This window comes from Episyrphus balteatus, chromosome 3 (genome assembly GCF_945859705.1).
Source record: "Episyrphus balteatus chromosome 3, idEpiBalt1.1, whole genome shotgun sequence".
Lineage (NCBI taxonomy): Eukaryota > Metazoa > Arthropoda > Insecta > Diptera > Syrphidae > Episyrphus > Episyrphus balteatus.
This window is the reverse complement of record NC_079136.1, coordinates 71,112,281-71,184,369: the sequence shown is the minus strand read 5'-3', so window position 1 is coordinate 71,184,369 and position 72,089 is coordinate 71,112,281. Positions and strand designations below refer to the sequence as shown.

General features: G+C 29.8%; 3 protein-coding genes across 11 annotated transcripts; 1 reads left to right on the top strand and 2 right to left on the bottom strand.

The window, feature by feature from the left end:
- Window positions 1-12,487: 12,487 nt before the first annotated feature.
- On the bottom strand, window positions 12,488-15,668 carry LOC129917222 (sodium/potassium-transporting ATPase subunit alpha-like). The gene has a single exon (XM_055997623.1). The coding sequence runs from the start codon at window positions 15,559-15,561 to the stop codon at window positions 12,556-12,558; it is 3,006 nt and encodes a 1,001-aa protein (XP_055853598.1). The 5' UTR covers window positions 15,562-15,668; the 3' UTR covers window positions 12,488-12,555.
- Window positions 15,669-19,046: 3,378 nt separating this feature from the next.
- On the top strand, window positions 19,047-55,776 carry LOC129917223 (microtubule-associated protein tau). Of its 8 annotated transcripts, none has more exons than XR_008772616.1 (11): window positions 19,049-19,246; window positions 34,527-35,539; window positions 35,676-35,719; window positions 41,631-41,805; window positions 43,974-44,176; window positions 44,744-44,929; window positions 48,241-48,261; window positions 48,639-48,794; window positions 50,877-50,980; window positions 51,850-51,900; window positions 52,604-52,710. XR_008772616.1 is itself a non-coding variant. In XM_055997624.1 (9 exons), the coding sequence occupies exons 2-9, from the start codon at window positions 34,549-34,551 to the stop codon at window positions 55,677-55,679; spliced, it is 1,962 nt and encodes a 653-aa protein (XP_055853599.1). In that variant the 5' UTR covers window positions 19,047-19,246; window positions 34,527-34,548; the 3' UTR covers window positions 55,680-55,776. The 8 variants fall into 8 exon arrangements, 4 of the variants coding, with proteins under 4 accessions (XP_055853599.1, XP_055853602.1, XP_055853600.1 ...); XR_008772617.1 differs by having other exon boundaries at window positions 51,850-51,904; XR_008772618.1 differs by lacking the exons at window positions 50,877-50,980; window positions 51,850-51,900; window positions 52,604-52,710 and adding exons at window positions 55,254-55,323; window positions 55,494-55,608.
- A 3,179-nt stretch (window positions 55,777-58,955) lies between these two features.
- LOC129914421 (ras-related C3 botulinum toxin substrate 1) lies at window positions 58,956-70,359 on the bottom strand. Of its 2 annotated transcripts, none has more exons than XM_055993675.1 (6): window positions 70,142-70,359; window positions 65,969-66,084; window positions 65,625-65,857; window positions 63,458-63,618; window positions 63,327-63,400; window positions 58,956-59,219 (listed from the first exon to the last, which is right to left on the bottom strand). In XM_055993675.1, exons 2-6 carry the CDS (start codon window positions 66,082-66,084, stop codon window positions 59,177-59,179), a joined length of 627 nt encoding a protein of 208 aa, XP_055849650.1. In that variant the 5' UTR covers window positions 70,142-70,359; the 3' UTR covers window positions 58,956-59,176. The 2 variants fall into 2 exon arrangements, with proteins under 2 accessions (XP_055849650.1, XP_055849651.1); XM_055993676.1 differs by lacking the exon at window positions 58,956-59,219 and adding an exon at window positions 59,243-62,568 and having other exon boundaries at window positions 70,142-70,358.
- Window positions 70,360-72,089: the final 1,730 nt, after the last annotated feature.

The window sequence follows — 72,089 nt, the reverse complement described above, 5'->3', positions numbered from 1 at the left end:
GTACCGTTATTTTTGGTCCAAAAAAATTAATTCCAAAAATCCCTCTGGAGAGTCGCCAAATAACGCTACACACCAAGTTTGACATTAATCGGTCCATCCGTTTAGGCTGTAGCTCCTTATACAGACAGGCAGACAGACTGACAGACTGACAGACTGACAGACTGACAGACTGACAGACTGACAGACTGACAGACTGACAGACTGACAGACTGACAGACTGACAGACTGACAGACTGACAGACTGACAGACTGACAGACTGACAGACTGACAGACTGACAGACTGACAGACTGACAGACTGACAGACTGACAGACTGACAGACTGACAGACTGACAGACTGACAGACTGACAGACTGACAGACTGACAGACTGACAGACTGACAGACTGACAGACTGACAGACTGACAGACTGACAGACTGACAGACTGACAGACTGACAGACTGACAGACTGACAGACTGACAGACTGACAGACTGACAGACTGACAGACTGACAGACTGACAGACTGACAGACTGACAGACTGACAGACTGACAGACTGACAGACTGACAGACTGACAGACTGACAGACTGACAGACTGACAGACTGACAGACTGACAGACTGACAGACTGACAGACTGACAGACTGACAGACTGACAGACTGACAGACTGACAGACTGACAGACTGACAGACTGACAGACTGACAGACTGACAGACTGACAGACTGACAGACTGATAGACTGACAGACTGACAGACTGACAGACTGACAGACTGACAGACTGACAGACTGACAGACTGACAGACTGACAGACTGACAGACTGACAGACTGACAGACTGACAGACTGACAGACTGACAGACTGACAGACTGACAGACTGACAGACTGACAGACTGACAGACTGACAGACTGACAGACTGACAGACAGACAGACAGACGGACTTCCGGGACCCACTTTTTTGGCATTCTCTACCATCGTAATGTTATGGAAAAATGTTATCTCAACTTTTTTTTTTTGTACGAATACATAACTTGATATATAGTACCTATATCGCAAGTAAAAATTAGCTCAACAGTAAAAAATACAAAACAAAATAAAACTGAGCAAAAAGATGTCGGTAACTTCTCAAATTACCTGAAAAGATTTAAAAATACGACTAGTTTACCGAACATGAACAGCTTTTCGCCCGGAACTCACAAGTAACAAGTGAAATTTAATTTTTCGTTTGGAATTTTGTTCACGTAAGACTCACGATAGGGCTGCATTTGAATTTTTTAGGGAATACATTTAGATGTCGCCCGGAACTCACAAGTAACAAGTGAAATTAAATTTTTCGTTTGGAATTTTGTTCACGTAAGACTCACGATAGGGCTGCATTTGAATTTTTTAGGGAATACATTTAGAGTGAGTGAACGTGGTTCAGTATTTAAAATTTTGAAATGGACAACAATCAAACTTTGATTAGGTACTATTAAAATTTTTAATAGGGGAGTAGATTCGTTTTGCTGCGCATATGGTCTAAAATGCAGTAGATCTACTGCTAAAGGAGTAAGGTGGCAGCCCTGTTTATGATTTAGAACTGATTTTCACACAGTCGAAGGCCGGCTAACCAGCACAACCCGGTTTTTTGCATTTCTTTTCGATTTCTATCGGTAAAAGTTCCAGTAAGAATGTGTTCCTAATAGCCTTCGCTTGCCCGCTGTGTGTGTAATGGGTTTGACTGAAAATTTAGAAATTTTTACATTTTGGTCTAACAGTTAATTAATATTTACTACAAAATTGCATAACAACTTTTATAAACTACTTTAACGATTCCGATTTTTTCTAAAAATGTATCTTAATTAAAGAAAGTTGCAGTCTTGGCTGGGAGATCAATTTAATTTAAATTTTTATTTAATTTAGCTATTTGTACAAATTTTTTCTTTCATAAAGATTTAATCAACCTTTTCATGTTTTGGAGAAGTATTCACATGTACATTATTTTAAATACTTTAGAAATATTTTCGTTATTTAAGGTTCATAAGTATATTATGAATGTATCTAAGTTACATTGACTGAGGGAAATAACAAAGTGAAATCAAAGTTATGAAATTTATATGTACATATCTTTCAAATGAGTCTTTGCACTCAGACATACCAGATGTATCTTTCTACTCGTTGCTTTGAGCTTGAAACAAAAAAATGTCTCTCCAACTTACTAATATGGGCATTTGAATTGGACAATACAACTAACTTTGTAACACGTTTCTTCAATTATCTTATGGTATGTATAAGTATATCTATTCCATTTAGGGTGGTCTCTTACTTACAGTCGTACTTCTACTTGTATCTTTTTTTCTTTTCTAAATTAAATTGAAAAAAAAAGAGATAAAAAAATTAAACGCATTTAATTTAACAGGATTGAGAGTCTTCAAGTTAATTTAAAGATGCCCACCATCAACGTTCGGAATTATCATAGAAAATGTACTAACTAGGTACGTGTATCTGATTATCATTTTTATTTGAATTCATAGTGCAGTAACTTAATAAGATCGGGGATTTGCGTCATAATGAAAAATACAAACGTTTTGATTTTAATGATTTTATTATGATTCTAAGGAAAAAAATATAATATTCAATTAATGCACAATAATTTCTTAATATTGAATTAAGTTTCTTTGAGCATAAAGACAAAGACGAAAAATGAAGCCAATATAAAAAAAGTAGAAATCATTTCAAAAATCTAAAAAAATAGACCAAAAATATTTTTTTCTTATTTTTTATTTTATAACTGGAATTTGAGGTTAATGTTTTTAAAAATTTTCGATTGACATGTCTTAATTTAAAAATTAAAAAAAAAAAACATTTTTTGATGTTTTTAAGGAATTCATAAGTAGTGTAAAAAAAATAAAATCTATTTTTATAATTAATTGAACACCGTTTTAAATGATCTTTTACACAAAATCAAGTATGCCATTTAGTTTCTTGCATTAAAAAAAATAAAAAAAAATTAAAAATCGTTAGAGCCGTTTCTTAAAAAAATAATTTTATATGTATATTGTATACATACATTTTTTTTTAACATTTTTCAAAAAAAGTTGGTATGCCATGTTTAAGAAAATATTATTCAAAAACAAAATTTCGATAAAATTCACTAACCCGTTTTTTTTTTAAATTGATTTAAAAAAAAAGTTTTTGAAATATTTTTTAGAAACCAAAAATTTGTTTTTTGAAAAATTAAAAAAAAAAAAAAATAATGTATGTATGTAATGATCGTTTTACAATTTCTGATTTTGGCCGAAATCTGGATTTGAATTACGACATACGTTCGTTAACGTATGGTCGCTATGTCAAATATTCGAAACGTTAACGTATGATCGTAATCGTTTGCCGTGATTCCAAAGCCGATATCTTTTGACCAAAGTCTCGAAACAAGTTCAGGCTTACAGTTATGAGTTCAAAATGAAGAGGTCTATACATTCCGGTAAAAAAATTACAAATTTATTTTTTTAAGATTTTTGAGAAAAAATCAAGGTCCCTTGCCAAAAAAATTCCATTTTTATAAATTTCCTCCAAATCCATCAAGTGAGACATCAAAAGAAAGGTCTCGTTAAGCTCTATTCATAACTAAAAACAAAAAGTTTCTTAGAGGTCTGGTTCCTGAGTTATTTCCAATTAAACATTTTTTTTCTCGACTCCTGGTGTAATACTGTCTAAAAAGAAAAAGTTTCTTAGAGGTCTGGTTCATGAGATATTTCCAACCAAATATTTTTTTTTTTGTTTCTTTTCCTTCCATTTCAGACCAAAGTCTGGAAACAAGTTCATTTTAAGTGAAGAGGTCTATGCACTCCGTAAAAAAATAAAAAAATTTGTTTTCAGATTTTTGGGAAAAAATCAAGGTTTACCACTTGACTTCGCCAAAAAAAATCCATTTTTATAAATCTCCTCCAAATCCATCGAGTGATACATCAAAAGAAAGGTCTCGTTTCGTTAAGCTCTATTCATAGCTAAAAACAAAAAGTTTCTTAGAGGTCTGGTTCATGGGATATTTCCAACCAAACATTTTTTTCTTTTCCTATGAGTTCAAAGTGAAGAGGTCTATATTTTCCGATTTTTGAAAAAAAAATCAAGGTTAACTCCTTGTCAAAAAAATTCCATTTTTATAAATTTCCTCCAAATCCATCGAGTGAGACATTAAAAGAAAGGTCTCGTTAAGCTCTAGTCATAACTAAAAACAAAAAGTTTCTTAGAGGTCTGGTTCCTGAGTTATTTCCAATTAAACATTTTTTTTTCGACTCCTGGTGTAATACTGTGTCGTTTACGAGAAATTCATAAATAAAAAAGAACGTTCATTGGGAGGTACCGTTAATAACTGTACAAAAAATATTTTTTTTATTTCCAAAGGAAGCTTTTATGCGTTACACTACACACAAGATTTTATTCAAAATCGTTAGAGCCGTTTTTGCAAAAAAAAAAAAGAATCAAATTTTCTATGAGATAAAAGTCAAGAAAAGAAAAAAAAAATACAGCTAAAATGTATCTCGATCTGCGTACTAGTTGTAGTAGTACCTACAACTAGTACGCAGATCTAAATCTTAAAGATTAATTTTCGAAATAAACGATGTATGAAAGTATGTATTAAATGAGATAAGACGTTTGTTTTTGGTCATGTTGGTATTTTTCACATATAGAGATTAATTTGGTTTGTTTAAACATTCAATTAAGGATAAATATAAGTTTTAAAGCTTAATTACGGCCACATTGTTAACTCCCAATATCGGTGCACTTAGCGGCTTTTACTTGAAAAATGTGATTCGTGGAGTTGTAATTTAATAAAATATTTAAACTTACCTATTAAAGTAGGTAGATATTTAAAAAATGTTTTAACCTTTCGAAGTTGGATATGTATCAGACTGAACTTTAATATTATTAAAATGATTAATTAGTATCAAAAAAATTGGATTTTCTAAGGTATACATAACTACAAAGCCTTACATACTTATACACGAAATATAAATTGAGAAATGTGAAATGCCACCATGTAAAAGAAACCAACTACAATTTAAATATAAATGGAAACATTCGAATTCATGTTTATTGAACCGAACTCATAGCACATTGATTTTCTTAAATTAACCTTCACCAATTAACAGAAATAAAAAAAATCATTATTAAGAAATTCCATACATTTACACAAGCATAAATTAGTGCCAAATAAGTCGAAAACGACTTTTCTAATTTTATTATTCTTCTTGTGACTATAAATAAGACAACAACCTACCAACTCTCTGTATAAATGATGGACCTTCTTCATATGGAAACAAAAATTAAATAATTCTAGGTGACAAACCCCTTTTTTTGACATGAATAAGATTTCATTACTTTCTGCGTCATTAGTTTGTAGGTTCAATTGGAAAAAAGTGAGATAATTTTACATTGATACTACTGAAGACTACTGTGAGATGTATGTCTGTCTGTTCCGTAGATATACTGTACATTTTCAACCTCTTTGAACTTTTTTCTTTAATTGGTAATAAATAAATAATTGCGATGAACCATTCGAAATTCAAAATTTTGTTGTTTCAACCATATGTTACTTTTATTTAAAAGAGCAAGTATGAACACTTTTCCTTTAATTTAAATACTTGAAGAATTAATCAACCCTGACCTTTTGTAAAACCTATCAAAAAATTTTTGAACATATCAACTTTAAAGCTCATAATCGTATACTCATGTTTTGCTTACATGTTTGCATACAAATTAGCAAGGACTTTCTTTTATAACAAAAGGCTTTTCCTTTAACTAAGAGAAAAAAAATACCATCCCAAATACTTCATAAACTTTTAATAACCAAGGGCTGTAAATGTCTTCCTTGAAGGCGCATAAATGTCCATCACTGTTAAAGATGCACGCAAATTTTTAATTTAAAATTTATCGATCAAACCGTTAGTTAGTTGGCGTAATCATTTTCTCCAAAAATTTTATAATCCTTGTTTCATATATGAATGACTTCGCTTGTAATGTGATGACAGTGGAATGAAAGTTAACATTAATTATTTCTATTTATAACCTAAATATTTTATATAATGTACCTACATATTATCTACATTTGACACATATTTCTGTCATTCTCATAAAGCTCGTCGGTTTTAATTATTTTTATTTTTAAACTACTCTATTTGACTGGAAAGAGAATGAAAAGAACATTAATTAGTTTTTATGTTGTGAACATTTGTATGAAGGTATGCTTTTGAATAAGGGTTAGTAATTCTATCCACAGAAATGCTTGCTGTATTGACAAAATGAAAACAGGTTATGTTAAAAACATTATTTCTAAATATTTCTTCTAAAGAAAAAACCATTTTAATAATTTTTCAATGCCCCAAAAGTATTAAAATTATTTATTAAAAAAAAAGTGAAAAAATAACTTCCATCACCCAAAAATCCATATTTATATCGCCCATGTCTGTGCGACGTCTACAAAAAGAGCTAGAATTTTTTGAGCCCAATCTTTTTCATCAAAGAAAAAAAAAAACAAAAATATCAATCTTTTCTATCTTCTCACTCACGAACGTTTTTCAAATTTTCAAAGAAATGTCCCTACCTATAATCACTACTTTGTCAAAGGTCTACCTCATGTTTTAGTTTTGAAAAACAATTTATAACTGAGTTTTGAAATTTTTAAAATTTTTTTCAGTGCCATTGTCAGTCTTGCAATAAATTTATCTATCAACTAAAAAAAAATTCAACTCTTACATCGTCGCGTTTAAGAAATAGCCATTTTTTTGCAATTTTGTTGTGCCTCAATTTACCCTATTAAATGATGAAATTTTTAAAAATCTTTCATTTGTATTCAACTTAAGGTCATTATATTTCAAATAAGCTATAGGAGATATTAGTTTATTTTTAATTTTGAATTGAAATTTTTGCCGCACTGCGAAAAATTTCAAGTGGAACGGGAGAATATGGCGTCACTTTTTCGTGGATGCTGCATTGGTTTATCGATTTATAAGACGTTATCACGTCAAAAAAAAAAAACTAATGTTTAATGTCAGTGTCTTTGGTCCTTTTTAAGAAGGGTATTTGAATTGAAACAAAATATCAATCACTTTTTTATTCAAATATCGATTGATAAAAATTTGAAAAACGAAATTTACAAGAAACCATTTTTTTCATTTAATTAATTTCTCGTTAAATCAGCACTATTCTTTAAAATGATAAGACATATCGTTACCCAATTTCAATTAAATCTATCCATTCATCTAGCCCAATTTACAGATGGACTCAGACACAGAAATTATTTCAAAAAATGCCAACCATTAAAATAGAGTACACAGTTGTAAAAATATCAATCGAAAAAAATGCATTTAAAATTCAAAAAATATATTTATTACAACTGAAAAAAATTTGCATTAAAAAAAAATTTATTACAACTGGAAAATATGTACATAGGTATTTGCAAAAAAAAAAATTTTTGCTGCAAATAAAAAGAAAATTACACTAAAAAAATGTTATTGCAACTGAAAAATATTTATATTGAAAATAAAATTTTTATTGCAAATAAAAATATTTTGCATTAGAAAAAAATTTATTGGAAATACAAAATTGTTTGCATTGAAAAAAAAAACAAAAAAAATGCAATGCAAAATGTAGGCATTAAATATTTATTTTAAATATTCGTCAAATGTCTTACAATTTTGCTATTTGACCAAACATTAGCAATTTCAACTATAATATCGAACCAAATGTAAGGCCAAATAGTCAAAATTGTAAGAAATTAAACACATTTTGCATTGATTTTTTTTTTTTCAGTTCAGAAAATTTTTTAGGTACATATTTGCAATAAATTTTTATAATGCAAAATATTTTTATTTGCAATATAAATTTTATTTTCAATGCAAATATTTTTGTTTTTTATACCAAAATTTATTATTTGTAATAAATATTTGTTTTTAATTTGTAAGGGAAAACAAATGCATTAAAAGAAAAATGATTTTTTACAACCCCGATTATAGTATACTTAATTAATTACGAAAAAATCTAAATCATTCAAAATGTGTTCTATATTTTAGAAGCTACGAATGATTTGTGTAGTACAAAATTTCGTGCATGTTTTCAGATATTATTTGGTTGATACATTTTTCTTTGCACAGTTTAAGTAGCTAGTTAACTTTGAAAGCCTATCAGCCGAAAATATCATTTTTTGCGGTCACTTTCCTAGAAAAATAAATATATGTAATTGCATTTAAAAAGTTTCATTTGAATATTTTCAGCAACAACAGGACATTTTTTTTTTTAGCTATGGGTTTGTTTTAATAAAAAATAAAAATTCTTTTACAAAAATATCAAATATCCTACTTTTCTTTGTCTTTTTTTATTAATCCATTAGGTCATCTACATACAACCCAGTAGTATTCTTTATTTTGTGACTCTATACGCATGCACTAGGAGGACATTAAACCTTCTCTAGAACGTTTAATTTTTATACAAAATAAAAAAGAAACACAGGCATCGTTCATATCTATTATTCTTTATGTAGCTTCTTTAACAAAGTGGAAACCGCGGTGGGGTTGCATTATATTCAACTAGGTTGGTAGTCTTTCATACGTTAAGTTTATTTAACTGAAAGTATGCTATACAGCTTTTATGGTTTTAATGTCAACAGAAGCAGTACTAGCTTATGCTAGCGGGTGGTAAAGCGTGTTGAGAGAAATCCACACAGAAGCTATTTTAGTAAAACAGCAAGAGCCTTGAAGGCAAGATACATATTAAGGGTCTGGGTTGATATTATGCATTGGACATACTCATATATCAACAAATAATCATGTAAGATTATTAGCTGAAAATGTGAACAAACTTATGAATCATTTTAAAAATACTAGGCTCTTGAATTTAGAATACAGGAGAAATTATTGCATTGATTAACTTGCTGTTTAATTTTTCACATTCAACAAATATTCTCTGCAGATAGTAATAACAATATTTAAAACTTTTTAAATTTCTGTCTTTTTCCCCAATTGTTTGAATATTAAAAATTATTTTTATCGAATTTCTAAAAATATTTACCGGGCTGGTTTTTACCTATATGACACCCTCCATCTACTTGTCTTATAAGTGTTTTGTCTCAAACTTATGTATCTATAGGTAAGTGCTATTGAAAACAAATTGATTTTTACGAGGTTACCGGTGAAAAAAAAAGAAATGCATTTTTAAAGGCATCAGTAGCTTCCCTACTACTGTAAGATATACGTTCAACATTCGTTGCATATACCTGCTAAATATACCCCTAAAATCTATGTAACATCTCTCGGAAGGTGTTTTGCTTACACATAATGTGTGTTTTACATACATATAGTTGCTTTTAACCTTTAGACGGTATATACTTGAAAAAGATGCAGATTTAAGGTAAGTTATGAGTTGGTCAAAAAAATTAGTATATGGGTTTTAAATCGTACATATGACAATGTTAAAAATTACCTTTTGGTGTAACATGACCAATTGAACCATTTGAAAGGTTACAGAGTGGTTTACTAGTTTGGCTAATTATTCAAGAAAATAAAACAATCTCAACAAAAAAAGTCTAAAAAAAATTAAAAAAAATTACTCATACACCATAGTGACTCTTTAGATTCCTTCTTATTAGCTGCGTTCCTTTGGAAATATTTATCTACTTTTTAGTACTTAAAGCTGCTTTGAACTACTTTTTCAATATAGCAAAAGTAGTTCAAAGTAGTTTTAAGTACTAAAAAGTAGATAAATATTTCCAAAGGAACGCAGCTATTAAATCATTTACTTTAGTAAAATAGTGAGTTGTCACTTCACCGATTGTCATATTTATAAAATTGTTGTCTTGAATTTAAATGTGGGGCGAAATTATGTTGTATCAATAGAACTAAAGTCTCAAGGCATTACGTTCCAAAAAGAACCATACCTACTTTTTTTTGTTTAATCGCCTGTCTTCTTAAAAAAAAACAAAAACAAATGGATTTAAAAAGTTTTGAGTGCTATTAGCACTTTTTGGCATTTTTTACCCCAATCTGCGGAAAAATTCCTACTGGGCTCGATTTTGGTATAGACCTTCGTTACGGCGTTGTCATAACAACGAAGATGTGAAAAATCGACATTGATATCGCGTCCGCGTTAGAAGTTATAGAGGTCAAAAGGTCACGAAAATCAGTTTTCGCATATATCTCGTGACCTGTTGCTCGGAGGTCAATAGAGGTCAATGGAAAATCTGTTCGTCTTAAAATTATCTACAAATATTGCCTTATGCATTTTCCTGTAAATCCAACCGCTTTCGGACTATATTATAACGTAGTCATTCAAACTAGATAAAAGTTTCGATATGACTCTTAGAAATAGTCTAAGATTGATTTGGGGTGTTTTGACCCTCAAATGTTTTTACCCTGAGACCAAAACGTCTCAGGGTAGGTAATTTTGACCAGAGAGTCAAAATTAATTGCTAAGATTTTATTAAATAGTTAGTTAGTAGCTAAGTAACTTAGTAAGTTAGTTAGTTAGTAAGTTAGTTAGTAAGTTAGTTAGTAACTTAGTTTGAATATGGATTACAAGTGAAACTTATAAAAACGTATTAATAAAAAGCAAAAGAGATTACACATGTATTTTTCAGTATTCAAATACTGAATTATTCACTCTTAAATAAAACAAACTTATTATTACGTGTCATGTATTATGTCTACGCTTGAAACAGCTCTTTTCCGAAAACGATTGGATTCACAGAAAAATGCATAAGGCAATATATGTAGATAATTTTAAGACGAACAGATTTTCCATAGACCCCTATTGACCTCCGAGCAACAGGTCACGAGATACATGCGAAAAACTGATTTTTGTGACCTTTTGACCTCTATAACTTCTAACGCGGACGCGATATCAATGTCGATTTTTCACATCTTCATTACAACGCCGTAACGAAGGTCTATACCAAAATCGAGCCCAGTAGGAATTTTTCCGCAGATAAAACCTAAAATTACTGGACTATATTACAATCATTTCATTTTAATAAGAATTTTCTTCTTAAAAAATTAAGTGTACCTGTTAAAAATGAACGGATTTCTCATTTATTTCATTTGCATGCTTATTGAATTTAAAAGATTAAACTGAAATAAAAGGATGTTCAACTCAATTTAAAAGTACATACACTTTTCTTTCAATTTTGTTAGGGCTTACATTTTGCACCAGAGATCCCTTGTTTAGGTGCAAAAAATATATGTATGCATCTCTTGCGTTGCTAGTGATTCATATCCATAAGATTTAAGAAAGGTATCTCATTTGAAAATTTGGAAGATGATTGAACATTAGATCTGTTTGCTTCCTTATTTTATTTACGAGTTAATACGTTCATTTCGTTTCTTTGCTGCATAATCTCTAGTCCTCTCCGTCGTATTTAAAAAAAAATTATATTGAGATAATCATCCAATATCGGAACTAAAACTAAGCTACCCTAAAAGTCGGAAGAGTATTCATAGGTATATCTCTATATTTTTCCACTTCACTTGTTAACCTTCATGTAAGGGCTTTATTTGATAAATTAATGACGTTATGATTTAATCGGGTATAGTAAGACACAATAAACTCACATACACCATAAAGCGAAATCATGTCAATATCAACCCCAAATTAATAGTTGAGTTAATTATTTAAGATTATTATCAAGCACACGAAACTTTTATGTATTGGTAGCAAAATTTTTATAGAAACTAAGCTAATTTTGAAAACATTTAGACCAAGTATTTTATACATCAAGCAATAAATACAAACTTATAAATGATTACCAAATTGACAATGAAGATTTTGAGTCAATTCGACTGACAAAATTTCATTCAGGGTGGTATCACAAATATAATTCACTCTCACTTTTAGACACCGCTAAACTAGACCACCCTTCGAAAATGTACTAAAAAAGCTTACCCCTCTTGGAATAATCTGTTGGGGAAAATAGCTTTTTATTTTAGAACTAAAACAAAAGGTACATTCTTTTAAAAAGCCGACAAAACGTAAACAAAAATAAACTTGCAGAGAATTATACAAAAGTATAACTATTTTGTTGTGAGATGGCGCTGTTTAAAAGCTCATCAAAGACTAAAAATAAAGGGGAGACTTTTTTATTTTGTTAGTATTCCTGTCGAACAGGGTGTTCGTGACTGAAAATATAATTGAGGAATAATTTAGAAAATGTTTAAAAAAAACGTAACTTCTCTCTTTTAATTTTTTACTATTATATTCTGATATCGTTTTTAAGTTTTTTTAATTTAAATATTTAATGAAAATGTTTTGTATTAACCATTTTAAACTTTTTATTTTTTTATTTTTCAGGTAAGTTATTAACTTGTAACGAAAATAAGGCTTCATCATTCATATTACAAAGAAAAGACTGAGTTCTAAGGCTTGGTTCAATCGTATATCATCAAATCAGCAGTTGTCGGACCTCGACTTCAGGTGAACTTCATCACTAAATCTGCCTTGTATATTGTGATAGGACTTGGAATCAGTTTTAATAACACAGATTACGGAAGATAAATTCATTCATATTTATTTAATAAAAAAAAAAGAAATATAATTATAAAAAAATAAACTAATAGTACGTCTCTTGCTCCACCCATCCCCCGGGCTTCCTTCGCATCAAAAAACGCCTTCCTTCATCATAAGCCCAAATTAGCAAACTAAATGGCAAAGCTGGCAGCCACCATCTTAACTTTAACGGATACATATGCAAAGCCTTTCCCATGCCTGGTCCGTAACAAAGAAATAACGCCACTGCCGTTTCGAAAACTAAAGCAAAATTCAACACCCAATTACTCATACCTTGCTGAACAATTGAATTCCGACGAGTCTTGCAAATAATAAGATCAGCCCATTGTACAATTACAATTGCCACAAAAAATCCAGTTTGACAAGTGTATTCTAAAATTTTTCTATCTCTATAAGTCCATTCTTGACCAAACGAATCTTCCAGATCATTAATAGCTACTGAATCCCATTCATATCGCAGATCAAAGAGTCTCTTCGGTAAGAAACCATTCTCGGCCATTATAACAAAATAAGTATAAAACCCAGCTGCTGCTTGAATAAAACCAATCTGTCCGTAAGCCATTGAAATAAGTTTTTCATTGACCAATTTATCAGCATTTGGATCTCTCGGAAGACGATGCATTATATCACTTTCAGGCTTTTCATATGCCAACGATATTGCCGGTACCATATCAGTTCCCAAATCAATGCATAAAATCGTGACTGTTCCCAAAGGAAGTGGAATATTTATCAGGATATAGGCTAGAAATGGAGTAATTTCAGGAATATTCGACGTGAGAGTATATGCAATGGATTTTTTCAAATTATCAAAAATCAATCGACCTTCTTCGATACCAGTAACTATTGAAGCAAAATTATCATCAAGAAGAATCATATCAGCAGCTTCTTTGGAAACATCCGATCCACTGATACCCATTGCAATACCAATATCAGCTTTTTTCAAGGCCGGAGAATCATTGACACCATCACCAGTTACAGCAACTATTGCACCCAATCTCTGTAAACCTTCAACAATTATCAATTTTTGCTGTGGAGAAGTTCGAGCAAATACAATTTCCAAGTGATTTCGAAGAATTTCATCCAATTCTTCTGCAGACATTTCTTTCAAATTCCCACCATGAACAACAATTGCCGATGCATCACGAGGAGACACTTTGGAAGAAGGGATATCCAATCTTTTAGCAATATCATCAATAGTCTCAGTTTCATTTGATAAAATTCCAACTTTTTCAGCTATTGCTTTAGCAGTTATTGGATGATCACCAGTTACCATGATAACTTTGATACCAGCTGAACGACATTTGGAGACTGCATTTGGCACAGAAGCTCGTGGAGGATCAATCATTGAAATAAGACCGAGAAATCGAAGATTCTCAATTGGAAAGTTTATGTTTTCAATGTCAAAGTGAAAGTTGGGAGGGAATTCTGCAGATGGCAGCAAGAAATCACAAAAACCCAAAACACGTTCTCCAAGGGTTCCCAACTCATCATATGCGTTATAAAATGCGGTAACCATATCACCGTCAAGGATTCTGTCTTCGCCATTTACAAATATCGTCGAGCAACGTTCAAGGATTTTTTCAGGAGCACCTTTCATAACAAGTAGGTATCTGGAATCTGTTGGATCTTGAGTTTCGTGTATGGAGACTTGATATTTATTTGTCGAATTGAAAGGTATTTCTGCAACTTTTTTATTCTCCCTACGAAATGGTATAACATTGCCCACTTCCAATTCCATAAACTTTAACAAAGCTGCTTCAGAAGCATCTCCAATAACGGTTTTCTTCAAAATTGAAACCCTTTCTTGATGTTCTTTGAATACTGCTCGACTGCAGAGCATAGCACATCGAGCCAAGGCTTGAAATCCATCGCTATGGCTTCTCAAGTCATTGTTAAAGTTTCGATTTTCAGTAGTGTCAAAATCAAAAATATAATTATCATACCACATGTGTGAAACTGTCATACGGTTTTGAGTAAGCGTTCCAGTTTTATCCGAGCAAATTATCGAAGTTGAACCTAAAGTTTCTACAGCTTCGAGATTTTTAACTAAGCAATTTCTTGAAGCCATTCTTTTGGCAGTCAAGGTTAAGGTTACTGTGACTGTGGCTAAGAGACCTTCGGGAACATTAGCGACAATAATAGCAATCAAAAAGACTACTGAATCAAGCCAGTAATAGCCCATAGCCCAGGTGGTAATGAAAAATACTATTCCAATAAAAACTGCCAGTCCGGTAATTAAATTGATAAAATGACCAATTTCTTTTGCAATTGGAGTTTCTGTGGCTTTTAGTCCAGAAGTTAAACGAGCAATACGACCCATCACAGTCATATCACCACAATTAATAACTATTCCTTTGGCAACACCTTCAATAGCATTCGTAGAGTAAAATGCTAAATTCTTAGTTTCTAATGGATTTTCATGTGTAAATTTTGGATTTCTTGATTGAGGCTCAGATTCACCAGTTAGTGAAGAATTGTCGACTTTAAAGCCATTAGATTCTATAATCCTGATGTCAGCTGGTAGACGATCGCCAGCTTTTACTTGAACCAAATCACCAACTACAAGAAAAGCTGAACTTATATGGAATATCTCACCTTCACGTATAACATTTGCATATTGTGGAATTAATTTTTTGAATGATTCCATAATTTTTGAACTTCTTGATTCTTGATAGAATGAGAAAAGTCCAGATATAATAACAACAGCAGCTAAAACTAAACCCAAATAGAGATTTTCTTCATCGGTTGGAATAGTTGAGTTGCTAGCTTGAATGGCAAATGATAGAATGCAAAGGAAAGCTCCAGCCCACAAAAGTATTGCGAAACCACCACAAAGATGTTTAATGAATTTTAACCATTGGGATGTATGTTCTGGTGGTGTTAATGTATTTGGGCCATCACGATCGAATATGGCATTTGCTTTTGCATGGGTAAGTCCTTTTTCTAGATGGGTATCAAATCTTTGAATTAATTCTTCCAAGGGGATTTTATGATAGTCTATGTTAAGTTCGGTTTTTAGGTCATCCATTGGAATGTTAGGACGAGACATATTGCAAGTTTGACTGTAAAAGTTTGAGACTTTATAGACTTTTTTTCAGAAATATTATTTACAATTTTTGATTTTTAAATCAATAACTTTGATAATACAAATTCAAGCACCACGTCTAGTGGGTCAAACGCTACAATGTCTTCGAATTTTAGTGTAAGTAAGAAGAACATTAGCAGACAGATAACACGGTCATCCCACATTCAGACAGTTGTTTCAGATTTACTTTTTACAAGTGGTTGCCGCCATCTTGAATTTTTATTTGTCCAAGGATGATTGTTATGTAACCTTATAAAGAGATCGCTAACATATGAATGTGTTTTAGATAGCTTCTTTTGTTCGGATTAATTTTTATAAAAAAAAATAGACTCCGCCCGATTCGCCTGGTGCCCTCAATTGTTTGTGGAATAATTAAGCAAATAAATTCAAAACTGTTATCACTGATGATTTTGGTCATGGGAGACTGTTCTGTCTGAAACTGGTCAATTACCTGCATGAAATTAGTAATGTAATGTTTTTTTTTAGTGGCCAACACAATATCAAAGTATTTATGCTGTAATTTTAAAAAGAGTATTAAAAAGGTACACCAGTTTTCGAACAAAATAGTTGCCTTTTTTAGTGGTGGCATGCAGCCACAGATGTAAAATTTTTAATGACCAATTTTAAATATCTTCAAAGAGATCAGAAAGGAACAGCATAAGAATAAATTTTTTAAGTAGGTGTTAAATAGTATTATGTTTATACATTATAGATATCAATGTTACGCATACACCATAGTGCCCATCTTGACTTAAAAAGGGGTTGAAAATTCTCGCCAACTAAAATATTAATTTCGTTCATGTTTTTATGATTTCTAACCCAACTATTAAAATTTATTTGGGAACGTTTTCAAGCGTTTCTAAAGTTGATTTATATAGAAGAATTTTATAGGGAAGATAATTAGCAGATCTACATATGTATATTTGTGCAAAATTTCAATTATTATCATAGCGAAAACGGTAAATAAATGGTCTTTTTTTGAAACGTAGTATCTTTTTACCTAGAACACTTACAAATTTGATTTAACTTTATCTCACAATAAAATAATATAACCTTTCATTTGAAATAAAAGTACAATCTGCAAAATCTTAAACTTAAAAGTGGAAAATTTAAAATAAATACCTGAGAACGTTTGCCGGCCACAAAAAAAAAGTTTACAAAAAAATGTAAATTTTCAATTAACTCATTTTGTATTATACAAAATAATGATAATTCATTGATAATAATAATTCAATAAAGTAATTCAATATTTATCACTTTGAATTATCGTCCGTGAACCGATTTAACAGACAATATTAAGCCTAGTACATACTTGGTGAAGCAAGTCGTGAAGTGTATCCATACCTTTTTTTTTTTTTTGTTGGTCAATCGTGAAGGTTCCTGTGAAATTTCGTGGTGAAAAAAAAATTGTAGAGTTTTGCTTCAGGGCGTGAAGTAGTTCACGGTCAAAATGTACGGGAATCTCTTTCACTCGTAAATCTACTCTCCTTACCTATAGGTATATTTTTCGAAAACAACTAACTTGAAAATTGAAAACAAACAAAAATTGTATGAATTCACTTCACGACTTGGTTCACAAGTATGTACTAGGCTTTATAGGGAAAAAATTTAAATATGTACTCGTACATTGTAGCTACACATACAAACTTTTTCTTTGTTAAATCGGATCCAACAGATTTGATTTTTTTTTTGTCTAACAAATTTTTATAATTTAAGAAACTAAATTGCATAACCTGTTTAGTTGTTAATGTATCTTTAATAATAAATTGTATGTTTTTTCTTAAGTTTATTCTAAATTTTCTATAAAATTAAATTATAAATTTTCTTTTATGAATTTCCTTTAAATTAAATATTTTAATATTCTAAGTAACCTTCCATAATTTCAAGTACATAAGTTCGATACAGCTGTGGAAATACAAAAATTCCGTTAAAAAAGGTTTAAAAAAAGTGAAAAATAGAAATGTGTTTTTTTTTGAAGTTTTAATATTGAAATAATTAGACAAAATGCAACACTCCTGGAAGAGAGTTCATGCGTTGATTAATTAAATTTTATTTATTTCTATTTAACTGCCACATACAAACAAAATACATAAAAAATCAAACCTATCTAGTTTCAAATAGAACTTTTCTAAGTGGTGTAAATACTCGTGAATGCACAATTTCGTAACAAACCGAATTGCATAAATCGAATAAATTCAACCATTACCATGCGTAAAACAAATTCACTTGAAAAACATATATAAAACATCTTAGTTAGGGATCAAAAACACATTTCTATCTAACCTTGGTTTAATGTGTAAACTATATCTACACTATGAAAGCAAAATAACTATATTCAGACAAAAAAAAAAAAATGTCAGTCGTTCTTGGATACCATAATCATAAACTTATTGAAGGTTATATGATAGATAATAATCAAACCCTTTTTTGCGATATATTTTTCAATACCTATACCTTACCTAGTGAGAATTCATTTTAATATCTGAACTTATTCCGATACCAATCTATCAGGCAAAAAGTATAGTAAACTTTGCATACATATATCTACTCGTAGTATAAGAAAAATCAAAACTTTATGTCTTTTATAGTTGCGTGTCATTATCTACTAAATATACAATAATCCAGCCAATAAAGGGTTTGTCTTTCGATACATGTAAAAGTATACAAAGCAATTCAAAGCTTAAATCTAGATGCGAACTTGTAAGCCTAAGAAGTTAATAAGCAAGAACATTCATTTGTTGGCTTATAATATGAGCCCATACATGTCCCGATTTTATTTCAAAAGCATCTACATTTGAATATGAGTCTATTTTTAGACTGATTTACTGGATTTGAGTAAGGTAAGAATATTGTTGTTCCTACCTACCTTAAAGTTGCTAGAAGAATTTTAGTAAGAGAAAAGGTTGTTCTAGTTCTTCTTGGAAGAAACTTGTCTAGTTCAAAGTCTTTAACCCAATGACCTCAAAAAATTACGCGCCATTTGCTTATAGGCATTCAGAATGACGTTGCTAGAATGTACACATACACAATATAACATATCTTATAAAAGATATCGTATCGTGCAAAGTTGAATAAAAAAAAAGAAAAACTAATAAAACAATAGTAGCTTCCCCAACAGGACATAAACAGTGGCAGTCAAAACAATAAAAATGTGTTTTTCTTCAATATTCACACTGCGCAAGGACATAGTTTTTCTTTTAGTTTTTCCAACTATTTCTTGTAACAGAGTGTTGTATGGGCAAAAGGAAAATACCCAAACAGTTCAATTCTATCACCTGTACCCTTACGAACAATTTTCGGGCAACACTCTGAAATTCATTTAAAAAAAAGTATTATTATTATTCTAAATATAAAGTTTAGAATTTTAGAATAAATAAGTAAAAATTAAGTTAAGAGAAGATTTCATTCAAAATTGTTAAAAATTTATTAAATTAATACTATAACTTTTGTACACATGCAAAAAATATATTTATACTTCACAAAGTGTTAATGCCCTCAATTGAGTTTATAAATCGATAAAAAAAACTACACTGGAGAAGTTTGAATAAATAATTAAGTTGCTATTATATTTTTTGTTCGTGGAATTGTGGAGATTGAAACTAATGTATTGATAGAGATAAAGACGTCAGATACTTTTTTTCATTAAAATGTAAGTGTTTGATCAATTATAAAATCGAAGATATATTAAAACTAATTGTCTGATGAGTTTACAGTAAAATTTTTCGAACTGAACTATAAAAACCAGTTAAATAATAATGACTTTCAATAACAAGAGAAAAAAGCAATTTTCTAATATGGCAGCCTTATTTTTGAATTATGACCAACTTTTCACCGAATTTGTCTGAAATGTTTTAATATTTCAAACATACTTAATTACTTGAACGGAATATCAGTCGTCTCTTGTAGTACAAATTTAGATTTCAACCCTTGGTTTTATGTAATCAAACAATTTTTTAAGCATATAAAAAAAAACGTTTTCAAAACCCATTTAAATAAAAAATAATAATAATGTTCAATGACGCATTTCAATGGTACAATTAACTGACCTTTGAATTCGTTAGAAAATTGACAGCAATCAGTTAATTAAAAGTTGTGGTTTATACTAATATTAGTTCTATAAATATTATTCAATTGAAAAAAATGAAAAAAAAAAACGGTTTTGATAACAAAAATAATAATAATTATTAGTATTTTTGTTATCAAAACCGTTTTTTTTTTTAACTTAATTATAATTAAGTTCTTATTTTTGAAATAAAAAAGTACTTTTTCAACCGTTTTCTTGAATCCTGTTTTTTGTAGGAAAGAGCTTCAGTAATCTTAATTTGAAAATAAAGAAAAAAATTAAAAAAATATGAATTTTGAATTGTTTAAAAAATATTACAATTTTTAAAAAAGGATTAATGAATTTTCTTAAAAGTTTTTTTTTATATGTGGTTTAATTATTTCTTTATAATGATATACCAAATTTCTTTTCTTGAAATATTCGAAAATTTTTATTATTAAAAAAAAAAACGGCTCCTAATTTTCAAAAATATTCCAAAAATTCTTTGCTGTACAAGAAGTCTGATGGCATTTTTATCTATTTAAAAATTAAATTTAAAAGGAGTTTTTGTACTTTGAAAAACAATTTTGAATGCTTTTTTAACATTTCTTTTAAAATAAATGGAAAAATTTAATTATAACAAAAATAAAAAAAAAATAACTTAATAATAATTACTATATACAAGTACAAATATTTTACATTCACCGAAAAAAAAAACCAATATCAATTTAACATTTTTTAAATATCAGCCAAAAATGCTCTATAAAATGTGTTTTATGATATTTAAAATGTTAAAACAACATTTTTATTATCAGGATGATATTTAAATGTCACATTTTGGAAATTTTTTTTGATATTTTATTATCATTTTTTCATATCAATTTCTCATTCCAAATTATTGAAAAATATTAAATAAAAAATTCTTAATGTGTACTAATTTAAAGGCGCTTTGTGTTTTTTCGAAGTAAAATGTATGATTTACTGAGAAAATTTGATCGGCACTAAGATTTTACTTCACATAGTTTGGGAGAAAATAGCAAAACAATTATATCACCTATAATAGAAAAAATAATATCACCATTATTTTTTAAAGAATATTCCCTTTCAGTAATGTTTTGAAAAAAGAAAGAAAATTCTTAAAATAATAAAAATAATAAAAATGAAAAGGAAAGAAATAGGTTTCATTATAATAAACTAAAACGTAAAATCTAGTCAACATTGATATTTTAATTGTCAAAGTGAAATTTTCACTATCCACTTAAACTTAAAAAAATGTCAAAATGATATTTTAATTGTCAAAGTGAAATTTTCACTATCCCACTTGAAATTAAAAAATGTCAAAATGATATGATAAAATATCAAAATTGATATTTTAATTGTTGGACGACTTTTGTCACTGAAAAATGTTAATTTGATAGCTGTTATTATCAAATTTTTTTTTCGGTGTTCCAAGTAATTTTTACCATAAGAGCAGCCTTGCATTTCATTTTCATTCTGATTCGGTTCAGCATTCCAAAATACCTTATAATAAATGTATCATAGGACCAGATTGCATCAATAAACATTTTACAGCTTGATCCTTTCCTACTCTATAACTTTAAATGCGGTTAAAAAAAAGTCAAGTCGTTGAAGATTATCTTCAACCTCGTCACTCCATTGGAGATTAGGATTTTTGACGTTTAAGGCTTTGCAGGCAAGAGCGTCAGTTCTCATCGCTCTACGTCCCTCAGCTTTTTAAATTTAATGCTACTTTTTTTAATAGTGACATCTCATTTAACGTCGTTTTATCATCTTTGTCAGCTGTTTTCTTGCATTATCCGCCTTTCTAGGAAACTGGGATGATTTATAAAGCTTCTGGATCTTATTCTTACATTGATTTCTCAGCTCATAAAAACAGCGATATGTAGTAGCAAGACTTATTCTTCATTTGATTTCTGCACTGATGTCATTTGCCGAGTTTACAGAAATGCCCTGTCTAAAGATGACGGGTATCGATGTTCAATTCTCTACACACTTTGATCTTCCATGATAGTTTCATTTGATTTAGCACATTTGGAGTCAACTCAAGTTTTTTGCAGTAGTGAATTTGCGTATCCTTGATGGTAATTTTTATAGGTATTCGTCAGGTCCATTTGATGAGTTGTAGGTTTTTTTGCTAGGTCTAAAGACAGTATATTGGCGTCGCGTCGTCGGCAGGAGTGGTCTCATTAGATTACTGCTTTTCAATGTAAAAACAACTTTAAAGTTCCTTCTCCTAGGTATTCTTATTTGGTTAACCACCAACTAGATAGTGGTCTGAGTCGATGTTAGCTGACCATTCAGTATACTGAAGGGGTGCCCTTCGTCTATTTCAACGTGGTCGATTTGGTTGCATTTTGGTGCCATTTAAGTGTCGGAACAGGGGAATCTAGTGCTGCCCCAACTAACAATTTCGCTTCCATAAAGTCTTACAAAAGTTACAGTTTGTTAAGCTTTATAGAAAAAAACTGTCACTCCACAGCGAGCTTTCTTTCCATTTTTTACTTGCTCTATAGGGCAAGAAGTATTGGTTTCGTGTAGAAAAAAAAATTCGAGGTTTTAATCAAAACCAACATTACGATGATGGAGAAGATCAAAAAAGTGGTTTTCGTCATGCTGTCCGTCGGTCTGTGCGTCAATCTGTACATCGAGCTAGGGCCTAAACGGATGGATGGATTTACTTGAAACTTGGTACAGATGATTTTTGCGTAATACCCTAGGTCCGTTTTTTTTAGTTTTTAAATATTGTCATATAATAAAGTAAACCTAAGGTTCTCCAAGGCAAGCAATTGGTTTTGGCACTCTTGTTGTTTGCAGCGCAAACAAAAAGAGTGTTTATTAAATTAGGCATTATTTGTTATCTATCCAATATGATCTCTTAAAAGAGATCATGATCGATAGATCGTATTATTTAGATCGTAAATCCTAAGTGTTCTTATTGTTTAAGTTAGTCTTTTAAGTAGTCGACTCTTATTGCTCTACATGTTCACTTTGTGTAATATTAAAGAATAAAATAAAAACTCCTATTTGTTTAAATAAAAGAAGTTGTTTAAATCTGATGAAGGAATAAATTAACTTTATTGGCGCAGTCGGTAAACGAATACGGGTTTAAAAATAAATAAAACTTAATCGAACAAAAATTTAAACACTTAAAAAAAAAAAAAAAAAAAACTTTGTGTAAAAATAGCTAAAATAAATTTTACAAATAAAACAATAAAAGTTTATAAATAGTTGAAAAAAGTAGTGTTTAAAAAAAAAAAACAAAATCAAAAACCTCATAATATTCAAAAAAAAAAAAAAGCAAAAGTCAATAAAATTCGTAAAAAAAAAGTACAGTACCAAAAACGACGCTAAAGTACAAATTAGCTCGAAAACAAGAAACCCGCTAGCTAAGCTCTCATACCAAGCTAACTCGAAAACATTTTCATCAAACCATGTTTTATGAACAATACCTCTCTATCAAACTGTTATACGCACAAGTATATTAAGTAGTGAGTGTAAAGAAAAAGTTTAAGAAGAAAAACAACAAACCAAACAAAGTGTTATACTGAATTCAATTAAAACAAAAAAAAAAAAAATCATGCAAATAGGTACATGAGAAGAAGTTATGGAATGAAAATTAAACGATAAAATAAAGAACTAAAACAAAAAGAGCAAAGAATTGTAATAATAATTCACAAAACTATTACAAAATAAAAATATTAAAAGTAAAATAAAATTAAAAAAAAAAAAAAAAAAAAAACGAAAACTACCCATGCACATACATACATCCTGCATTCTTCAAAACATATAAAGTAACTGGAAGTTATCATCAACATTCAACAGTGATCCACACTAGAAGTCATCGCCTGGAGAAAATTTGTCACCTTTCGTAAGTTAGTTTCATCGTATTTTTTGTTTTTTTTTAATTTGAAAATGGAATCAATAAATTCAACAGAAAGATTTAAAATTATTTTAGACTGTATAAATAAATTGCCAGAATTTAATGGTAACACAAATTTGTTAATTGATTTTTTGGACAGAGTAGATTCCTTGTCAGTTGTTGTAGCTACATTTGATGTAAACACTCAAACACTCCTTCTAGGTTACATTAAAGATAAAATTGTTGGAAAAGCAAAACTAGAACTTCAAAAGCATGGTAGGTTAGCAGAATGGTTGCAAATTAAAGATATTTTAAAAACCAATTTTGCAGAGAAATGTTCGTCGGCAAAATTAATAGATCAATTAAGAACAGCCAGAGTACAGTCAAGTATTGAAGATTTTTATCAAAAAATAAATCATTTGTTAAGTAGGCTTAATAACTCATATTTGTTAGACGGCAATCAAAGTGATGAAGGGATTATAACTTCTAATAAAAGAATAGCTCTTGAAGCTTTTAAAAATAACCTACCTGAGCCTACAAAATCAATAGTACTTAGTCGAAATCCTAAAACCCTTTACGAAGCCTACAAAGTCATAACTGAAATCAACCATCAAAGTTTCGGTCCCAATTCAACAGGCTCAAATCAATTTTCTAGACAAATGAATAGAAATTCAAGTTTTAATTCGAACCGAGTTAACAATAATTCATCTTTCAATTCGAGCCGAGTAAATAATAATTCATCTTTTAGTACCAATAGGAACAATTCTAACTCTAGATACAATAATAATTCTGACAATACATACTTGAGAAATAATGGATACAGTAGAAATAGACAACAAAATAACAATAACTCATTAAATTTTAACCCTCGAAGTGAAAATAGACAACAAACCAACAATAACACATTAAATTTTAACAATCGTAGTGAAAATAGACAAAATAATAACTTTGGAACTAATCAATCCTCACAAAGATTAAATGATTCTAGCAATCAAACACGTAGGTCAAATAGGTCCAACAACAATAATAATGGTTATGAACAGATGGATGTTTCCTTCAACGAGGCTAACACAGAACCAATTAACTACCCAAACATTAACCAAAACCAAAATTTTTCACCCAGTCGCCCAGACGACTACCTTATATAGTGATACAAAACCATATTAGGCCTTTACGTTTTATTATTGATTGCGGTGCCGAGTTAAGCATCATTAATAAAAATATTTGCAATCCAAAATGGCAAATCCAAAGTAAAAATCATATTTTGAAAGTACTCGATCGAAACGTCGAAACAAATATAGTTTATAGAATTCCCCTCTTTCAGGAATTCAACGAAAGGGATTATTTCGTCAACTTTTTAGAATACCAATTCCATAACCGTTTTGATGGGTTGATTGGAAATAATATCCTTGTTGATTTAAACGCCATTATAAACTTTCAAACTAGATCTCTAACCACCAACAACGCAACAATAAAAATGTATTTAAACGAAGAAGAAGAAAACTACACGAACTACGTTGACCAAAACCAAAATGTTTTATGTATATATTCGAACGAAACCTATTTTTCTGAAATGAATAACAATCTTTTCGCACCTCACCTACCAGACCAAGATATCTTAAAATTAAAATCATTGCTAAAATCTTTTCAATCAATTATTTATAACGAAGGGGACACGTTATCTTTTACAAATGAAATCTGTCACCGCATTATAACTCATAACGACGTTCCAATCTATAGTAAGCTTTATCGCTATCCAGAGATTCATTCCGATGAAGTAGATTTACAAATATCGGAAATGTTGAGACAAAAAATTATTGTTCCTAGCTGTAGTCCTTACAATTCGCCCATATGGGTTGTGCCCAAGAAAAACGATAAAGATGGAAAAAAACAATGGCGAGTTGTAATCGACTACAGAAAGTTGAACTCACAAACGATAGATGACAGATTTCCTATGCCCAATATTGACGATTTATTCGACAAATTGGGAAGGTGTCAGTATTTCTCAACGATTGATCTGGTAAAAGGTTTTCACCAAATCGAGGTAGATCCACGAGACAGAGCCAAAACTGCGTTTTCCACCAAAAGTGGGCATTACGAATTTGTAAGGATGCCATTTGGGCTTAAAAACGCCCCAGCCACATTCCAGAGGCTGATGAATTATGTCCTCAGAGACTACATTAACAAAATTTGCGTCGTCTACTTGGATGACATATTAGTGTTTTCTACTAGTTTTGAAGAACATCTTCAATCCCTGCGAAAGATTTTTCAAAAACTTAAGGAAAGCGGGTTAAAAATTCAGATCAACAAATGTCATTTTGGAAATATCACAGCTGAATATTTAGGGCATGTAATTGTTCAAAACGGAATAAAACCAAATGAGAAGAAAATAAAAGCGATAACTGAAATGAAATTACCATCTTCCAAAAAAGCAATAAGACAATTTCTAGGCATAACCGGTTATTACCGTAAATTTATAAAAGACTATGCCAAAGTTGCATACCCTATGATAAGGTATTTAAAAGATTCGGTAAAACTAAAAACACCTGACCCTCAGTACATAAAATCGTTTAATACTCTCAAGACATTGTTGACTTCTGATCCCATCCTTAGAAATCCGGATTTTTCTAAGCAATTTATTTTGACCTCTGATGCATCTAACTACGCCTTAGGAGCGGTTCTTAGCCAGGATAACCATCCTGTTTGTTATGCATCTCGAACCCTTAACCAACACGAGCGTAATTACTCTACTATAGAGAAAGAGCTCTTGGCGGTCTATTGGTCAATTAAATATTTTCGTACGTACTTGTATGGCAGAAGATTCATTTCTCGAACAGATCACAAACCTCTTGTGTGGTTGAAGAACATTAAAGAGCCTAACATGAAACTCCAAAGATGGAAATGGTCTCTTAACCAGTATGACTTCGATGTCGAGTACCTTAAAGGGAAAGAGAACGTTGTCGCAGATGGGCTGAGTAGATACACTAATGATAAAAATGAAACCGGGGACATGTCAAAAGCTGATGATGAAATTAGCCTATTTGACCTTTTCAATAATGAAGTAGCCGAAGGTTACAGTGACGATGAAGTCACCCCCGAAATTTCAGCATCAAGTAAAAATAACGATGAAGTTATGTCTACTGCTGCTACCATACATAGTGCTATGGAAGACGCAACTCTGCACATCTATATTACAGAAAAACCGGTAAATTTGTTCAAAAACCAGATATATCTTTTTTATGGTCCAAAAGAAAAAATCTTTTTCAAAATTGTTCATAAGAAAATTCAACACCATATTCAAATTGAAAAAGGTAAAAGTAATCTACTTGAAATCATGAAAGGGCTTTTAATAAAAAAAGGGCTTATGTGTATATTTTGTGAAGATTTGCCGCTATACCTTAATTTCCAAAACCTGTATGTAAGGTATTTTTCTATGAATAAACAGTTAAAAATTCAAAAATCAAACATTAGATTAAAAAATATTACTGATAAAAACGAGCTTTTAACAATTATTAAAAACGAACATTTAACCAAAAATCATAGGGGTATTAACGAAGTTTTTTTTGAACTTAAACAGTTGTATTTCTACCCAAATCTGCAAGTAGAAATACAAAAATTTATAAATAATTGCGAAATTTGTGTAGTTGCAAAACACGATAGACATCCATTGCAGGAACAAATAGCAATAACAGAAAAACCAAAACAATTCAACGATATCATGCACATGGATATTTGGTTTCCCGAAAGGGGAAAAATGTTTTTGACTACAGTCGATAAGTTCTCTAAATATGCGACCATTCATCGATTGGAAGATAGGAATTGGATCGCAATTCTGAGTGCGATAAAACAAAGGATCCAATTTCTCGGAAAACCCAACAAAATTGTATCCGATGGTGATTCCTGTATTTTACACTCTGCAGTGGAACAATTCCTAAAAGAGAACAACATTATCTTCCATAGAACGACTGCATCTCTCAAAACGGGAAATGCGGATATTGAAAGGCTTCATGGTACATTTAATGAACACCTTCGTATTATGAATGCTTCGAAAGATTCCTCGGATTTAGATGAAAAACTGTTTAAGATTGTAACTGTTTATAACTCGACACTACACTCCACGACAAAGTTAAGGCCGTTAGATTTCATTAATAAAAATCTTTCAAAACAAGAAATCGAAACTTATGCGAACACATTCCAAAGCCAAAAAGAAGATAGGGTCAATAAAAACAACAAAGATCCAATTCTTGAATCGAACAGATGTTCAAACATTGTCCAAAACAGAACAGTGGTGAAAAGTAAACCAAAATATAAAAAATTAAATCAATTCACGACTCAGGGAAACTACACTATTGATAAGACCACTAAACGAAATATAAAATACCATAAGAAACAATTGAAACGCTTATATAAGCATCAACACAAAAACTAGAATCTAAAAACAATTATTTTACCGAATTCAAACACTGCAAATCCATTGAACGAGCACAATTTATGTAATTTCTTCTGTTTTTCTTGTTTCCATTTGTATCCAATAGTTCTGCAATCAATTTTCTGGTATTTTATTAATAAACACATGTTATTTTTTCTATTATTTTGTAATTTCTCTTTACAAAATAATTTCAAATGAACTTTTCACACGATTCAAATCACGAAAATAAACGTTTGGTAGACATATTGTTTCCTTTTTTTTCTCTATCTCTTCGTTTGTCAAAATGACAGAAATGTCACTTTGACGTAGAGGTCGCGTTCAGGTTCATAATATTAAGGCTGGTAACACAGTGAATGCTATTAGATGGGTAGAAAATAAGGGTAAGTTGCAACTGCAACTTTTAAAATAGTACAATTTGCAAAATTCTGATATAAATACATAGGTATTTAATATTTAATATTCAGTCATTGAAAAGAAGGAATGTTTGAAGTGGTTGTATTAGTTTCATTTAAATTATTAAGTTGTACTGAAAAAAAAAAAAACGCAATTAGCGACAAATGTAATAAAAAAAAAGTTAATTAATAATGTGAAGATTTAAGAAAAAGAACAATAAAAAAATACATTTTGTAATTCCATTAAGAAAAAGATTATTTTTCTTTCAATTTAAAAATAAAGTATAAAGTTCTAAATTCTAGGTACTAAGTTAAGAAAACTATTATATTTTTAGGTTTAAAAGAACTGGTAACAAAATTTTCATAAAAAAAAAAAGTATGAAACATTTATTTACGTTTTTTTTTTCTAAAGAAAAAATAATTACAAAATAAAAAAAAATATAAAAAACAAATACTGTAACATGATAATAAATTAAAATTTTGAAAAAAATTATGTATAAATGTAAATATGTTAAAAATATTCTGTATTTATGTTGCAAATAATGCTTTGAAAAAATTCTCGTTTATTTTGTTCTTTCTTTTTTTTAAGTAATGTTAAAATATCAAAATAATAACTGTTTATCATTTTTGGGGACCAAAAATTCTTGCCCAGGGAGGTGTCATATAATAAAGTAAACCTAAGGTTCTCCAAGGCAAGCAATTGGTTTTGGCACTCTTGTTGTTTGCAGCGCAAACAAAAAGAGTGTTTATTAAATTAGGCATTATTTGTTATCTATCCAATATGATCTCTTAAAAGAGATCATGATCGATAGATCGTATTATTTAGATCGTAAATCCTAAGTGTTCTTATTGTTTAAGTTAGTCTTTTAAGTAGTCGACTCTTATTGCTCTACATGTTCACTTTGTGTAATATTAAAGAATAAAATAAAAACTCCTATTTGTTTAAATAAAAGAAGTTGTTTAAATCTGATGAAGGAATAAATTAACTTTATTATATATCTTTTTTAACGCATACCTCCCATATACCGTTTTCGAGGTATTGCAATTTTCTCGAAAACGGCTCTAACGATTTTGATTAAATTTGGTGCACGTTATACTATTATTAATTCTAACAAAACTGCGTTTTAGTTTTTCACAAAAAATTCGGAAAACGGAAATATGGCGTTGCCGTTTTTCAAAAATTGAAATTTTTTAAGTTCATATATTTAATCAAAGCACAAGTCAATTGTATTCAAAATTTTAAGACATCACTTTGAAGTGTAAAATGTAAAAAAAAAAAAAATAAAAAAAATTTTTGAAAATTTTTCTTTTTTTAATTTTGGATTTTTTAAAAATTTTTTTTCTCGACACTAAACAAAATCTTTAATTTCCAATAGATATTTAAGATATTTCGGGCATAATTGTTCATTGGTTTTGGCGAGAAGATCGTAGAATTTTTCTTTGCATTGCAGTCGTCATCTTTCTCGTCCGTAAAAGCGTATGTACAAAAAAAGTTGTCAATTTTCTTATATTTTAAAAGCATCATTTAATCTTTAATTTTAACCTTTAATAGGTATTTTACCAGTGTGAGTCGAAGCTGGTAAGCTTTGATATCTTAATCTTATAACAAATTTTTCTTAAATTTCATGCTAAAGTTAAAGGTATCAAAAAGTAACTTTAAAAGGGAACATTTCCTAACTTTTTTTCTAAACCTCAAAGTTTATTCAAGAACACACATAAATGTATGTAGGTACTAGTTTTTCAATTCTATTAAGAGCATACCTACATTATATACCATTATTTTCTATTACCCTTCATCCTTTAAAGTCTTTACCGCAAAAACGTGCAAATACAAAACACTTAGCAATTAATTAGACATACATAACCGCGGCGGCAGCGATATACCTACCATACATACTAGTTAGGTACTAACCCAACAGGAACTGTAAATCAAACACCAAGCAACAACTTACATGCATTAAATGGCGCGGCGCTTCTTATAAGGACTAAATTCCTTCTATGTTCTATCTGCCTTAGAACTTTAGAATTGAATGAATGGCAGTACCTATGTGTGTAGAGAAATCAATTTGAACACAATGCGCCAACAAACAAAAAGTGCTCAGCGAGCAACACCGAGTTTGGCAATAATTTGCATGTGAAATGGCAATGAGTTGTCTGTCCGACAAGCTCATTGAGCTTGCATTACGAGGTTAATAGCTCTTTGTGCTGGAATAAATAGGATGTATATTTGACCAGAAAAGTTTACTTTTACCCATCCAAACTAATTGTTTTCCGTCGACACATTTTCGAAGGTATCAGTTTTAGGTTTCGGATTTTGAAAAGCATTTGATTTTGAAACTTGTGAGGTAACTTCATTAAAAAATGAGGATTGAAAGATTAAAAATAAAAGGAACATTTATAGCCATTGAATAATGTTTCTTGTCTAAGAAAAAATCTATAGTATTTTTAACCAATACAAATGTATTAATAATATGAGATGACAATATTCTACCCACTCCTCCAAGCCTTTGTTAGATATTTTCATATCTAAAGTCATAAATAGCAAAAGTTATAAATAGCAGTATTTAATAATAACTCAGCATTTTAAAAGTAACATTGCAATTGCAGCACACTGACTAAGTTCCTTCAACACATTTTTATTTATTTTTTTTTTATTGCTCTGGGTTTCAAATGAAATTGATTTTTGAGGTCAACATTCTAACTTGCAATTTTCTAGTATAAAATCGTGCATATGTAAAGATATGGTATGTTGTCTTTGAGGTTTAAGAATTAAATTGAACATTATTTAAAAGTCATTTAAAGTTTTTTAATAAGACAGACGAACGGATATGTGAAATAGAAATTTATCGATCCTTTGAAATGGAATTTACAATGACTGACACGGAATCGACACATTTGGAATCGCTATTTCAATGTCGTTAATTCTTTTAAAAGTTACGTCAATAGGTGTTGTGTTTTTTGAAAGATATGTTGCCAATCTTAAGGTATTGTACATTAAGTATTAGTTTGTTATAGTCCGGTCAAATTAGACTAAAATAAGGGGGTGAGGTTACATTAATTCCCAGCAAGCTGAAATTTGGTGGGATTGTTGGAAACACCATCATAAATTAAATCTAAAAAGTCCTCATCGATCCGTATGGGGAAAGAAATTTACCTGGGGTCAAAGGTCAGCTCGCTGGGCTCGGATGTCTAAATTGACCGGACTATTAATAGATAACAATAAAATGTTGTTTTTTTTATCGAATTGCGATGAATAGGTACCTGTTTGTTTTAAACTTTTAAACTTACCGTCGGTCTCAGATGGATATCCTCACAAGATAGTTCTTTTTATTTACTAACCTACATATCGACGGTTAAACTTCATAACCTCGTAAGTCTTTTTTGCAAGTTTTTCAGAAATCAAAAAACAATATGTTGTGTTTCTTGTTTTTGTATGGGATATATCAATACGAGCTTTTGAATTTCCTGAAAAATGTTCAAAACAACATTGTTGAACTGAATATACCAAAAGATAGCTCTGAATTTTCTGAATTGTTTGCATTAATAATATTTTTTTTTGAATTTTTCGACTTACGAGGTTATGAAGTTTAACCGTCGATATGTCGTTTTCGATTGGTTTTCCGGAAGCGTCCGGAATCATTCAGAAGAAAGAACGCTTTTCAGAATAAAAATTCTCTTCTTGATTTCAAAACAGAATTCACACAAATTCACTAATACATATTTAAATAATTGTTAAACGTCAAACCAAATTTCCTAGTAGAAAAGCAAGCAAAAAATTGGTATTTGATTATTTACCAATACAGATATAAAATTTCAGAATCGAGTGGAAGCGATTCAGACTGTTTTATTGGATTTCAATATGAGTGAATCTTTGAGTGAAACTAATCGAAAACGACACTAGTTTTCTGAAGTTTTCGTGTTTTCGGTTGATATATATTTTTTTTCAAAGGAAGCAAACGCTGTCTATCTCAGATGGCTTTGAGGCTAATTTTACATACCTGCTGTTTTCTGTTTTTCAATAACCCCAGGTACCATAAAACAATGTTTAACTTTAAAAAAGAAAACATTCTAGAAAATTATGTTTCAAATAAGAATCCATTAATTAGAAACAAAATCCAAAACTATCTAATTTTACTCAATTGTATATATATGTATGTATCGATTTTTCAAATCGCTATTTTTTAACGAAATCTTGAACTTTGAAATTTAAACACAAAACTTCCATAGATGATTTAGTTTGAAGACTCATTGAACGAGAGCCCACAGATTGAAATTGAGGCTTTTTATGGTTTTCGGGGGGTTAAACAACGGACGCTAACCTCGTAAATAAAATTTAACAAAGAAGTCTCCAAAACATAGACTTTAGCGGCTATGTTTTGGAGACTTTTCTGTTAAATCTTATATCTTGAGTTCTATTGATTGCATCGTCAACAGGGCTAATAAAAATGACCAGTTCCTGTTTCAAAATGTAAAATAGTGTAAAATTCGAATAAGCCTGTTACTTTGAAAAATCACGTTTTTCAACCCCCGAAAACAATATAAAGCCTTAATTTAAAGCTGCCAGACTATAGAATTCGTTATTAGAACGCATAGGGATAAAACTGCATACTGACATTTTGGTTATACTTCATTTTGGTTGTCATCATTTGATGGGATATGAAGTGTTTGGAATTTTTGAAAAACAAAAATATTTTTGGAGATTTTGAATTGTTCATTGAAAAATTTGTTATTTGAATATTTTATTAATGAAGGATGGAAAAGTATGCTTTTGAATTTTTTTGGAAAAATTAATTTTTGCGATTTTAGGGACTTTTGAATTTTTCAGAACAAATTTTGATTTTTCAATATTTCTTAAACGGAGGGTGGACAATAACTCGAGTTAGACCAATGTTTTTGAAGGGTGGACAAACGAAAATTTCGGGTGGAAAACCATGGACAAACGGTGGACAATCGAATTAAACCAGTTTGGTCCATATCTGGCTTCACGAAGCTTTACCTATGTTCCGTGTGTTAAAAAATTTAAACGCATTTTTATAAAAACACCACCTTTTGAAAGGGCGCCTGGTATCTCATTATCTAGATATCCGAAACTTAGAGAGTCTTTATAGAATTAAATGATCGAAATGGCTATTGAAACATTCAAGACATGCTATAAACAAATAAATTCTGCATTCTGTATTAACCCTCTGTCGGCACACGGGTGCGAATTTGGCAGGACAAAAATAAAAAAATTACGATTTTTCAAAAAAGTGGTCACAAAAAAGTCTCTTTACAAGGGTGAAAATATTTTTTTTCGGAATTGTGAATACAATATTCGAATTCCTCGGAATATACTACATCAATTTCATACTTGATTCTTTATAAGATATTGTGACCGAAAAAAGTTCTAGCGACATGAAAAAGTATAAACCAAATTCGCACCCGTGTGCCTATCACGTCACAAAAAAGAGGTGTGCCTACAGAGGGTTAAGTTAAGTGAATTTCTGCATTACTTTTATCCCAAAGTGACATGTTTATTGTTTTGCTTTGCGACTTACCAGATCTTATCATATTAAATTAAATTATTCATTATGCTTTCAAAAGTAAACAGTCCACTAATTAATTGCATTACAACATTACATATCTCCTGAAATCTACAGTTGAAGGCATGTAACTAGTTTTATATCATTACTATTGCTCTGATGATAGAATGTTCGTTTTTGACAAAATTAAAATAAAATCATATTTCGATACAATCAATTGATAACCTTCAGCTGTCTAAAAGCAGCTGAAGAAATTTATGTTGGGACATCAAAAATATGCAATTATTACTTATTTTTTTTTTTTAATAATAATCCTCAATCCGTTTGCATTATAACAACATGGCTTGTATAATCAATAAGTGATTTCACAAATCTAGGTCGTATTACAAAAAATGTAAACGAGGTATTCCATGACAAATATTATTCGCCCTCCCGACACAGTTTTTGGTATCGGAGTGGTATTTAATATCATTGGATTTTAATAAAGCCCACAGCTCAACAGCCAATAACTTTTATTCCTTGGTAGGGTGAAACGTACATACCTCCTTTGAAACATTTATTTTTTCTTAGTTTGACAAACTTAATTCATTTATATCGACTAGGGTTGTGACATTAGACTGAAAAAGAAGTATATTTCTGAAACTAAAATGTCTCTCGGTTATAGTATCTTTAAATAGATTCGAACGATGTCTTCTGCACCAAGGCCGCCTTTTGCACCGTCACAACAAATGAGACCTCAAATGGGTGCCCCTGCTCCAGGATCTCCATCGCCAAGACAGCCAATGCCACAAGCTCAAGGAATGAATAGTCAACAACAGAGACAAATGGCGCCACCACAACTACGTAGAGTTGATAGTCAAGGAAATGTTTTGCCTAACCAGGGACAACCGCCAAGACCTGGAATGCAACAGCAAGTTCGGCCACCTTCCAGTGGTGGGACAACAAGTCCACCTGGTCAAGGTGGTCCCGGACCCAGACCTCAGGGTGCTTTCCCTTGGACTGGGCCACCTAGTGGGCAGCAAAATCGTCCACCAGCTGCATTTGGCAACCAACCTCAGAACCAAGGTGGTAGACCACCATTTCCTCGCCCGGGTTCCGGAGGACCTGGTAACCAGCCACAGTTCCGTCCACCATACCAACAGCAACAACAATATCAAGGAATGCCACAACAATTTCCTCCTCAAGTCCAACAAAGACCGTTTGCCCCACAAGGCGGTACACAACCCAGCTCTCCAATGAGCAAAACTAACAGTCATGACGATGATGACAGTGATGTTGTTTTTGGACAAGCAGTCACTCCGTTAAAAATGCCATCAGCTGGAGCACCAGCACCTGTGAAACTTAATCAAGTATTAGATGATGTAAAAACAAATCCAGAATTGGTACCAAGTATAGATACAAATGCGAAGAATGCATCCTTTGGTGATTCAAATGGCAAGAAACATTTAAAGGATATTGATGAAGAAGAAACTGAAAACCGTCCAGTAGAGTCAAAAGCGAATGAAACAACGCTCGGATCTTCCGAATCTGGTTCACATTCAACTAAATTGACAAATTTCCAGAAAATAAGTGGAGATGTTAGCGAAAAAACAAATAAGCCTGAAAATCCAAATAAGATTGAAAATTCAAGAAAACCTGATGGTTCTCCGAAAGAGGCAACTTTCAATAAGGATATAAGTTAGTATTCATAGACAAAAGTTTTGCATTGGATTTAATCTGCTTTAATTTATAAAGAAGCCTTATTTTGATTATAAATTTATATTTTTTAGTTTTGTTTAAAGAATTTATTTAACGTATTTCTATTTTTTTGCAGAAGGAGATAATGATAGTGGAGTCGATGAATCTACGCAGGAAAAGGTAAGTCTAGTTTGTAAAATTATAAAGTTTTAATAGCTAATGCTTAAAAAAATCAGCACACAAATGACTCAGGATCTTAAAAGGAAAAATGGTTTCAGCCAGATTTCATGATATTTGTTAATGTTTAAGCTAACAATGTATGGGCTCATCTTCGTAACGCGAAGGGTTCCTAAGATAACTCTTCTTCAAATTTCAAATGAAACCACTTCTTAACCTTCAAAGTTCCGGGGTCTTGTTGTAAAGGTAGCTATTATTTTGGTACCATTATCATTTGGAACCACGGCACTTCTCTTGCACTTTTCCTCAGAATCGGCCGATACAGACTTTCATCAAAAGATCATATAACTAGTATATGACTAGTTATATGATTTTTGCTTTCATTTCTGTGATCGCTATAAATGGTAAAAGAAATCAGCTGCCCAGCTTTTGGTGAATATACATAATAAACTTCTGGTATATCACTTATAGACCGGGGGCCACTTCAGAAATGCTTAACTTTCTTACTTTGCGACCTTAAGAACATTTTAAATTGGTAGTGAAAGATTACTTTAAGTTGTTAGAAAACCACAGGTCTTTTCCCGTCAGCATTCTGGCACGATTAGCGTGGTAAAGTACATTGGCATTTCATAGAGCTAAACGACGATATTGTTTTCGAATTAGAGTCAAATATCGTCAAATTTCAAAATTTATAGGTTTTCCGGGTCAAAGCTTGGTGGTTTGGTAAAGCAAACCTTTTAAAAATTAGAAACGTTGAATGTAAGTTTTTTTTTGCTTAAGTCCTGTTTTTTGGAATGTCGGTCAACGAATTAAGGACATTTGTTGATATCAAATGAAAAAACCTCCGTGCCATAAAAGTTTTTTAAATCATATGCTGATAGTTCTTTTTTATTTATACAAAACATTTTAAAAATTATAAAAATACGAAAAAGCATTAGAAAAAGGTGTGCTGCAAACGTTATTAATATTTGTATGCTTGGCATTTCACCTTAAAACAGGCTGCATGATTAAACTTAAAATTTTTCAATCGGAATTTCTCTTTCTCTTTAAAGTAGACGTTATTACCTATCTTCAATTTGAAGGTTAATTCCCCATGAATGTCAATAAGTAAAAAGGGGCGCAGAGAGTATTTTCATTCTTTTACCTGAATTATGCATATTTTGCATATACTTTGGGTCGTTCTAGCCAAAGAACGTCATGTATCTAAATGTTAATGACTTTAATTTTTATTTTATATCGAAACAAATCCTTAACTAATCGTACAACACAGACAAAAAAAAAACAAGACTTTATGAAAGAACTCGCTCCATCGCTTTTAACCTTAAAACAGGCTACCTTACTGATAATGATAACCTTTGACCAGGAAAACTTCTGAATTTGAGAAGATGCTGTTACACCAGGGACAGGATTTTTCCTTTTTTTGCGAAATCTTACGACAGTATGGACTAAAAACAAACACGTTTCACGTTCCGCTCTCGCCAAATATATATATTTTATTTTGCCTTTTCTTTGGTTATTGCCTTATTTTCCCTTTTCAGTCTTTTTAAAGTTGGTAGTACCTACATACATACAAAATACTCAATTATACTAACAAAAAGCTAACTTTCTATATATATAATATTCATATGCACTTGCACAGCGTTTAAAAGGTTCAATCAGAAAATTTGCTCGCCCAGAAATTTTAAATTCTATTGCGAGTTTTACCCGAAGAGAATTAAGATTTTCCGCTAAACTATAGTTTCTTAATGTCACCAACATTTGAAAAAGCTGTCAATTTTCTCGCATACCTGCAGCAAAGTTCAAAATATCTGGAGTTTTCCGAACGTGAACCACTCTTCGCTCGGAACTCACAATACGGAAAATACAATTTTTCCGCGTGGAATCTTTTCTACGTCAAAAACTCACAATATGGCTGAAAATTTAGCTCCAGAACACAGATTGGAGTGAGTAGATCTATATTACTATCATTGATTGTCTTATGTTCTATTGCGAAGCCGGCAACTGGCGTGTATCAGGTTTTGAAAGAGAATGTCTAATCGTATAGGAAAAAAATTAATTTGAGATTTGAACTGACCTATTTTGCGAAAATATTTTATTTGGGCTGCTGTGAAATCAGGCTTCAGAGAATAGAGCGAATAAATATCGTTATTAGAGGGCACGTAAACCAAGAGCTCCCTTCAAATATTGAAGAGGATGATGTTGAGTGCTTCAATTGGGCTGCACTCATCTCTGCAGATGTAAGGCTGTTAAGGGACAATCTCATACACTCTTGTTGCCTGAAAATAAAAAAAAAATGTATGGTGTTCAAAGCTACCATTAATTAGTTTTTACACTTTACTGTTTGTTGCCTTTTTTTTGCCTTTTCGGGTGTTTTATTTTGCTTTTTTTTATAATTTGTAGGTCCAAAAAATACAACCCCTGGTTATTTAGAGACTAATATTCTCAATTAGCTCTATGAGATGCACGGCGGTGGACGGGAAAACCTGTGGTCTTCCTAAGTACTAATAGTCATCTTTCACATGATGGTATACGTCTGTCGGTTCGTGTGTGAGATCATCTATAGGCACAATGATCTTTAAATCCTTTTTGTTCTAAATTTGATAAGGTGATTATTGTAGCTGCGCGGTGGCGTGCTTAGGTGTCTAAGTTCTACGAATGCGAAAGAGAAAAATAACTGTATCTCCTTAACATTTACCAGACACAAGGTAAGAGGGATGCCCCAGAACCACCCATTCTCTATCGTTATGTCATGTTTAGGTAATAGGTAGTTACATCAAGTCTGAAACCTAAAATATTTCCTCCAAACCAAAAGTAAAAGTTGTTTTTCTATTTTCCTAGCTATAACCCACTATTTAATAAAATGTTTTTGTTAAGTATGTAAGACCCGTTTGCTGAATCGAAACTTAAGCATTTAAGCTCTACATAAATCCTAATGTGACAGTTTACGTAGAGGAAAAAGTAGGTATAATAAGAGTTTATGTTCAACATAAATTATTTAAGTTTCGATTCAGCAAATGGCCTTAAGTAGGTAATTTTATTAATTTTGCTATCAAAAATGTTCTTCAGATTTGGAACTATAGTTATGAGATTTCTCAAAATGGTTTTTTCTACTATAAATTAACAAATAAAATCAAAGTACACAGGTTTTCTTGAAAAAAAAAACTGCCTGTAATGGCTCAGAATCCCATAGCCTTGGTATCTAATGACGAGGCAGGTCGGTCGTTGAATATGATTTTGCATTCGTTGCGTACTTAAATGAAATGTGAAAAACAAATCCAGAATTAGTTTATGTTTATTTACCACTTAATTTTGTTAACTTTGTGCGAACAAAAAGTCTTAAATTTAATTTAAGCTTCAAACATAAATTTATACAATGATACCTACTGAGCTTACGATCTTTGTAATAATTCCTATAGGTATGATTGAAATATTGTTAAAATCGGCTCTAAGCAAGCTCTAAACGCCGAAAAGCAACGTTGCTTAAATGTTTAAATTATTTATAAATAAAAATACTGTAATACCTATATTTAAACATTTTAACTAAAAGCAGCTCGATATAAACTTAGAGTATTTTTATTATTCCACCTATGACTTACTTCTGGCTCGAGTTCGAGAACTGAAATGATATACATTTTAACACACATGTATAACAAACCAATTAATCACAATCAAAAATCTTAGAACGTTTATGTCGTGGGAAAACAAATAAGTATGTATTAAGTAGATTTTGAAAAAAACATACACTCGGGCGTATACGTTATTATTTTGTTATGTTTTTAACTACACAAGAAAATTGCATGCAAATCATTGACCTTAAAGTTAAAAAGTTAGTCCTACGTCCGCAAAATATACCTAGCGGTAATACTAACATATGTCTAATCTAAAGTTATACTTACGTCGATTTATTGCACTTTGGTGCATTTTGGATATTACATACCAAATCTATAATTAGGTCCAAAAACTAAGATTGAAGGCTTAGCTTAAATATTAAACTAATTGAGTATTTTGGTATCATATTTTAAATTCAAAAATTTGAGTGAAATTAAATTAAGTGAAATTCGTTTAGTCAGTTTTTCTCAACTTGAAAAAAAAAACAAGGTTCAGGAATTTAAATCTCCGGTTTCGGCGGATAAGCTGTGGATCAAGTTTGGTTCAAGCATGACTCTAGCCATTTTAACATTAATGTACCTTGAACCAGTGGTAGACAGGGTGGTAGGGAAAGACGGGACGCATACGACCAATTAACTTTTGCCAATTTACTTATTTTTTTGTTTGAAAAAGAATAGTAGGAAATATATTTTCTTTTAAAAAAATTAAAAAAGGATAAAAAGTACTTTGGTTTTCTGCACTCGATCGTGGGAGCACATAGGACATACAAAATTTCTTTGGAAGTTGCATAGGACTCTGGCATTAACTTTATAAAATTTTGTACCATATAAACCAAGATTTAATTAAAGGTGTCCTCTGTGCCCCAATACAAATACATTGGGTCATAAACATGGTTTATAAGATTAGAATTTCACAAATCTAAAATAGAAAACACGCACAGTTCCAATGAATTTTTTATAAGGATATCTTAAAAACTACAATACATTTTCATTTATTTCTCTGAAAACCACACATGAAAGCAATAAACATCAGCTGATTGGAAAGTTAGATGGGCGTGTTCGTTATTGCATAACTTTTTGAAACGGAGATCCTCATTTTCTGTATGTCTTACAAAGAATTATGAACGTAGTAATTCATAAAGCTTGTTTATGTTAAACTCTATGTTTTCTCAAGTGATCCTTGTAGGTGCACTTACAATTACAACTATTTCTTGAAATGAATTCAATTTTTCTTTGAATAAAGTTTTAAATTTGACATTTTAGTCCTTAATCCTTTTGACAGGGAAGGAGTTCTTAACATTTAGAAAAGAAGTTTCAAAATGTTTTCATCTGCCGAATATGCTTCTCAACAACCCTAATATCAATTTTTATTTAAGATCCCTGTTCTGAAGAAAGACCTTAAAAAACAACAAGCACAAAATATGCTGAATAGGTATTTCAAAAAGAATGCAAGGACATCATTTTAATACTTACACACAATCGCACACCTAACTTTATTTTTGTCTCACCCATAAACTATTTAATTGTATCTAATCTATTTTCGCTTCGATGATGATACGAATATCTCCAACTGAAACAAAAACCAACAATTATTATTATTATTATTATCGTGTTCAAATAGAAATAACCAAATACAAATGCGAACATCAGAGGTACACATCAATTGACGACGACAAACACATTAAAAACATTTTGTTTTTGCGCAAAAACTATACAAAACTTTCTAAGGCAACAAAAGTAGGAGGAGAAATCGAGTCAAGTCACACAAAAAGCAAAAACATCGACACAACTTCTTGCGGGGGCAATTTTTTTCCTGTATTTCATTTTGTATTTTTTTTTGTATCTGGAACTCTTTTTTCTTTGCTTCACCTTGTATGAATATATCTGAAATGGGGCTCTTTGGATAATATATATATATATATATTTTTACTTGAAATACAATACATACAGTCAACTTGAACCCACCTCAACTCATCCCCCATATACCTACCTATCATCGCTTTGGAATATAACTATGCCACGGTTGATGGAGCCTAATAAGTCGCATTCGATTGAACAAACAATCAGTTTTGCCACAGGCGACCAAAAAGATACTCTTCTTCAAAATTCATCCGAAATAAACTAAATTAAATATATTTTTCAAAAAAATTATAATTATTATTCTACAGTTTTTGATTTTTAATCAAATGGTTTTTCAATATTTATGTAGGTATTTAGAATAATATGTGCATTACAAAATTTTAAATATAGCTAATTAATCTTGTCAAGGAGATATTTAAATAAAAATTCTTCTTTAAAATTTACAGGATCGAAACGGACCAACTTCACCAAGCTCTCCCGCCAAGACACCAACTAAGCCTACCTCAGGCATTTCAAGACCCCCAAGTGCAACACCATCAAATAAGTCCACCAAATCACGTAGCGCTTCTAGATCAAGGCTAGCTCTCAAGACACCAGAACCAGATACAGGAAAAATAAAAGGTACCTATTTCATATTTATTTTTATTTTTTATTTTTTATTAAGAAAAAGCGAATACGAAATTAATTAATTTAGTCCTTTTATCTATTATGAAATGGTCTAGAATCTCAAAAGCTATTAGTGTAATTATTTTAGTCATGTTACGTCGTATATAGCAAGAGTAAAGTCGGAATAAGTGAAATATGTTCAACCCAATATAATATTATTCAGCAAAGGAACAATGATAGTCTAATAATCTTGACCTTTGTACATATGGTTACGCCTTATAAGTGTCCCTCTGGAGTTTTCAAAGTACCTACTCAACTCATGAATCCTTTTCTAGACATTTTGAACGGAAATCATATTAGAAAAAAAAATCCATGTCATCAGTAAAAAATCTTGATTTTTAATTTTTGATGAGACCATACACTTCACAAGTGAAGAAGGGTTCATGTGGATGTGTGTTTAACCTCTGTAAAAGGAGCTTTGAAACATACTCGTAGAAATATACTTTTCGAAGAAAGCTAGGCCTTCAAGTGCAAAAAGTTTTACATATGATATAAAGTAATTAGAAAAAGAAGGTTCTAGGTAAATTAATTTTTTGAAAATTTGTTTTTTTTTTTTCTAACGAGTCACCGCTGTAAACGGCCAAAGAATCATTTTTGATTAGAGGAATATTTTTTTCTAAACATTTTTGCTGCAGGTGTGCTTCTTAGTTTAGTACCTAACTAGTTCAGTTGTGAAAATTGAATTTTTCGATAAATAAACTAGAGTTCTAAATTTTAAATATAGTTCTGCAGAATTAAAAAAGTTTCAAGCAAATAAAAGAGAATCTTAAGTTATCTATAAACTTATATTCTAGAACCCAATTGTTGACATTTCAATTCAAACCCTCACTACTCCTGTTATAAGTATCTGAACATTTCTAATGTGCTTGTCTGAATTTTGTAAGGGGTCTTAAGCTAATTCCTGTTAATAAGTTCCTGTTAATAAGAGAGTCAAAGTTGCTACAGAATTTGGCCCTTGGATTACCAATCGTAAAAATCTCTTCAAGTTCACCAAAGTTTTTTTTCGTTGCTAATAGCAAAAGTAGAGCAAACAGGAAACCACCCTGAGGTGTACTTCTATCATATTTCATGTGTAGCTTTCTACGTCAAATAAACTATAGTGCTTCTAGAATGAAGTTAGTTAGAACATTGTTAAAAGCTTGTAGGTGTCGAGAATTTTCTTCTGAACTTTTAAGTACAAAAATACTTTTAAACCCTCGCTTAACAACTTCCTGGATGAGAACAACCTGAACCTCTCGAAATAACTTAGGTATGAGTATCTGGTACCTGGTTAAGGATCAGATATCCTTTTATAAATATAATACAGCCAAGGAGTGTTATTTGTTGCAATTTCTATAGCATTAATATCCCCACTTAAAATGACGGTAACTCAGGTATCATGATTGAACCAACTCACAGTGGTTCCTGTGGCGCCTATTTGGTTATAAATCATAGCAATCATCATAAATTCGAATCCGAAGTAAAAAAAAATCCATGACGTCAGTCTTAAGACTGACTTTTTAGAGGGCAAAAAAAGTTTCAGAAGTCAGTACAGTTTCGACTTTGTTGACCTGTATCTTTTCAGGGGTTGGAGTTCAGACATGAAATGCTTCAAATTTCAAGGTGAATATTTGCTGCTCACTCTACTCTCCAACCAACAGAAATTGAAATTTCTAAAAAGGTTCAAAGGGTTATAGAGGGAAGTGGCTTATTCATTGTTACATATTTACATAAATCCTTACAAAATTGCATTTAAAGTTTAAAGCTTTCATTTCATCTTTAATGTTAAAAGTTGGAAAACCTCAATTTGCGGGAACTTTTTTCCCCCTCTATCTTCTCAATCAGTACATAACTATCGAGCATTAAACCTTTGACATAAAATGTTTACTTTCACACTATTTTTCTATCATTTTTTGGAATTTTAATAGATCGATTCGAATAAACAATGTGAGTGGGGAAATGGGGAATAAGCGGGGTTAGGGGGAAACGCCCATTTGTATTTTTATTATAACAATCAAAGGCAAAGAAAGTTCTGTCAATAATACTTGCTATTTTACCCCTAATTTTCTTCTAATTTTACTGTACTACTAATCGTTTGAAAATGCAATATTTTTTTGATACAATATTTTACTTTGCTTCCACAGTTCCAATGAATAAGATTCAAGTTGGTAATGCTCCTTCACCCAATTTGAAGGCAGTACGTTCAAAAATTGGCTCACTTGACAATGCCACCTATAAGCCTGGCGGAGGTAAAATTAAAATCGAAAGCAAGAAAATTGAAATTAAAGCAGCACCAAGAATCGAAGCGAAAAATGACAAATATACTCCAAAGGGTGGAGATAAAAAGGTAAGATATGAGGACCCTGGGGTCTTGAAAAACAAACATGTATTTTTATTTTCACATTTAACACGCAGTTTTTAATTTTTTGGCAAAGTAGGTAAATTTAACAAAATATATTTGTTTCAACTATTTTAAAATTTAAATTACAAAATCAATAAAACTAAATTGACAAATAAATCTAGAATATCTTTGCAATGCACTCATCATGTGCACCGCCATAAAAATTGAAAGTAATTTCATGGTTCATTTATGACAGTGAAAAAAAAAATAATATAAAATTCATATCATATTTGCTGTAGGTACTTATTGTACTTATATTTATATACATTCAGTAGAATAAAGTAAATGTAGTTGAGTATCTTTGTTTTTTTCGTCGGTTAGAATTTCACGCAATTGACCTATAAAAAAAATTATTTATTAAATCCAAATCTCTCTAGATTCAATGCCATCAACAAAAAAATATTAATTTAATTTATACTCGCGAATACAAATAAGTTTTTTATTTTTTTTTTTTTAATTCACCCAATCACATTTAATTATTATTTAATTTCGATGTTAAATAAATTATTGTAGATAGTTTCAACGAAATTACAATGGAATGCTAAATCTAAAATCGGATCTCTAGAGAACGCCAATCATAAGCCTGGCGGTGGTGATAAAAAAATTGATACAATTAAAGCGGACTTTAAGGATAAGGCTAAGCCAAAAGTTGGCTCTAAGGATAATGTTAAATATGCTCCTGGGGGTGGTGATATTAAGGTAAGAATTTCAACACTTCATGTTTCATCGGAAGTCCAAAAATCTTAATCTTAGTCAAAATATATACTTACCGAATTGGCAGAAAGAGGTTGGGATCAAAAAAATATATTTGAAGTTTGAGGGAAAATGAATTTATAAATTTTATTTATTTTATTTATAAGAAAACTAAATTATATAACTGAATGTTTATGTTTTTTATTACGGCATGTTTTGCATTTTGAATGAGCATGGAATTATTTTAGAAAAGATCCTTAAAATGATCCTGTTTGTTTTTTCCTTTAATTTATTCATTGGTCGTTATTTTTAAACAAAAATAACTCAGAGATATTGGAAACTGAATAAGTCAAAATGAAATTATGTAGTGAAAGAAATCACATTTGTTTTTAAAACAATTTTCACTAGTTCTTCAACTGCTGTGAAAGCCTCTAATACAACTCGATGGGAGCGGCTGAAAATGTCAATTGTAGTTCGCATGTCGATGTAGTCTCGAGTTGCGACCACTTCTTTTTGTATGGTCTATTTGTAAGCTTTTGTGTAATGCACAGCGGAGAGTTTTTTTGCTCAAAGCTTTGAAAACATCAACTGCGTTAGAGGGTCCATCATAAAATATCTTGTTTTCAGTTCGTAGTTGAATATTCTAGTATATTTTAGAATATTCTAATACATATATGGTATCAGAATTAACGTTTTAATGTTGAAGATGTTGGGCCGTATGTATTTATAAAGGGTTGGGGTCAAAATTCTGCCGGGGTCAAAATTCTTTTGTCAAAATTCTGCTTTCAAAATTCTGCTTTACAAAATTCTGCTTTCAAAATTCAGCTTTTCAAAATTCTGTTTTTCAAAATTCTGTTTTTCAAAATTCTGCTTTTCATAATTCTGCTTTTCAAAATTCTGCAGAAAATTAAAAAAGGGTTTGGAAAATGTTAAAAAGCACGCGCTTTTTAACATTTTCCAAACCCTTTTTTAATTTTTTGCAGAATTCTGTAAAATCATCTTTTTGAAAAATTATCTGCTTATTTGATTACTTACCTATATAATTTGTCATTTTTTAAATGCGAACTAATTTTTGTTTTATAAATGAATAAATTTGAAAATATTAAGAAAAGGTTTTTAATATTAAACATTTCCGAAAATAACTAAAAATTTATTAATTTATCAAATAAAGATGAATATTCAAAAATTTGAATAAGAAAAGGAATATAGGTACAACATCGGTTCCAATTAGTATACATATTTTATTTGAAAGAAAGTCAGTATATGCATTTCAAAAAATATTTGCGACACTTAAATAAAAAAATTTAGGAAAGTACCAATGTTGAATTACATTAATGAGGTGTATTTTTCTTTAGCCAGCGCATATGCTATAAAAAAAAAACAGAATTAGCAGAATTTTTTTGTTCAAATATAATGCTGGCAGAATTTTGAAAAGCAGAATTTTAAAAAGCAGAATTTTGAAAAACAGAATAGAAAAAAAGCAGAGTTTTGAAAAACAGAATTTTCGCTGAAAAAGCAGAATTTTGAAAAGCAGAATTTTGAAAAGCAGAATTTTGAAGCCAGAATTTTGACCCGATCCCATTTATAAAGCGTGGACAGCGTTGCCAAAGTCTTGAAATTTTACTCGCTTCTTAAAATATTGATTTGATTTTGATTAAACTCTGTGCTACATCCTTCTTTAAACAAAAATTTACCAGAAATATGAATAGATACATAACATGTTCGTTCATGTTACAAATTTATTTTTACGCCCGTAAAAGAGCATGCAAACCAAAATGTATCCATTGAAATTTGGTGCAGATGTTTTTCGTAATTTCGGTAGCTATTCATTACAATTTTCTCGAAAACGATTATAACGATTTCGATTAAAGTCCATTTATGTAATGTTCCCATTTATTCTAAAAAAAATTGCAAACAAATACAATTGATTAACGAAAATATATAGTTTTGCCGTTTTTTTTTTTTCGAAATTAAAATATTTTTTTGCCTATTTCGGTACATTTCATCAAGTGGTTCAACCATTTTTTTCCAAAATTTATTGAAAGGAGGAGAATGAGCAAGTTTGAATGGAACGTCGACGTTAAGCGACCAGAAATGAATTTGTTATTTTTTGATGTAATTAAGTCTTACATATATTGTGCAGAAGTTTTATCCTTGTGACGTACATCAAAGGAATAAAATGCATTTTTGCATTTAACACTTTGCAAAATATGATATTTTTATAGAGAAAATCTTATTAAAATTTGACTGAAAAGTTGATTTTTTTTGCAACTTTAGCACTAGAACAAAAATCGCGATCAATATTTTCATGGCAGGTTGGTTCAAGTGGTAAGGTGGGCGACTAATGATTTGAAGTCTCCAGTTCGATTCGCGGCCTGGTCGTCGTTTTTTTTTTTTTTTTTTTCATTTCAAAACCCTACAAGTGCAGATTTTAAAACAATAAGGAAAACCCGATTGTTTTAATAAGGTTTCCTTCTTGGATGAAAACCATAGAGAAATCTTATTGTTTTTGTTCTATTTTATGTGGTCTATTTTTCTATGTGTAGGTTTCTCAGATCTTCGTAACTTCTAATTCGATATCCTGCTGTCAACAACTCTTGAGAACTTACATACAAGTATTATACATCAGGATAGCGGAATTGAATTTTAAATTCTTCGAAATGTGAAAAGTTATTCTTAAGCTTTTTCAATTTCTGATTCCAAAAAAACATCGAAATTTTTAATTTTATTTATTAAAATGGTTTGTAATGCTTTTGTATTTATTCATAATTTATCTCATGTCTGAGAAATTTAATTTGCAATACTGAACACAAGAGATAAACAACTTGTTATTTCGCTTATAGATTAATATTGTTTATAAGAATTCTTTAATTGCATACACTGAAGAAAGTTATGCATGATTCACTAAGGAATTGAAATTTAAAAAAGTTAATCACCAGTAAAAAGTAATGAGTCTTGAAGCTTATTAGAAAATCAACTTCAATTCTTAGTTGCAGTACTAACTCAAAAATTATTTTTTGTTTTAGATACTTTATTTATAGAAAATAAATAGAAAAGTTATTGCAAAAATCGAATTTTGAAAAGTTTGAAAACATGCAAATGTTTATCTATTCTTATGGTGCTATTAGTTAAAGCATGACCTTTAATACCCACAAATTTTACACTTTTTTTTATTTCAAAAATGATATCATATTTCTTAGTAATAAATTGTCATGTACCTATAATGAAATGTAACACCCTATAACTGTATTGCATAATTTGTTTGTTCTCTCTGAATATTTATATTTTTAATTTTTATTTGGCATTTCATTTATCAGAAGGACGATGTTCCAAAGGACGTAAGTATATCACAAACAAACAAAAAAAAATAAACAAAACCATTTAATCAGCAAGCACTATGGTTTCTCTAAATAAGATCATTACCTTCATTTCTATTTTTATTTTTTTTTTAAACTTAACTTAAATGGACAAATAATCATTTTTCAAAATCACATTCGAAAGAAAATGTTGGCCTTTTTCTGTATCAAAATATCTGTATGTTCCTTTAAAAAATCAATTTCACTAAAATTTTTTTTATAATATTCTTTCAAGTTCTATTTAAGTTTTAGAAAAAAATTAAATTAATTGTAAACATAAAATTGCTAATTCATTTTGTAAATATAATACATTATTATACTTATTGCATTTTTAATATAAATACAAAATACTTTTCCAGATACAAACTCATAAGCTAGAAATTAAAGCACAAAGCAAAATTGGATCTTTGGATAATGTAAAGCACAAACCAGGTGGAGGGGATAAGAAAATATTCGATGACAAGGATTATTTAAAGAATGTTGAGCACCCTGTTGCACTGACTTCACCTTCACAGGTATACAAAATAACCCCGTGAAATAAAAGAAAAAAAAAAAGTTTAAAGAAAACCAAAATTTACATTTCCACTTCATTTTTTATTTTTATTTAAACTTGTTTCTGCAATTTTAAACAAAAGTAAAATACACATTGATGTACATAATTGGCATAGCGCACATTTTCAGCACAAATTATATTAATATTCACACGTATTTGTTAATAACAATAGAATTTAATAAAACTTAACTTGCATAATGCTTTTAACAATCCAAAAGGCATATCGATGTTACTTTTATAGGGAAACAAAAATTATTCATTTAAATTTTTGAATAAACATCAAATTCAAACTATGTAGTATCTTAATGTTTGACGACCGATCATGGTTTAAAAGCATATTCAAGTGGTACTTCGGATGATACATAAAAGGTTTATTAAAGACTCTTAAAATAGCGAACAAGAGTTTTTTTTTTTATTTATAATAAAAATCATGGGTCAAATTGACCCATGGGTAGTAACGGTCGGAAAGACTTCAATACAAATTTTTAGAGCTGGTAGATAATACATAGTATCATCACAATAAATATCCTCCCCCACTGACACGATTTTTGACAAAAATGACATTTCAACATCAAAATTAGGAAAACATAGTATTTTATAGTTTTTGTTTTTGCATTTAAGTGCGTTCATATTTATTTCATTTAGACCCGATTTTTCAATCTTCTAATAAACAGTCAGTTAATTGTCTGTTGAATAAAGATATCATTTTTAGGACACGTAAAAATAATCGAGTTTCTTTTTAGTTTTTATTTCAATTTGAAGTTTAAAAAATGCACCTCCTTCGGTTCGAGAAAAGATTAAAAGACTCTTTTAGAACATTTTTTTTCCAGTGATTGAGCTAACTTTTTTAAACAGAACCTCGAACCAAAACGATCGAGATATTGGGTTTGTTTCACCAAACATTATATGTTTTCAAAAGTTTACTGCCAAAAAAAAATCAAAAAAAAGGAGAATTTTTTCAATTTTCATTTATTTTGAGCAACCCGGAAGTGCACTTTTTAATTTTAAAAATGTTCATAGGAGGCACAAAACTAATTTTTGCCCAATAAATGAGCAAATACCTTCAGTTTTTTCTATTGAAATTACTTAATTTCGGAACGAAGTGTCCGCCAAAGTGATTGACATGAACAAAGCTTTTTGGAGATATCCAATTCGTGACGCTTGAAATAGTACTTGTACCAACACATTATATTAATTTTCTGGAGGGCCCCTGAAAGTAAAGCTGACAGAATATTAATTGCCAATTTTATAAATATGTGCCTATGTCATTTATTTATTTGTTCCCAATTAAGGTATGGGCCCCAGCTATTGCTATTGTGTGGTAAGTCTTCGTTAGGTATATTTTGTTTATATTAACAAGTTTCTTCCTAAAAAAAAATTGGGCAAGTCAGTTGGCCGGAATTATATTGTAATGATATTAATGACATACAAATCGACTGGCCTGATCGTCGTCTATCTAAAATCTTCATTTTAACAATTTTTAGTTTTGAGAAAATGAAAAACATAGCTTTGAACAAACACCGAAAAACATTTTCAAACACAATGCAACAATTATTATTAATGTAGAAATCGCTAAAATCTTTGCAGACATTCACAAAATAATTTGAGCCAGTTAGTAAAAAAAAAATTGAATCCATATTATTTTACTAGACTTTAATTTAAAAACGCCGCGATAATGTTTAAAAAACTATAATTCAATAACTAATTTAAACAAAAATTTTTTTTTATTTTGAAAATGTAAAGATTCTAAAATTTATTATAATTTTTGCGAGTGTACAAACCTTTTATCAGATTGATAGTTAGTTTTATCATATTGCTGTTGAAATTATGAGGACTTTTAAGGGAACTATAAACTATTTCATCTTTGCACACACATTTTTCCATAAATAAAAAGGCATATTCCTACTCAGTAACAATTATAGATATGTACATATGTATGTAGGTGCCTACTATTAATCAACTTTTTTATTTATTAGTCTATTTAATATATTTTTTTTTAAGTTTATTTTTTAAATTTCTTTTTTTGGGGTACTAAATCTAATAGGCTTAGGATGGCGCCAAATTCTTTAATACGCCATTTCTAGTATGCATAATAATTGACATAAACTATTGTTTTCGATAGAAGAGATTATTACTCGTGCGAGTAAGGTAAGCGAAAAATGCGAATGAAAGTGATTGAGTTTTCGATTTGTATTTTGTGACTTAAAACAATGTATACTATTAACTGGTTTTCAAATGGATTTATTGTATGCTTTCTTTTGTGACTGAGTGTGCAAGAGAGCAATTTTTTGTTTACTGTTTTAATCCATTCCTATCCTATTATAATATTTTCACACCCCATTCGAGTAAATTCGCTTAAAGAATATTGGCTTACTCCTGCGAGTAAAAATCGTTTTCATCGAAACCATTGAAGAAATTGACTAGTAAAAAACTTTTGAAATACTTTCAACACCAAATTATTCATTTTTGTTTTCCAACCATAATAAGTCGGAAATATTAACAAACGTTAAAAAAATCGAATCTAAATTTTGGGTTGTACATATTAGAAAAAAATATTAACAACAGGTATTGTTCTTAAAAATCGATTGAAAAATTTATTTCTTTGTTTGCTGTTGCACAGTGTTATCATAATCAATAACAAATATCATTATCTTACTAAAATATTACAAACAAAAAGTTCAACAAATATATTTTCATCTGTAACTTCATTTTCATTTAATTTATTTTTTTTAGCTCTGCAATGGGCACCTTTGTGCGTCAATACGCATTGAAATTGGTCATTGCAGTTGTCATGACAATAATGTGTGTATTACCAATATTATTGCATTGCATTAATTTCAATACTAAACTTTTTAAAAAAACTAAAACAAAACAAAAAAACTAAACACTACAAAACACAAGGCAATGCTTGCAAAGCATTTTATGTATTTTAATGCTAAATGCTTTTTTTATCTTCCATTTTTAAATTTAACTTATTTCCAAACTACAGAAAGAAAATATTATAATTTATATTTTAGGAATATCTTTATACATATTATTAGAAGATTTGTTCAAAGGTTGAAAAAATTGTAAGTAAGTAACTTACCTATATAGTTTAAATATGGGATGGAGTGTGCTCGTGTGACCCTTCGCCTTTTTCTGCTTAAAGTATTATGTATATCCTTTTTAATGGTGCAGTATTTATTAACATAACAAAGTTGAAGAAAATGTGTGGTGTGCCCTGAATTTAAACAAAAATTAAATATATTTGTATTTATTTTATTGGGATTCAAAGAATGTTTGATAAATTTAGATTTATTTTGGATTTGTTTTGTTGCGCATTTTGAAAGTATTATTATTGGGAAAACTAAAAATCACAGAGAGATATTCTGTTCTGTTAAACTCGACTAGAATCAACAAGTAATTATTTTGTTAAGCTATTTTAGGTAACACTCTTAAATGTTACCATGCTATAATTCATAAATGCGACAGTAGAAATTTTTATATCAAAAGTGTAAGAAATAAAAAAATGTTGCGCATACGCCACAGTGACCCGTTAAATTAATAAATTAATTTAACGAGTTGACTTTTGTATTTTCGCATAATTTTACGAAAATCGTCGCGATTATTAATTTAATATTCTTTGGATCCTCCCAAATAAATTGCCTAACACAAGTGTTAAAAAAAAAAACAAATCATATCTTTTTGTTTGTTTTAAATATTTACATTTATTTTTTATTTTGTATAATTGTTTTGTTTGTGTTTTTTTTTTCTAAATTCAAAATCACACAGACTCCTCCACCTTCGTCCATGACAACATCAACAACTGGTGCCGATGAAAATCTTAATCAGCAGCATCAAACAGCAACAGCAGTCAACCAAAATTAATAATAAATAATTATTAAAAACTATTGAATTAAAAAAAATATTAAGTTTCTTCTGACTAACTTATAGCACAAGAAGCTCTATTATTTAACATTGTTATTATTTTTATTTTTTAATATATGCATACTCATTGTTTTTTTTTTTATTTAAATAAAACACATTTTTAAAACACTTGAATTTTTTTGTTTAATTTAAAAAAAAAATCATACATACATTTTTATTTTTTAAAGCAGCTTTTCAAAAAAAAAATATTAATAAAAAACGAAATTTTACACATTCAATTTATAAGAAAAAACAAAACAAATTAATGGTAAAATAAAAAAAATAAATAAATTTGTTTATAATATAAGATCTTATAGTACATGAACATATACGTATACATTTAAAGTACCAAAATGTTTAATGTAAAACAAAAACATATATTAACATATTTACAAAAACAAAATCTTAACATTAAAACAAGAAAAAAAAATATAAACAAATATATTAAATAAAAATATATATCTATAAACCTATATACATACATCAAACCTATATTTGCGCATCTAGTAAAATTAATACATCTGAAACTTATACATACATACATTTTTTTTTTTAAGTCTGACATAAACTGTGTAGACAAAAATATTTTGAAGTTAATGTAAAACTAAATCTGAAAAAAACGTTAATTTATTCATTGTTTCCGCTTTAGAAAATTTTATTAAGTTTATAAATATATTATTATAAAATATAATATAATCAAAATTAGTACCTGCTTTAAGTTTCACGAAACATGAATTTTTTCAGGATAACAAGACACAGACACAACACATGATACTTTTCCTCCAGTTTTACACTTCAAGTTAGTCCTGGTTCTCCTCCACTTGCGTGTGGAGGGTTCGTAATAATTTAATCAATGCTTCTGTAGGTGCAGGGAACTAACTTAACGGGAATTCAATTCAAATTGAAAAAAATTCACCTTTAGTGGGATATAATTTCACTTTTTCAATTAAGATGATAAATAAGTTAATCTAAAAAATTTAATGAATATATTACATATATTCATAGGATGTACAGTAAATATGTATGTCCAAAGTAATATTTATTTCCCTCAGAATCTAATTTGTGATCATGAATCTCTCTCGGAATTTATTTTCAGGCAACATGAAAAAATGAAATTCGCCTGCAGATTTATTGCCGATAACGATAAATTCCGGGGAAAACTTTTTCATGTTTGAAACTAGGGAAACATTCCCAGGAAATTTTTTATTCAGGATATAACTATTAATAACAATCACTGGATCACGGATAAAATTTTTATCTACGGGAGAATCAATTTTGTGACGTGAAAATAAAAAATTCGTGCGAATTTTCCGCGAAAGTAAATTACCATACCTGATACTGTATCAAAAAGTGGAATTATTTCCCACCTTCAATGTGTAATAATTTAACACAAAAGTTGAAAAAAGTAAACAAGTCTAGTCAGCCCTAGACTGTAGGTTTCGCCAATCTACAGGGTTCAGGTGTGTGTAATTCTATGACCGAAATTTATAACTGTACCGGATTAATTGAAGAAATTTTCACACATTTTTCGAACATTTTTCTTGAATGAAAAGAGTAAAATTTGTTTTATTTTGTTTTTGTAAAATTTATTTTACTGATGTATTATCGAGATTTTTTGATTTTGAAATAATTTCCCTAAAAATTTCCTTGTGGATGGGAAACATAAAAAAACATTCGTTTCGCACTTCAACAAGTGTGTACAAAGCTTTAAGAGGAGCGAATAATGTATTCTTGATGTTGAAATAAGAAACCGAAGTTATGATGTGAGCTTCACTTTAGTAGAATTTGTAGAATAATGTCAAAACATTTGAAAAAGATTCTTGACCATCGTTTTTAGAACCGTTTGTTGGCATCCTCAAGCTTAATAGCTTAATGGGATTTCTGAAACAATAGATGGTATGCAGAAAAAATCATATCCCCAATTTTTATATGCGCTCATAAAAGTTTATAATATTTAAATTTGGTCAAGTACCTAAAAACTAATCTGTGCATATTTTAATGAAGATAATTATTGAAAGTTAACTTTTTTTTTTTGTTTTTATTAAATTGTAATTTGTAGATCACTTTGTTTTTCTTATTAATAAAATAAGTTTTAAATACAAATAAATTTTTTATATTTAAAACAATTAGCTATTTTATTAAGTTTGTTTTTATATACCAATAAATAAAATACATTGTATATTTAGAAAAATTAAATATTATGCAAATTTTATTATATATATAAAATTTTAAAAAAATCACTTGGCATTAATAAAACAATCAAAAAAAAAAATATTAAAAATAAAGTCGTTATTCATTTATCATTAGTAATTTTCTTTTTTCACTAAAGGTAGTTCATCAAAAAAATCATATTTTCGAGCGAGCTTATTGGCTTAATTAATTTAAGAGTAAACTATTATTATAGTGTAATCATGGAACACATTTTATAGAATTTTAATATTTTAGTAATATTTTTTCATTTATTCTCATCGCACAATACAATTTAAATATTGAACGATATAATCACGCTGAGCAGTAAAGCAAAGCCAAAACAGCAGCATCAGCAGTGTAGAATTGGTGACTCAATTGAAATATTATCATCATTCGTAAGTTTTATTATAATTTAATTTTTATTTTATTTTTTAATTTTAATTTAGTATTTAAACGTAACATTTAATGCTATATATTTGTATTATTTATAAAAAATAAATATAAATTAAATAAACTAATTAAATTTTTATTTTCTTAATTTTATTTTGTGTCTGGAATTATTCAGTTTTGGAAAGCCCCTAAAATTACAAGAGCTACAACACTTACATCATCAATGTCATTGCCCGCCGAGTGTTTGGTTCTATCTGTATCAATGCCATCATTAAATGATAAACGACCAAAAAGTGCTGGACCAAAGAGTGCTAGAAAGCCAGGACAGGCAATACATCCGAAACCTTTTCGATTATTTTAATAGAAAATTATACAGATATCTTTAATTTTATTAATAAAAAAATATAAAACAAATAAAATCATCATTGCGGAAAATATTCCTTTAAAACAAAATAAATGAAAAGTATTTAAATTAATTATATTATTAAAAGTACTGAAACTGTGCACATTTAAAAGTAGATAAATAAATGAAATTAAATAAATAATAATAATTCAAACGAAGCTTTTGATTTTTAATTGGAAAATGTATTTTTAGCTTCGTAGTCTTCTATGGAGAATCCTTTTTATTATAATTATTATTTTATTATTAATTTTATCATATTTGTGTTGTACTGTGTTTATTTTAGCAATCCAATCACAAATAGAATTAGAAGAAGAATAACGCAGTTAAGTAATTTTTTGAAGTGAGGTGTCAATTGACAAAATTAAATTTTTGGGTTCGAGTAAAAATAAGCTTTTTATTCTTGTTCATTTGGTATCAAAATTAAAAATTTTAACAACTTTTCGCCCGGAAATCAATATTACTGATCATTTTTCCATGCAAATACAATTTTTTATTATTGAAGTTTTAACTGCGTTTAATTTCTGTAGTATTGTCGTTTTATTGCCTTAAGGCCCTAAAAAGTAAGACCCATGATAGGCGGCACGTCCCCCAGTCATAAGCCTAAGCTTATCGAGCAGATCGAGCTAAACTTTAGCCGAGCTAAAGCTCCCAAACAAGTTATCCATAATTTGAATGGGATAAATTTTAGCTCGGCTACATTTTTTCGATAATTTGTATGGGAGCTAAAATTTAGCTCCATCAGCGCACAAGGCTTTGATAAGAAAAGTTCACAGGTAAGTTTTCAGGCGTCATAAAAGAAAAAAAATATTATTTAGTGTTAATCTTCATACAATTCTGAATGTTTGCAAAATAATAGATAGAAAAAATCAATAAATTTATATCTTTAGAGGATAATGATACCAGTCTCCAAGTTTTCATCTTTTTCTGGTGAGCAACTAGGAGCAGAGATAGACTTTGAACATGTCCAAGGAAATACAAAAAACCCTTTTTTGCTTAAACTTCATTTTATTCAACTTTTTTTTTCAATTTTAACTTCAACGCCCTGCTCAAATCTTGAAACTATTTAAAAGATAATAAATTTTGAGTCTAAAGATGGTTGAAAAGAATGAAATCATCTTGTATTTTTAATAGGTAAAGCTTTTGAAAAGCGAGTTTTCAAATTTTGTTCTCCAAAGTTTACGATCCCGCCATAGGACAACCTACTCGTACCTTAATCGTTTTATTAGTTTAACTCTCAACTAATCGGCCCTAGCGTGGTATTCTCCGGAGCGGAAAATTCTGTCCTATTCGGATGAAATCGGACAAAATCCGGTCTGACGGATTACGTCCCTAGGGCTCTGCTCCTTATTTTGCGGGCCATTTTTTTTTTTTCTTGAGAAATATAGTTTATTGGTTATTGGTGGCCCAGAACACAATTTATTTATTCACTTGTTATTTACAATTACATTAATAAAATAAAAAAAATATTTTATTTTGAAAAAAATCTCAGGTTAACAATATAATACATATTATGGCTCCAAAACCGTTTAAATGATCAAAATCGGCTCATTAGATCGGAAGATATAAGCATTTAAAATAAAATGCACGACTTTTGGTAAATTAATGTATAAACAAAACTTAAAATTCGTTCTTCAAATGTAAAAAACAACTCTTTAAATGAAATTGAGCTCCAAAAAAGTATGCAGTTTAATTTCTTTTAAAAAGATGCATTTTTAGAAAAAAAAAAAATTCAAAATCGTTAGAGCCGTTTTTAAAATCCAAAAATTATTTTTTTCAAAATTTTTATTTTGATTTATATTTAGGCATTATAAATGTTTTTGCATAAAAAATTCGTTAAAATTGAACAAGTAATTTGAAAGATAATTTGAAATTTAAAAAACAGTTCTATGGGAGGTACCGTTAATAAGGATTTTTGAAAAAAAGAAAAAACTTTTTTCATTAAAAGATAGACCTAATTTAAAAACTAATAGTTGATTTTTTTGTAAAAAAAAGTCCATAAGTGGTATATCACAGGTATCGTTATTTTTGGTTAAAAAAAAATTATTCCAAAACCCCTCTGTACTGGATCCAAAAACGTCTACTTACCAAGTTTATAGTAGATCGGCCCATCCGTTTAGACTGTAGCTCCTTATACAGATCGACAGACATCCTGATAGCCAGACGGACTTTTTTTTTTTTGCATTTCAGTAGGCAATGTCCACGGCTATGAAAAAATATCGACCATCACTTTCTGCGGTCCGTTTGAGAAATTCCGACCCACCTGCTTCATCCAAAAACCTGAATTCCAAATTTGATCCATGCAGCACGTTTTTCACATATGTTTCGATTATATTTTACCTATTTTAGTCAAAAAACAAACACAATCGGCAATAACTTTTCTTAGAGTACACTCTAAGACTTGATGTTTCATATGATTGTATTCTTCTAACAACTTCACTGTTCTGTTGCCCATCCTTATATACCGCGGAGAAACACCCTTCCACCCAAAGTATAGACTCTTGATTTGTCATCTTTTTGCCAAGTTTCATGAGGATAGCAATTTGTTTTAATTTATTGATTTTGTGTACTACTGTACAGAAAAATAAAACACATTAAATTATTTTGATTTATATTTTTAACTTTATTCTTATTATTTATAGACTTTTAAAAAGTAAATTTTTCTTACACACGCAATTTAGTTGATTTCTTTTTTAAATTCAGTTTTATATTTTGCTTCTCATGTTTAAATGCATTTTTTGTTTTTTTTTTATTTTTTTTTTCTGTTAAGTTCTAAATTTGAATTACAATAAATATTATTAAAAAAGAAAAACAATAATATGCGTCTGCTTTAGTTGCCATTATCTAATAATAGTATAATGATTCTTTGTTTATTCGATTTTTTTGTTACTTTTTTTTCTGAACTACATAATTTTGTTAATATTCTTTGTTTTTGTTTTAAAAATTATATGACATACAAAAAACTCGTTTATAGTAATAGTAGTAAAAATCTAAATATTAATTAAAAAACAAAATAATAATTATTATTTATTTATTAGTACTTTTGTATTTTCTGCATAGAAAAATATTTATGTGAGAATCGTTAGCATTTTTATTTTTTTTTATTACATTGGTTTTTGTTTTGTTTTTATTTGAACGCAAAAAAAAATTATTCATTTTAACCAAAGTAAAAAAAAACATTAATTTTGTTGCAAACAAATTTATATTTAAATATAATTAAATTTTAATAAACAAAAATATAGAATTTGCATCCAACAAAAATTTCACTTGTTCTTTTTTTTCTATTTTTTATCATGCTTTGTTTATAAAATTTGATTGTTTGTGCTTGTTTTGTTTTGCAAGTTAAGATTAGATAAAATTAGTGACAAATATTTTAAATGCCTGTTTCGGATATTGATAAGTAAACCAAGTTTTTTGTTTTATGAAAAATAAATAGATGAACAATGAATGAAAAATGTTTAAGAAACTAGTTTTGCAAAACTGATAAAAATATCATTTGTGCTATAAAAAGAAAATAAAGATATTATTAGAATTTGAGTATTTATTTGTTTATATAAGCTTAAAAGTAAATTTCAAAAATAATATCGTTTTTTTCTTTTTTTTTAGTAAACGGTATCGTGTTTAAAGGAAAATCGGAAAATGTGTGAAAAATAACTGAATTTCAAGTTTGAATGAAATTAATAAACGAAAAGTTTCTATTGGTAACTGAATTTCCACGTTTTCACAGTTTAAAAATTCATGCAATACAGCAAGTAGTACCCATATCCACTGATGAACAATGTCATTTTTTTGCCGTTGGGCAATAAGGTCTTAAGTCACGAAATTTATAATAACTGCTTGAGTATTAACACGCTTACATAATTTCTATTTGAAGCAGTTGTCTCAGATTTATTCTTACTCAATTAAAGAACTAAAAATGCAATTTGGTGACCTAAGACCTTATTTCCTAACGGCAAACAATTTATAGTATAGCCGGAAAAGATCTACAATGAAGAACAACAATTTAGATATCGCCCTTATCAATGAAAGTAACGTGACAATGAAGGACAATATCGATATCCGGGGATATCAGAGGGAGTGCAAGTCACATAAGCACCAGCGAAAAAATCATCACAAGTGAAGCCACCGCTATCATCTTAAACATAGTGAGAGATAAAAGATGGACGATTTTATCAGCGTTTACTTCAGAAAAATGTTATAATTTACATTTACTCTTGGAATTTGATTTGAATTGGAGTAAATGTAGACGTGTTGATCAATAGCGCTGCTCAACTTTTGTTGACCCGAACGCAACCCGATCGAAATCGGTAGAGATCAAAGAATGTTCCATCTTGTTGACAGTAAAATGGCAGTTGAATTCAAAAATGACATTTCACTGATATTCAACGTGAACGTAAACACGTTCACACTTAACTGAGAGTGTTGACGAATAGCCATTGCCAGCATGTCAACAATTTTTTGCGCCACCCAAACGGTTGAACGATTTTAAAAACAATATTTTCGGGAACTGAAAAGGGAAATATTTTTTTGTTCAACCCTTTTAAACAAAACTGATTCCGTGGCATTCAGTGACCGATTTGTATGAACATTCAGTGACTTTTGAAAATTGTACCTACGCAGGTCTGCTAACATTCTGCAGAATTGGTGTGTTCATTAATGTAACAAAGCAGAAAGACGTTTTCACTAACGCAGATTTCCGAAATTTATGAAAACACTCCTTCTGACCTCACCCGAACCTCGGTACCTTTGTACTATGAATATACTGTATGAGCCCATAGTTTCAGCGGATAACAAGGGAGCAGTTAACTTTTAGATCCAAGCCAACCAATCTTTTAACTGGGCTTCCGGGTTCAATACCCAAGAGCTTGTTAAATAAACGAAAATTTGAGTTGAGAAAACATCTCCACTTGTGAACATTTGACATTCATCGCTTATACACAATTAATGTTTAATTAAGTCATGAACACGCTCCCAATGAAAGAAATTCATGCATACATTCCATTTGGAAAGCATTCAAAGACTTATTTTGCGATTTTCAAATTTATTTGTTCGAAAAAATATATAGGAGGAGATTCCAGGAAGAACATTTTGTACATGAACTACTTCACCGGTCGTGAAGAAAAACTCTTCAATTTTTTTTCTCCACGAAGGTTCACTGGAACTGAAGAAAAAAAATTGTATGGATTCACGACTTGATTGGCTTAAAGCCTAGTATATACTTGTGAAGCGAGTCGTGAATCCATACCCGTGAACGTTCCTGTGAACCTTGGTGGAGAAAAAAAGTGGAGAGTTTTGCTTCACGAGCGATGAAGTAGTTCACGTGCAAAATGTACGGTAATCTCTTTCACACAGATGAATTAATTAAAATTTTGGTTTTAAGCATGAGTTTCTATGCGTCCTTTATGTTTTTTCGAACAAATGAATTTGAAAATTGAAGGAGGGTTTTATGGTTTTTCTCATAGTTTCTATAGCCAGAACTGAACGAAATTAAAATGGGACCACACTGCAGGCCCCAGCTTTCCAATAAAAAAAAAGAATTATCAAATTTGGTTCACTCAGTCCAAAGTTATGAGGTATTGAATACCTCCTTCTTTTTGGAAGCCGGTAAAAAGGAATGTGTGTATTAGAGTGGGTAAAAAAATCGAAATTCTTTTTTTAATTTTGTACTCCGAAAAATCGATTGCTAGGCACCTCTAGAGTATACACACCAAATATGAGCTCTTTATATTAATGGGAAGGTGATCCGCTTCGCAATTTTCCATTTTTACATCAAGCTTCTACTAAAATCGACTTTTAAGTCAATTGCTTTACATATTTTTGTAGGAAATTGAACGCTCTACAAAAAAGGCCTGCTACACTTTTTTCGTTTATCTAACCGTTTAATAGATATTTGAGGTCCAAAAATCGAGAAAATCTTTTAAAATTCGTTTTTTGTTCTTAATTTTGTAACAAATTGAAAAAATAATCTAACCATTCTAAAGATATTCGGGGCAAAATTAAAAAAAATTATAAAAACATTTTGTACTTATCAAAACTTCGATTATCTTCTAAACGGTTAAAGCAATCAATTTGATGCCAAGGAATTTTTTGTAGAACGTTTTAGTCCCTACAAGAATATATCTTGCTAAATTTAAAATAATGAATTAGAAAATGTTGAAAAGTAAAAATGTTTTTATAATTTTTTTTTAACTTCGACCTCGAATATCTTTAGAATGGTTGCATTAATAAAAAAAGTTAAGACTTCATGAAAATAGTCAGAAAATAGTCGAAAATAATACATAATTTTCTATACATAAAACTCTAAAATTCAAAAAGTAGGTTCGAGCACCCTATCCTATGAGTTATATATCCTTATTATCTAAATTCCGAAACAGACATAATGATAGTTAATATGTAATAAAGTGATTTTGTTATAAGAACATAATTAAAAAATTTTAGTGACAAAAATATTAATACATATTTTTAAATTAAAAAATAATAAAAAATCATATTATTAATTAAAATGATGTAATACTATTTAGCTGCTTTAAATTTTATACTGTATTCTTTCAGAGATTTCCATGTCTCAAATTTTAGTTTTTCTTTTTTTTCTTTTCTTTACATATTATACTCGTATTATGATCCGTCATTAGGTAACTATTTTTCTCTCTTTCACATGAGTTTTATTCATGTTATTCTTTTTGTATTTTCACATTTTCAATTCAATTGACTAGATAAATCTAATTTCAACACGCAAGGTGTACTTTTTTGTTTTCTTCCTTCTCGCCGTGTTGAGATTTAAATCTGATTATTTTTTCTTTTAGCTCGTTCACATATTTTGTATAATCTTTAACTTTGGTACTAAAACTGTCTAAATTATATAATCTATATTTATTATTTAATTTTAATTTTAATTAAATTACAATTACCAAATAAGTAAAAAAAAAGTATTAAACAATAGCGAGACATGTTTGAGATATGAAAAAGTTTTAAATTTATATTATTTTGTCGATTCTGCTCGAATATGAGTTGTTGCAATGTAAGTATAATATGATTTTTTTTTTTTATTTTACTTGAAATTATTATTTGTAATTATTAAGATTTTTTGTTTTCTCTTTTTTTAATAAAATTTAACAAAAATGTCTGCTGCAATTTTTTGTTTGTTTATTTTTTGCTGCACAACTCAGTCTTTTTGACGGAAGTTTTATTTTTCAATTATTATTTTTTTTTTTTGTTTGTTTATATTATTTTTATAATCATAGTTGTGATGTTAAAAGAAAAATCAAACTTTTTATTTTTTAAATCAGTATTCGAGTTTTATAATGTGTTATATATTTTTTTCTTTATTATTTGTGGTGGAAAAAAAATTGTATAATAAACTAAAATTCAATACTTACTTAAAAAAATATAACAAATAAAATTATGTATGTGTTTGTATATAATGTATATATATATATATATATATGAATAAAATCTGTTATTAATGTGAGTTCAGATTGTGTGTGTCATTTTGATTTGTTTTTTTTTTTTTTTTATTTTATACTTTTTATGATGTTTTTATAGATTTTTCTTTGTAATTGTTTTTTGTTCATAAATATTTTTTGTTTTTTTTTTTATTCTTTTACTTACATAACTATACACTTTCGCTGACGTCGTTTTTGTGGTTCGGGTCTAAGAACTGCTCGTACTGCTTCTTCAAAGACCTATTTCAATTTGATTATTTATTTATTTATAAAGTTAAACAAAATGTAAGAACATACCTGTTTTAGTCCTCGTTGAGTTAATGCCGAACATTCCATATATTTCACAGCCCTGATTTTGTTAGCTAATTTTTGGCCTTGTTCCCTTTTTAATGGTGATAGTCCTTGTTCAGCCAAACCACTTAGTGTTTCTCTATCGTCTCGCAAATCAATTTTTGTACCTTAAATGAAAAAAGAAACGTGTATATTATTTTTGAAAAATAAGTAAATATGTTCAATATATCTAAAGTTTAGTTTTGCTCAGTTTTTTTCCAGCTACATCTACCAAAAACACTAGAAATGCTATGCGGGAATGGAAGAGATGGGTACTTCTTGATGCAGAAGAGAAAAAGAAGTATTTCAATCAATCAGAAGTATTACAATCAAATCAAGAAGCTCTCTTTGTGGAAGTCCCGAGATCCACTTTTTTTTATAATAATTTTAACAATATTCCTGTAAGATTAAGGTCTTTTAAATTATAAATTAAAGAATCCTGCCTAAGGTGGGACTCGAAACCACACTTCTAGGTTGTTTGCTTTGTTTACGGAAAACTTTGGAAATCTTTAGCAAGTAAAAAGTCACTCGCATCTGCAAATACCTACAAGTCATGATAAGATAATGCAATTGACATAATCACTTCAAAGAACTAAATATTTTTCTTAAGTACGTATTTCAGTAAATTCAAAAATCAATATGCCATTTTTTTAGTAGTTAACTTAATTTGTTTAATGCTATAAGATCAGTATCAGTATTCAGCAACAGGCTATCTCAGGTAATTGAATAACTCTCGTTGTTGTTGGTGCTATTATGCAAATCCTGTCAACATTTGGAAAAAATGTCTTGGCTTAATTGACTTCTTTTTTTTTATTTAAAGTTCAACCTTTTTTTGTCGCGCGTTGGCTGTTTTTTAAATTTTATCATGATTTTGTTAATTTTTCACAAATATTGAAATAAAAAATTTGAAATCAAACAAAATTTATAACTACAGAGATTGTAGTAATGTTCAAGCTGCCCCATACAAATCTTTTGTACTGCGACGGAAAGTACGTGGCACCCAGTTGTACATTTTATTTTGTATTCGAGTTGCTTCCATAAATATTCGATCACTGTTACAGATATATTCGATTAATTGAACTCTGTTTTCTTGTCAAGTCCGTCTAAAATTTTGGGATTCATTTATTTTATCTAAAGAAAAGCCAATTCAATAAAAAAAACTTAGGAGAAATTAAAATTTCCGGGGTTTGTTTTAAGAGAAAAAAAATTGCATATTTAATCTACTATTATTTATGGCACTAGTCTTTCTTTTTTGGTATTTTCCTTTGAGTTTAAGTTTTTGCTTCTGGATGATCATTTGCCGGAAAAGGGTTAGTCGAAATGTCTAGAATATCGTTACCGTTCGAACGTCCGATTAAACGAAAGATATTAGTAGGTTCTACGACGTTCTCGACAAGTTGAAATAACAAAAAGCACACGATGAGGAATTTTGCGGAGGATGTTGGATGAAATTAACTCAAGAATCAAGTCCACTTTATAATTCATGCATAATGTTAATGTTTTAGAAAATTTGAAGCCATTTTTAGCTCGCCATCTTCGGCCATAACAAAATATTGATCAGGTGAGATATCCCTAGATCATGTAATTTAATACCTCTTGACTGGTTTTATCTTTAAATCTTTCATATACAGTGGTGGAAAAATAATTAGAAACACGCTCTTTCTTTTCAAAATGTATGTATGTTCTTATTCTTAATATAAATAAAAAATATTAGAAATATTTTTTAACAAAGACATTTGAAGAGCTCGATTGTTAAGGATCTACTCCTTATAGCACCTTCTTTTTCTAAAATATATAAGGGGTTGGTCTGTCAGGAGCTTTTAAGAACGTTTAATTTTTTTTTTCGGACCATGTCAACAAGCTGATTCAAGTCGATAGATAAGTTCAATATTAATTTCGACACATGGAAAGTTGAGTGTAACAAATCCAAACGTGCCCATTAAGGACATATGCAAGACATCACATTGAATACTGTGTTGATTCTACGTTTACGCTTTAATTAAGGATGGCAAGTTATTTTTAGAAAGGTGTAATCTAAAATCACAACTAAATTAAAAATTAAATAAACTTGTTCTAGTCAGTATAAATCTCTATTTGAAAGCATTTTAAATGATGTTATAAATTAAAAACTCACCAACTAAAATGATAGGCGCATCCGGACAGTGATGTTTTATTTCCGGATACCATTTCGACGTGACATTTTCAAACGATGACGGGCTAGCCACACTAAAACATATCAGAAAAACGTCCGTTTGTGGATATGACAATGGTCTCAATCTGTCGTAATCCTCTTGGCCTGCAGTATCCCATAATCCAAGTGACACTTGAATTGTGTCAACTTGCATTGGTGCTGAGTAATTATCGAATCTAAATTTTTAACAAAATTAATAAAATATATATAATTTAAGTTCAAACAATATGTATGTATGTAAATTAGGCATACTTCACTTAATTAAACGCATGACAATATAAACTTACACTGTAGGCACGTATTCCCCTGGAAAACTATCAGTTGTGTATGATATTAACATGCATGTCTTTCCAACTGTGCCATCACCGACGACAACGCACTTAATTGGTCTTCCTGTTGACATCTAGAATGTGAGACGAAAGAAATGAAAAAACAAGAATACATTTCATTCTTTAGCTAAGCATAAGATGCAGTTTTGACAAACGAGCACTTCTTTAAGTGCTGAATTATCCAATTCATAATATAAAACAACGGCCATGCAGAGTCTTGAAGGAGCCTTACAACAGGATAAATTTTCTATTTTGTTTTTTTACAACATTATGTACTCTAATTATTTTCTATGTCGTTTTGAGTTTCAAACTGATTACTATAATTCTGGGGGGTCATTCCGTAATTTTTAAAATGATAAGTTGATAATATACAAAACGATAATGGTTTCACAGTTACAATACACTTGAAGTCATGCCTGATTCAATATTATACTAAGCAGTTTGTATAAATAAAAGTTTTTCAGTCTAGGTGGCTAAGTGGTTACCTTTTACACCAATGGGCTAGGTTCGTATCCCAAAATTTTAATAGATTTTTTTGTTGTTGCTTTCTGTAGGTTAATAATTGTCAATAAATAAATGATAGCTAAGTAGCTCTCGTTTTTGAAAAATTTATTCGTTTTTTGATCCAATCTATGTTTTATGTTCGATTTAACCCGTTTTAGGAATTTTGTTCAATCACCGATAACATTGCAAACGAAACACACAAAAAAAAATGCTTGAAATGTCTTCTAAGTATTAATGGACAATTTATTTTAAATGATGTCCAAAACATTTGAATCTCTCCATACAAAAAGACACAAATGCACTTAATTTTGACAACGGCAATATAGTTATGAAGAAAACACTAGAGTTACTTTTTATGCAAAAAGATGCTTCTTTTTATATATATTAAAAAACATTGTTCTGTACTGTTCCGAACATGAAAGTACAGATTTTTGCTGTTCAATGAAGTGTTTCTGTTCTAAACTGATTGATGTTCAATGAAGCTATCTGGAACAATTAAGAAGCGGATTTTGTGTTCTTGCTTTTGAATTAGAACAAAATCGAAAATACAAACATCCAATGAATTTTTTATCGACGTCAAACCACCTTACGAATTCTAAAGCAATACATTCGTCGGTTAAACTTAATCTATTTTTTAGAGAACGAGTATCGCTTCAGAGTGAAAATTTCTTGTGTTCACTTAGTCACAGAACCAGAATAGGCTTCTTGTAGGCAAATAGAATATAACTCTTGTGAATGAAATCTCAAAATTTTTGTCTAGCCAAAGTTCGCTATTGTGGTTCTTTTTTAAGGTAATTTTTGCCGTTGCATAACATCAAGGATTGATTTGTAGTTTTTTGCTCAACTAACAGTAATGTGAATTTCCATTTACCACAAAAAATCAATTATTTATTTTGCACACGCACTTTCACACACATCGAAGTATTTGACATTGATGTGAACATTTGTTTTTTCGAATTTTTGGCAAGGTTTTTTTTATATGGAAAAATTGCTTGCACACAGTTACGAATAAAAAGAATTTGGCAATATCCATTAGCCACAAGCCCACAAGAGATCATTGGATTTGCTACAAAAATCTCTGTTTCAAATGGAAATCGACATTAGAAAGAGTCTCAGAGAAAAATGCAACTCGTCACTTGAGTTCTTATTTGTCCTATACGTCCAGGAGAGCATTTTTAAACTTCAAACTGGTGGTTTGCTTATTTTTTTTTACCCTAATCACAGTGATTTGTAAGTTTTTTTGAAAGCTTAGATATTTTCCCAACCATACATAAAGCAATTTGTATGTTATGGTTTTCAATATTGATTTAATTGAGTTTAAAAAAAAATTAAAATGGACATAAAACATCTTTCCATACAGTTACAGACTAATGAAAAACCAAAGCTAAAAATTTCAACTCCAGTGGAATTTGTATTGGATATAGGACACAAAAACAAAAACATTTAAACCAAATATTTTTATTGAAATCGAAACTAACTTGCAAATTTCGAATTAATTGCAATCTTCATTCATTTTTTTGTTTCCTTTTTTTAAAGAAGATTTAATTAATTTAATTAATTGGGAGAAAAATAAAATATTATAATTAGGTAACGTGTTCATAAAGTTAAAAATATATGAAAGGTGCTTTATTCTCGATAAGATAAAAAATAAAATGCACGACTTGGGCCGCACGTACTTGCTCTTGTACTTCAAAGCACTTTTATGTTAGCTTACTTGTAGGTTATTAGAGCTGCTTCTATATACATTTTTAAGAAATTTGGTTGATGTAGGGGAAGAGCCGGCATGGAGGCCAAATGTTAGTTAAATAAAAAAATTTTTTTATTTGACTTGACTTTTTTGAGAAAAACTAAAAACGCAGTTTTACTGCAAAATTTCATCAAAATCATTAGAGCCATTTTTGAGAAAATTGCAATAACTCCATAATGATGTACGGGAAGAGCCGACATCCGCGATTTAAAAAAATGTAAAGACCATACTTCCACTATCCGTATTTTTTGAGAAAAACTAGAAACGCAGTTATGTTAGAACTATATACAGCATTACGTGTATTAAATTTAATCAAAATCGTTAGAGCCGTTTTCGAGAAAATTGCAATAACTCGAAAATTTTGTATGGGAGGTATACGTTCTAAGTGAGATATTAAAAAACAAAAAAAAAAACAACCTTGGAAACTACGAAAAAAACATCCATACCAAATTTCAAGAAAATCCGTCCACCCGTTTAGGCTGTAGCTACTTGTACAGATGGACGCACAGACCGACGGACGTCATGACGAAACCCACTTTTTTGGGCTTCTCCATCATCGTAATGTTAGTTTTGATTTTTTTTTTGACACGAAACCAATACTTGCCCTATTGAGCAAGTAAAAATCAAATACGCAAATTCTTATATTTTTTATATTGTCTTATTTTGTCTTTTAGTCAATTTTTAAAACAGCCTTATAAAATTCGACATCTTCGCTGTTATGCATAGAGATGGTTACATTAGCAATAAACAACGATACTTTTGGCAATAACTCCAAAATTTGAGTATTTCGCCTCTACTTAGGAGGAGCTAATATGGGGACTAACGCACAGTTATTTTGTGTGAAAAATATAACTTCATTGGATATAGGACATTTAGGCACAAATTTTGCATAATTATAAAGCCAGTATTTGTCCTACCGTATACAAAAATGTATGTAGGACAAATAACCAAAATATATAGGACAAAATTATTTTTTTTATCTCGTAAACTAAGATGACATCTATAACTTATTTTCGACAAAAATTTTCATTCACATTGGAATTGCTCAAGAATATTTTAACAAGTATAAACGATAGATTCTTGGAATGGTTGAACTTTTGAGGGTACACATTTGTACCATGTGTGCCGAAAGAGTTAAGGTACTTTGCAACCATTTGAGACTAAAGGGAATGAATATAGAAATATTTGGCATAATAGGAACTTAAAAATTCAATTACAAACTGATAACAACATAAAAAGCCCCAATTTAGCACAAAATTGACACAACATAAAAAGGCCTCCATAGAAATTAATCCGTCACTGTTTACATGGTCGATGCATGTTGTTGGATATCTCCAACACAACAAAAAATCTCCCAATTAATTAAATCTACTTTAAAAAAAAGGAAACAAAAAAAAAATGAATGAAGATTGCAATTAATTCGAAATTTGCAAGTTAGTAGTTTCTGAGGAATAGGAGGAATTTGTTGCGGGTGGCGTTGACGTTGACGTTATATGGTTTATAAATAGTCAATTAAGTCATTTTTCTTTTATTCTACAAAAATGTTAGGGCGGCGCTCCCATTTCGTTGTCGTCGACGATGACTAGAAAAGGAAATAAACATATTCATAGTAGCTATTGAAAAGAATAAATTGTCAATTGATTGAAAACTAACGAAGTTGCTGAAATAATCATCAAAACCACAAAATTAACAAAAAAAGATTTGCAAAAAATAATGACAACGCCTGCAGCTGTCTTGTGTCCCAAACAAAGCAATAATGAATTTTCCTCCCTTTTTTTGTAATTTATGAAGCAGGTAGATGTAGCACACTGCACTAAACGAACGACAACGACGACGACAGACCTCGCCTTTGACTGGCACCGCTGCTGTTTATCATTTACCTTTTTTTCTTTTTTTAAATTCTTCTTTAATGGATGTGCTGAGTTTTAAACAATTTGTACTGTTTTTTTTCGTGTAAATTTATTAATGGAAGAATTTCTTTTCCGTTTAGAGAGAGAACTTATCAAATAAAATAAAAATTAAATAAGGAGACTTTTTTCTACTCCTTTTATTCAAAATGAAAATGAAAATGTCACTCAGAAAACTAAAAACACCCTACCGAATGACAGTTGGTTGGATGGATGTGTTCAGGTAATGAAAATTTGCTGATGAGTGAGTTTATGGTTTTGAATGCACTCTTTGTGGTAGGATTCAGTGAGAGAAAAAGAAAACTAATGGTTGGATTACACTTAATTCTTTGGCCCCGGGTACTAAGGTGTTAAGTCAAAAAATATAGTTTTGAGGAAAATGAAATTGAAGTTTCAATTTTTGTTTGTAAATCTGAATATTATTATTTTTAAAAAGTATAATGATGCAGAAATATCATTTATAAGATCTATTTTAATATCCATATGCTGTTGACCAGAAAATAACCGTTTTTAACAAAAATTGTGTTGACTTAACACTTTAAGCCTGGTACGCTGCTCGCGCTAAATTTTAGCTCCCATACAAATTATCGAAAATTTTTAGCCTAGATAAAATGGATCCCATACAAGTTATCGATAACTTGTATGGGATTTTTATCTCAGCTAAAATTTAGCGCGAGCAGCGTACAAGGCTTTAGAGCCATTTAGTCTTCAAAAATAAACTTGGTCCAAAGGTGTTAAGTCAAGAAAAATCTTTGTTTACATTGATAACAAGGTTTAATTTATAAAAGAAAGTTGGAAATATTAGGTGTGTTTTTTTGTTTATCTATATAGATTTTGTGCAAAAAAACGACATCGAGATTTTTGAAATCAAAACAATTTACGTGTTAAATACAACAAAAACTTTATCTGTATAGATTTTTGAAAAATCCAGATAATTATCCAGATTTTACTTTCTCTCGATAAAAACAGTAGTGCCAAGGTAGTTTAATTGTTGTGTTCATATAGAAATATCTGAAAATATTAACAAAAAAAAAAAAAGCGGAGAAAACGAGGTTTGAAAAAAACTCTCATAGAAAAAAATAATCAAAAATTTGTTTGACATGGTTGCATTAAAATGTTAATATCTCGAGAAATACGCAATGCACTTTTCAGATAAAAGTCTTAAATGGATCCTAATAAGATTGTTGAACAGATATGTATATAAAATTACCAAAGTTTTTTCGAAAAATTAGAAATAAAAATAAAAAAGTTTTCACATTTGATTTTTAAAAAATCGAAAAAAAATTCAATATGGCTACCTTCAAACGCTTATAACACAAGAACGACGCAACTAATGTTAATGGTCATGGTCTTAAAATGTAGCTAAGAATATACAGATAATTTTTGGTTTTTTGTGAAAAAAAAATTTTTTGAATCCAACATGGATGCCATGGCCATATGAAAATTTTTGTTTGCATCCAACATGGATGTAATGGCCTTCCCACTTCGGAGTTAAAATTAAAAAAAAAGAAAGCAACATTTTTGACAGACAGCTGCCAAAGTATATGTACAGTGGTGCCAAATGTTTGCATGGATTTCAAAAATCTCGATGTCGTTTTTTTGCACAAAATCTATATAGATAAACAAAAAAACACAGCTATTAATGTGATTAATTACCAAATGTGAAAATTCTTTTTGAAATAATAGCTGTGTTTTTTTGTTTATCTATATAGATTTTGTGCAAAAAAACGACATCGAGATTTTTGAAATCCATGCAAACATTTGGCACCACTGTACATATACTTTGGCAGCTGTCTGTCAAAAATGTTGGTTTTGTTTTTTTTTTTATTTTAACTCCGAAGTGGAAAGGCCATTACATCCATGTTGGATGCAAACCAAAATTTTCATATGGCCATGACATCCATGTTGGATTAAAAAAATT

What these genes read in the sequence shown, in the direction of transcription:
- LOC129917222 (XM_055997623.1), bottom strand. Translation starts at nt 15,561, where the DNA reads ATGTCTCGTCCTAACATTCCAATGGATGACCTAAAAACCGAACTTAAC.
- LOC129917223 (XM_055997624.1), top strand. Translation starts at nt 34,549, where the DNA reads ATGTCTTCTGCACCAAGGCCGCCTTTTGCACCGTCACAACAAATGAGA. An exon ending in CTGGGGGTGGTGATATTAAG is followed by an intron (nt 44,930 to 48,240) that starts GTAAGAATTTCA and finishes TTCATTTATCAG; the next exon opens with AAGGACGATGTTCCAAAGGA. An exon ending in AGGACGATGTTCCAAAGGAC is followed by an intron (nt 48,262 to 48,638) that starts GTAAGTATATCA and finishes ATACTTTTCCAG; the next exon opens with ATACAAACTCATAAGCTAGA.
- LOC129914421 (XM_055993675.1), bottom strand. Translation starts at nt 66,084, where the DNA reads ATGTCAACAGGAAGACCAATTAAGTGCGTTGTCGTCGGTGATGGCACA. An exon ending in TGCGCCTATCATTTTAGTTG is followed by an intron (nt 63,619 to 65,624) that starts GTGAGTTTTTAA and finishes TTTTCATTTAAG; the next exon opens with GTACAAAAATTGATTTGCGA. An exon ending in CTCAACGAGGACTAAAACAG is followed by an intron (nt 63,401 to 63,457) that starts GTATGTTCTTAC and finishes AAATTGAAATAG; the next exon opens with GTCTTTGAAGAAGCAGTACG.